The sequence below is a fragment of the Phyllobates terribilis genome, unplaced genomic scaffold (genome assembly GCF_046119375.1).
Source record: "Phyllobates terribilis strain yellow unplaced genomic scaffold, ASM4611937v1 Scaffold_35__1_contigs__length_13245226, whole genome shotgun sequence".
In the NCBI taxonomy this organism is placed as follows: Eukaryota; Metazoa; Chordata; class Amphibia; order Anura; family Dendrobatidae; genus Phyllobates; species Phyllobates terribilis.
The window spans coordinates 3,617,138-3,689,226 of NW_027362795.1; the positions used below are offsets into that span (position 1 = coordinate 3,617,138).

Here is a 72,089-nt window from a genome sequence, read left to right on the forward strand (position 1 = left end):
TTGTGCTACATGCAAATTTGTGGTCTTTTCATCCCCTTCAAAGCAGCTGCCTCTCCCATCTCCTGCACACCCAACTCCTTCACTTGGAGCCCATGCACAGGTGTGGGGTAGCTGTTATAAGAAGGCCACTGTCACCTGCTGACACCTGTGTTTCTGTGCAGGCAAATTGCTACAGCCTAGCCACCACTTCCCTCCTCCTAGTCTCCCCTGCTCAATCTGTCTCTAGCGTGACAACCATGGTGTCATCTTGGAGCGGAGAGCCTGCTTCTCCCGAAGTCTTTATGTGGCTTTTCCTGGTCATTTTTTTCCCTTGGAGCAAAGTACTTCCACACTCAGTTAACTAGTAGATGTATGCCGATTTTTAGGATGGTCGTCAAGTATTATATTGGATAAATAGCTAGATGCTCGGCAGGAGTTCCTACATCTGCTTGTTTACATATGTCGTCAGGGTTGTTGCCCAAAAGTACTGCTACTTTCTGTGTGAGTGGGATAGTCGTGCAAGAAAATATTGCTACAAAAAAAGGGACTGGCCTCTCCAACATTCACTTCTGCAAGGGAGTAAACTGTCCTGCATTCAGAAGTTGAGGATCCACCTAGGCAATGGTGGTAACAAAATCTTATCAAGTTGGGCCTAATGAAGAACTTTGTAAAGGCTATGGATAAAAATGTAAAAGCATTAATGCATCTGATTGATAACTTTCCAAGGTTAAGTGAAGCAAATATAAAAGAAGGAGTCTTTACTGGACTTCAGATTCGTAAGCTTCTTCAAGATGAGGAGTTTCTTCATTTGTTCCAGGGCAAGAAAAAGGCTGTATGGTTTACATTTGCAGTAACTAACTTTTTGAGAAACTCAAGAGTAGATACAGTAACTATGAAGAGTTGGTGTTATTTCTACTCAAAACATGTAAGGATCTTGGCTTTAACATGTCCTTAATGATTCATTTCTTATATTCTAGACTTTTCTTCTACCAAACTGTGGAGTAGTGAGAGACGAGGATGGTGAGAAATGTAACCAAGATATTGCAGCTATGGAGAAAAGATATAAAGGGAAATTAAATCCATCAATGCTTGCAGATTACTGTTGCATAATTTTAAGAGATGATCTGATACAGGAGTACAAGAAACAAGCAAAAAACAGTTGTCACTGAATAAGGACTAATTTTGTAGTGCAATTTCTGTAACTGTTTAAAATTCGCAATAGGGTTTACACAGGTTTTAGTTATTTGAATTGTTTCTAAGTTTTCTCTAAATAAATATCAGAAAATTGGCATAACAAAATATTCTGCATCTGTATATTTACAAGAATAATAATGTTTCAAAGTACTGGAACCTTTAGTCATTAAATTATATGTAGCAGTAAAAGGAAAACTCGTTGTCCAATTTGAATTCAGGAGGTCAAACTCATTAAGAAATGGCACAGTTCATAACGGAACCTGACAACTTTTAAAAATATGTAAAACAGTGTTACATGATCTGAAAGGTCCATAAGCTAGGTTCTTCAGCTGCTCAGTCAGGACGTCCAGCCTCTGTACAGGTCCCAGTACCTTCCTCTCCTCTTCTGCACCAATCAGTTAGATAAGTGTGGGGCTTGAGAAGAGAGCAGTTCTCTCACTGATCAGGAAGGACACTGTCTCATTGTTCTCAGTCACAGGAAGCTACCTTCAGTCTATAGGACACACTCACATATTAGCACAATTTTTTCTTGCTAAAAGTGTGTCTTTTCAAGTAAAACATTTTCCACATTAAGGATATAAAAAAGACTTCTCCCCGATGTGACTTCTCTGATGTCTATCAAGATAAGCTTTCCGGTGAAAACATTTCCCACATTCTGAACAGGAAAAAGGCTTCTCCCCTGTGTGAATTCTCTGGTGCTTAACAAGACTTGATTTCCTTGTAAAATATTTCCCACATTCTGAACATGAAAAAGGATTTTCCCCTCTGTGAGTTCTTTGATGTGTAACAAAATCTAATTTCTGGTTAAAACATTTCCCACATTCTGAACATGAAAAAGGCTTCTCCCCTGTGTGAGTTCTCTGATGTGTAACAAGATATGATTTCATTGTAAAACATTTCCCACATTCTGAACATGAAAAAGGCTTCTCCCCTGTGTGAGTTCTCTGATGTGTAACAAGATGTGATTTCTGGTTAAAACATTTCCCACATTCTGAACAGGAAAAAGGCTTCTCTCCTGTGTGAGTTCTCTGGTGCGTAACAAGACTTGATTTCCCTGTAAAACATTTCCCACATTCTGAACATGAAAAAGGTTTTTCCCCTGTGTGAGTTCTTTGATGTGTAACAAGACCTAATTTCTGGTTAAAACATTTCCCACATTCTGAACATGAAAAAGGCTTCTCCCCTGTGTGAATTCTCTTGTGCTTAACAAGACTTGATTTCTCTGTAAAATATTTCCCACAATCTGAACATGAAAAAGGCTTCTCTCCTGTGTGAGTTCTCTTGTGCTTAACAAGACTTGATTTCACTGTAAAACATTTCCCACATTCTGAACAGAAAAAAGGCTTCTCCCCTGTGTGAGTTCTCTGATGTGTAACAAGATCTGATTTCTTGATAAAAGATTTCCCACATTCTGAACATGAAAAAGGCATCTTCCCTGTGTGAGTTCTCTGATGTATATCAAGTGTCGCTTTCTGGAAAAAACATTTCCCACATTCTGAACAGGAAAAAGCCTTCTCCCCTGTGTGAATTCTCCAGTGCTTAACGAGATTTGATTTCACTGTAAAACATTTCCCACATTCTGAACAGGAAAAAGCCTTCTCCCCTGTGTGAATTCTCCAGTGCTTAACGAGATTTGATTTCACTGTAAAACATTTCCCACATTCTGAACATGAAAAAGGTTTTTCCCCTGTGTGAGTTCTTTGATGTGTAACAAGATGTGATTTCTTGTTAAAACATTTCCCACATTCTGAACATGAAAAACGCATCTTCCCTGTGTGAGTTCTCTGGTGACTAAGAAGACTTGCTTTCATGTTAAAACATTTCATACACTTGAAACAAGAAAATCTATTCTTTGCTGTGTGAATTTTTTGATGTTTAAGAAAAAGCTTTTTGAGGGGAAAACTATTTCCATATTCTGACCATGCAAATGGCTTCTTAGCTTTAGGAGCAGTTCGTTTTTTAATGCTTAGTTTGTGACTTTGATTTTCCTTAGTAGTCGGTAATGAATCAGAAGATAGGACCTGTTTCAAAGGATCAGATGACACATCTTTGCTGTAAAGGGATGATGGTATATTTGGAGTAATAGCATTCCCTTCAATTGTATCCTGTGAGATCTCCAGCTCATCTGATTTGAAAATTGAAGATGTCAGCTGTCCCTCTGATCTCCTAGTACAGTCATCTGCCAAGTAAAAAAAATATATTTGAATAAAATATTCTTGAAATTTATATTTTTGAACATTTCTAAACTGTTGGTACAAATGGCAAGTTATGTAAAAATATTGAATTATTCACCAAGACAATGATAGTTCACAGTCTAATAGAAAACCTCATAGCATGATCCAGTAGAGTTTGGTGTTCAACTGTTTGTTCATTCTGCCTCCCAAATATCAAATATGCGAAAATTATACCAATAAAAATTTCTACTCATATCACAAAAAACAAGCCTCCACTCAGGTCCATCATCTATCAACGGAAAAACAGAGGTTTCCACATCATTAGTGGCTCAAAAACTCTTGAAAAGCAACATGGCTTCCATAAACCAATCCAGCAAAATCCGCTCTTCCAAAGTCAAATATGCTTCCTACTTAACTCAAATGGAAAGCACCACACCCTACTAAAGCTCATGCATAATGCCGGAAGCTGCCTGATACAGCCTTGTTCTCCGCTGGTTAAGTCTTCTGTGTTCAGCTCCCGTGTTGTGTATTTTCTTCTTCGTTTCTTCTTGTGATCCCAGCCCATTTACTGACTACTATTGTGTCTTCTGATTTTGTATTTTCTCTGCCCTCCTGGTTCTGATCAGGCCACCTGACTATTCTTCTTGTCATCTCACACCACAGAACAGCAGGCAACACCAAGTCCAAGCCTAGGGGTCTTTGTGTAAGTACAGATCCATGTACACTGTGTGCAGAATTATTAGGCAAGTTGTATTTTAGAGGATTATTTTTATTATTGATCAACAACTATGTTCTCAATCAACCCAAAAGACTCAAATATCCAAGCTTAATATTTTTGGAAGTTGGAGTGGTTTTTTTTTTTAGATTTGGCTATCTTAGGAGAATATCTGTTTGTGCAGGTAACCATTACTGTGCAGAATTATTAGGCAACTTAATAAAAACCAAATCTAATCCCATCTCACTTGTTTATTTTCACCAGGTAAACCAATATCAGTGCACAAAATTTAGAAATAAACATTTCTGACATGCAAAAACAAAAACCAAAAAAATTAGTGATCAGTATAGCCACTTTTCTTTATGATGACACTCAACAGCCTTCCATCCACAGATTCTGTCAGTTGCTTGATCTGTTTTCGATCAACATTGCGTGCAGCAGCCACCACAGCCTCCCAGACACTGTACTGAGAGATGTACTGTTTTCCCTCCCTGTAGATCTCACATTTTATGATGGACCACAGGTTCTCTATGGGGTTCAGATCAGGTGAACAAGGGGGCCATGTCATTATTTTTTCTTCTTTTAGACCTTTACTGGCCAGCCACGCTGTGGAGTAGTTGGATGCATGTGATGGAGCATTGTCCTGCATGAAAATCATGTTTTTCTTGAACAATACCGACTTCTTCCTGTACCACTGCTTGATGAAGAAGTTGTCTTCCAGAAGCTGGCAGTAGGTCTGGGAGGTGAGCTTCACTCCATCCTCAACCCGAAAAGGTCCCACAAGTTCATCTTTAATACTAGCCCATACCAGTACCCCACCTCCACCTTGCTGGCATCTGAGTCGGAGTGGAGCTCTCTGCCCTTTATTGGTCAACCCTCTGGCCCATCCATCTGGCCCATCAAGAGTCACCCTCATTTCATCAGTCCATAAAACCTTTGAAAAATCAGTCTTAAGATATTTCTTGGCCCATTCTTGACATTTTATCTTATGTTTCTTGTTCAAAGGTGGTCATTTCTCAGCCTTCCTTATCTTGGCCATGTCCCCGAGTATCGCAAACCTTGTGCTTTTTGATACTCCAGTAACATTGCAGCTCTGATATATGGCAAAAATGGTGGAGAATGGCATCTTGGCAGCTTCACGCTTGATTTTCCTCAATTCATGGGCAGTTATTTTGCGCCTTTTTTGGCCAACACACTTCTTGCGACCCTGTTGGCTATTTGCCATGAAACGCTTGATTGTTCGGTGATCACGCTTCAAAAGTTTTGAAATTTCAAGACTGCTGCATCCCTCTGCAAGACATCTCACAATTTTGGACTTTTTAGAGCCCGTCAAATCTCTCTTCTGATCCATTTTGCCAAAGGAAAGGAAGTTGCCTAATAATTAAGCACACCTTATATATAGGGTGTTGATGTCATTAGACAACACCCCTCTTCATTACAGAGATGCACATCACCAGATTTACTTAATTAGTAGTTGGCTCTCAAGCCTATGCAGCTTGTAGTAGGACAACATGTATAAAAAGTATCATGTGATCAAAATACGCATTTGCTTAATAATTCTGCACACGGTGTAGAGGGGTTAAAGGGTGATGGGCAAAACTTTGACTATAGACAATAACACATCTAATGAGAAGATCAAAAAAAAGAGTAACTAGTGGTGAAACCTCTCCGGGATAATTAGAGTATGCTTCTTGATAGCTCCTGGCAATTTAAACTATAGTAAGGGCCAATATTTTATGTCAAATGAGTCTCAAAAAGAAATATACATTTAATGAGAACTTTTTATAATAGTGCAGAGCTGAGGTGTCTTAAATTTAGATCTCAGGCATTTGGAAGAGACAATAGAGACCTTTTTTGAAAGACTATCAGGGAATTACAGAGTTAAGTGAGGCAGTCCGATCCCACCACAATCAAACTATCATACAGAATGAACCTGTAAAAAAAAAAGACAGAATAAAAAAAACCACATTACATCCCCAACAGGAATGCATGTTTGTGGGGGAGGGGGGGACTCCAACACTAAACCGGAGTTGCACTTATTTATGGTAGACCGTTGGAGCTACTATGAGTCCTGACCAGAAGAGTAGAGAAAGTATTAGTGCCCCCATTTTAGGATAAATTGTATCTAAATTCTTTAGGATTGATAATATTATTTATGACGTGGAGTGAATCCATGAAACCAGGGCTCGAGTCATGCCAACACATCTCCTGCAGGCGTGAATAAATGTATATTACAGCCATCAGCCACGCACAGATTAGAGATATATCATGGCACAGGTGTAATGTTTTTGTATACTTTATCTATTGGAAGTAATTTGGTTTAAAAAGAAATAGAAAAGTAAGGGTAACGGGAAACTCTGTTATTATACAGAAATTCACACTTGGCCTCACTGCACATTTAATGTTGTCGATCATAAAAGTGAGGTTTGGTCATAAAGACTGGACCTGGTCTTGTAGGGACCATATGAGCACATTCAGCAGCACAGAAGGGAGAGAGGGTAGATTCATCCAATAAGATAACAGGAATCTAGGAAGCCAACAGCATCATTACCCTCCGCTTTCTCTTACAGGCCCATCATAATATTTTTCTTCAAGTGATTTTTGTAACTTGTCAGCACATTCTACGTACACTGTTATTTGGATTGGTAGCTTACAAATCTGGGCAGGTAAGAGTCAGGATCTTCCAATTTCAGTTGGTAGGTGGATCTTCCAGGTTGTAAGCTCTATAGAAAAGGAGATTCAATATCCAAAGTCATTTGAGGAGTTTCAATGTCCAAAGTCATTTGAGGAGTTTCAATGTCCAAAGTCATTTGAGGAGTTTCAATGTCCAAAGTCATTTGAACAGTTTTAGGTGGAGGACAATGTTTTGGTCTAGATGCAAAATGGTGATTACACAATTGTGATCCAGCTGGACTCTTTGACCGGTAAACCAGCCACAGCCGGTGACGGAGAAGAATCAGTGACTTCTCTGCATTTAGTAGTTACTACTCACCTGGGTAGCCATATGTAGGAATCTCCTCTTTACACCGCTCATCGCCCCTCACATATGTCTCTGTAGTATTAATATGGGTCAGATCTTCACCCTGAAACAAATGTTGTAAAAGTCACAGACAGATGGAGAAGTCACATCTATGATCAGTAGTGAAGAGCGAGTACCGTAATATTCGTAATCGCTATAATCGTAACGAGCACTTTGTAATAATCGCTCCGAATAGCGAGTACAAGGTAAGTCAATGGGAAATGTGAGTAATTTTCTGATAGACCCTAAAAAGTGGTCTGGGGGCCTGAGGAAAAGGCTGATGGATGGGAAAGTGATGAAACAGAATGAGAAGAGCCTGGAGAATGTGCCTGCATGCATTTCTGACTCACATATGGTTTCTGGGAATAAGTTTGTTGCAGTGTTACGCCACTTTTACAGACACACAAGAACAACTAGCAAACCTAACCTAAATTGCATTTAACAGGCCAAAAAGGTTAAGAAACAGTTTTCCTGCACAATCACTTGTATATAAGGCTAAATAAACCAGAGAAACCAAAAAATATCCCTTTTAGCCTTTGTTCACACATACTGTTGCGGCTTTTTTTCACCTTTTACAATTGAGAGGGTCCTGATACATTTTGTAGGTCCCTCTGTCATACATCATTTTTAGTTCACTATTCCCCAGCACTTTACAAGCATAGCAAGAACGTACTAGTAGGTATGTTGATCTTTGACCTGAGAGGCCTCAGGTGGCTCTGTAACATGCGTTTTGGAGGGACAGCTGTTCCTTAGACATTTGGGCGGTCCCTCCATCATTGACACTCAGATAGTGGAATACATATTCAATAGCAGTTTACAATGTGCCCATTGTAGCGTTGGGCTTGACCCTCCTCCTCCTCCACCACCAGCATGTGATACTGTGGCCCTAAATTCAAATGTTCAGAGGCCCTGCAGGAGGCAGGAATTTTGTGAGAGCCCTCGTGTGGCCCTGTAACATACATTTTGAAGTGCCCTCCTGTAGAGATTTTGGAGGTCCCTCGTGTACATCTGAGAGTGCCCTCACTTACTCATATTGTAAGGCCCTCACTGTATTATTTAACTCATTTAGGGGCAGAAACTACAGAGAAAAAGTCAAGAGACATGGAGTACTAGAAGGTAGCAGTGAGTACGGCCTGCGATCCTCAGGTATGGCTGAACTCAGTGAACTGGAAAAATAAAGCTGCACTAGTCAACTGGATGACGAGCTCAAATATATCACTTGTGCAAGTCAATGGACAAAGGATATATAGTGCCCCAACTCCAGGATGGGTTGGAGAAGCTTCTCCAAATGGCTCCGAGATTTTGATGGTCAATATTTCCCAGATTATATAGGCAGAGAAGACTTCTTGATATTGTACTACTTGGTCCAGTGCAGAATGTGCATTGTATTTCCAAAAATTACTCCTGGGGGCTGTGTCATAAGTGCAGGGAGATTCCTTGACAAGGGCCTCCCTTGTCAAACATTATCTACGATGGAGTACTGTAGTAGTTGTGGCCCTCAATTCAAATTTTCAGAGGGCCATCAGTCGGTCATCAACAGTCAGTGTAAATTTCTATTGAATATGTATCCCCTGTCTCAGTCACAATGTGGCACAAGCCAGGCATGTTTTTTGCCAAATAGGTTGACTGACAGTACATTTCTATTGAATATGTATTATCTACGAAAAAAGACAATTACCCATTAAAAATTTACTTTTAATTTAAACACACTAAAATAATGTACTCAATAGTACAGTTGGGACAAACTAACATATAAGAAAGGAGACATAGAGGGATATAAAGATGAAAAAGGAATAGAAATAGTGTCAGCTAGGCCGTAAATAATACGCTATAAGGGATAATAAACTAATCCCTTTCTGGCAGTGGAGTATATCAGCCCCCAATATTCAAATAGTGCCCCCACTGTACCACGGCTATCCTTCACCTAGTCCCCAAGGAACCTTAATAATGCTATTCAACGAGTACACATATGAATTTTGCAAACAGCGTCCTCAGTAGCGTATTCAGCAAATATTCAATAATGACATCAATGGCATATAGAAAGCTAAATGTCCACAGTAATACTAACACCCCAAAAAGTCAAAAAAAAATTGAGGCGTATGGAAATGTAGTCCACCAGCATGCAGAGTCATGCAAGACCCAAAAAAAAAAAAAAAAAAAAGGCCAATTAAATCTTGAAAAAAAATATAAAGTCCAGAGATTTTTCAAAAAGCCATATCAGATGACCAGTGTAAAGCAAAATAATAGTCCAGTAATCACCAAAACAGTTACAGGAAATCTAAACGATATTAGAGGTGCTGATGGATACAAAGATGACAATGTCCCAAATAAAGAAAATCCAATGAGAAAAAAACGCTGCTAGTCAGAAAAAAACACGTATACATGTAATAAAAATCAATGACTTATCTTGTTGCATCCAAGAAGTGTTTAGGCTGGTGTAAAGTCAAGTTCCACTTGTTGATCCAAAAATATTCAGTTTGTAGAGATCAAATTCAACGATGCGATCACCAGAGGAAAGGAGTTAACATATATCCAAAAAGACATCAGGCTTCACTTCAATATGAAAATATACCAATGGATCAAATGTTCCCATAATCTCTACGCGTTTCGCCCCCCCTCCTTGAATGTGGGGCTCATCAGGGGAAAAAAAGAAAGTTTAAATGAGGGATAGGGTGCATCGATAATAGATGCTACCAAACCGGAATGCAGTCACAGTATTACTGTGGACATTTAGCTTTCTATATGCCATTGATGTCATTATTGGATATTTGCTGAATACGCTACTGAGGACGCTGTTTGTCAAATTCATATGTGTACTCGTTGAATTGCATTAGTAAGGTTCCTTGGGGACTAGGTGAAGGATAGCCGTGGGTACAGTGGGGGCACTATTTGAATATTGGGGGCTGATATACTCCACTGCCAGAAAGGGATTAGTCTATTATCCCTTATAGCGTATTATTTACGGCCTAGCTGACACTATTTCTATTCCTTTTTCACCTTTATATCCCTCTATGTCTCCTTTCTTATATGTTAGTTTGTCCCAACTGTACTATTGAGTACATTATTTTAGTGTGTTTAAATTAAAAGTTAATTTTTAATGGGTAATGGTCTTTTTTGGTAGATAATCTTTACTTACCCTCCTTCCAACGTATGTTGGTTATTTTCTGGTATTTGGTATTGAATATGTATTCCAAATCTCAGTCACAATGTGGCACAACCTGTGACAAGGGCCTCCATCCTCCAATGACAAATATTAGTTTGGTAGGACCACTGTACATTACAGATTTGTCCACTGCACAATGTGCATAGGGTTTGTAAAAATTAGCCCAATGGGCTGAGTCATGGTTGACACAAGAAGCCACCATCCCAAGGGTCTCCAATCACAAATAGTAGTTAGGCTGGAGTAGGAATACTGTCCTGGTTTGTCCACTGTACAATGTGCATAGTATGTAAAAATTAGCCCTATGGGCTGAGTCATGATTGACGATGGAAGGAATCTTGTTTTATGGGAAGGGGGTGACGTTAACAGCAGTAGCATGAATCTGCATGTTTGGTGAATTTAGGTTGGCTTGCTGTCATCTGGAGGGATTACAAACTGTGGATATATCCAGTCCTTACTGAATTTAATCAGAGCAAGTCTGTCTGCATTTTCCGTGGAGAGGCGTGTGCGCCTATCAGTGATGATTGCCCCAGTGGAACTGAAAACATGCTGAGACACCACACTAGCAGCCGGGCAGGCCAGCACCTCCAAGGCATATAAAGAGAGGTCGGGCCAAGTGTTCAGCTTAGACACCCAATAATTAAAGGGAACTGAAGCGTCAGAAAGGACACACGTATGGTCACTTAAAGTAACCCTTGACCATGTTCTGCAACTTATCCCTCCTAGGCATTTTTATAGGCAGATAGCCCTTGCTGTTTTGCTGGTATATTGAAAATTGCCCAATTTGGGCACATTTTCCCCCCTCCTCCGTTGGAGCTGGTGTTCGTGTCTCTCCCCATTATCCTTTGGTGTTGAAAAGAGCTGGTACCTCTGCTACCAGCATTATCTGAGGGTGATGTTTTCAGCAACTGATCTATAACGGCCCTCTTAAACGATTCCATTGTACAAGCCCTGGCAAAAATTATGGAATCACCGGGCTCGGAGGATGTTCATTCAGTTGTTTAATGTTGTTGAAAAAAAGGAGATCACAGACATGGCACAAAACTAAAGTAATTTCAAATGGCAACTTTAGGGCTTTAAGAAACACTAAAAGAAATCAAGATTAAAAATGTGGTACCCAGTAAGAGTAATTTTTTTCAGACCAAGCAGAGGGAAAAAATTATGAAATCACTCAATTCTGAGGAAAAAAATATGGAATCACCCTGTAAATTAAAATTTCCAAAACTATCAACTGCATCAAATTAGATCTGCTCGTTAGTCTGCATCTAAAAAGGAGTGATCACACCTTGGAGAGCTGTTGCACCAAGTGAACTGACATGAATCATGGCTCCAACATGAGAGATGTCAATTGAAACAAATGGGTGGATTGGACAACCTTTCAGGGTAGGATCTGGTGTCCGTCAGGGCTGTCCTCTTAGCCCTTTGCTTTATGCCTTTGCAATTGATCCCTTCCCATCTTGAGGGTAGTGGCCTAAGCAGACGATGTCACCGTCTTTGTTTCTTCGCAAGATGAGGCAATGGTGGTGATGTCAGAAGAGGAGCGCTACTCGGAGGCATCCGGGTCCAAGGTTAACCAGGATAAGTGTGAAAGTCTATGGCTGGGAGGCGGAGATCCCGGGTTTGATCTTCCGGACACCCTCCCCGAACCCCAAGAACACGCCAAAGTCCTGGGCACTGAATTCGGCCAGGGTGATTACCCCATGAAAAACTGGGAAGGCAGAATCAAAAGTGTCGTCCAAAGAGTGGACCAATGGAAGGGTTGGTCTTTGAGCCTGAGGGAAAGGGTTGGCCTGTGCAAAGCTTTCCTGCTCCCCTTGCTAATCTACCTGGGCAGCGTCTGTGTCTTGCCAGAGCCTCTCTGGACACGGGTCTACAGTCTGTTCTTCCAGATGATATAGGGGAATAGACTGAACCTAGTCAAGCGGGAGGTCACTTACCGCACGAGGAGACTAGGGTGGTTGGATATGGTGAACCCGTCGTGTTCCTAGTGAACACCTTCTTGAAAGTTAACGTGGCAAACCTCTGGAAAGAGAGGGCTCCTCCATGGGTATTATCCTGCAAGGGATGGTTTCAGCCATCAATCTTCAGGGGGAAGATTGAAAGATCTTCACACACTGCATGGGCATCTCCCAGCTTATGTTACCCCGGTTCTGAAAATGATCCACCGGTGGGATCTGGGAATGTGGGAGGTGAGGTCCCTCCCGAGGAAACTCCTCGATAGGAGGGTCTTGCTTTCTCATTTCCCACCGTTGGGATCTGGAGGTTGGGGGGAGTTTGTTAAATTCTAGCAGGATCCCCAAGAAGTACTGGGACTTGACTTGGCGCTGCTTCCAAGGTAAGCTGTGTGTAAGGGGCAATTTGAAGTACAGGAGCTCAGAGGACAGGAATTGCCCCCGTGCAGCTTGTGCTAACATGCTGAAAGCATGGAGCACTTCCTTCTTCATTGTCCCTTTAATACAGAGGTGTACAACAGGGTGGGAGCTTCCATTGGTTGGCCATGGCTGGCTACTCTATCCTATGCCAGGTGGGCCTATGGAGCGTTCGGAGACCTTGGGAGAAGGGACCGAACCACTTTATTCATACTAAGTGTAGTGGTCAGGTATTTCACGTGGAAAGCACGAGTTTTAGTTTTGACGCAGAGTAAAATCCTAAGTGCAAATGAAGTTTGTAGGAACATCCTAGGTGACCTGGTGAAGGCACGTTCTCTGGAGTATGAAAGACTGGCTGACGGGAGGGTGGCCCGTCTCTGGAGGGGCTTTTCCTTCAGGGTGCCTTAGTCTGGTAGTACTCCTATATCCAGGTGGTGGGCTGATGTCTTTTGTTTTGTATTTATGTCTCCTGAATAGGTTTGCAAGCATCGAACTTGAGCCTTGGACGGTGAGCATGTAGGTTGCCTTTGCCCTGGCCTCTGCTTAACTTGGCATGGCAGATGCTACAGACTACAATGTTTTTCTCTGAAGGACTTTCAGAAAAAAAAATTCCACACAGCAGCTGAACGCCCCCTCGCCCTGACTTGGCGCACAGCGGCGGTGCTCTTGGGAACAGTTGACCCAGTTCTCACTCTGGGCAAACCACAACTCCTTGGTGCCTGTTTTGGTGCTACATATCCATCTTCCTCTGTGTTGCTGTCATGGCTATGCATGCCAACGGTCCAGGTCGGATCAGTGGACTCATAATCGACTACCTCGTCTTCCATCTCATCCTCCTTCCCAGTTGACATTGTAGGCTGACCTGACAGCAACTGTGTCTCATCATCATCAGCCTCCACCTCTGGAGAAAAAAAATGATGTTCCGCCAAGAGTCTTTCTTCTGGCCATAGGTCCTCAAATACATAAGCATAAACGCACGCCACCTTCTCTTGTCCCTCTTCAATGCTGCACAGTGATAGTCCAGAGCCAACCAAAGGATACGTACTAAACAGATCCTCAGAGTGGCCAAGCTTGGGGTCATATGTCTCCTGTGACTGAAAATTGTTGGAGGAAGGAGAACCAGCTTCAGGATTGGATGGGCCAGCCTTCTGTGTATCCACAGTAGACTGTGTGGTCGTGGAAGATTTGTTGCTGCTTGACAAATGCGTAGAGGCCTTGTCTTCTATCCAAGACAGAATCTGCTCTCGCTCTTCTGGCTTCCACACACGTTTACGTTCCAGACCGGGAAATTTTTCCAGGAACATAGTGGATGCATCAAGATTCTTCTGACCTGACACAGACTGAGTGCCTTCTTGCGCACCACTGACACGTCCCTTAACAACAGTCTTTTTTGGCATTTTGGGCTTTGTTGACAGATTTTCAGATGTTGATGGCACAAGTCAAGCTAGCTGTCACAGCCAAAATAGTGGTTAAAGTGGCCTGGTGCGTGCTTTGTAGCAGGCAGTAGGAAATGTTTGGACTACTGCTTAGTGTAGGGCACAAAACACTTTTTTAAGTGGACCAATATGGACAGAAGGCAGGCTCTGACCCCTAAAACAGCAGGGAAAATAGACCGGTGGTAAAAAAAAAAAAAAAAAAAAGAAAGGCAGCACAAAAAGCTACTTCTGTGTGTACTGGAAAAATATTGCTTTCCTCTGACAAGAGCTGTTTTAATATGGACGCTGGAAGAACACTACCTAATACACTCCCTACCTAATACACAATCTCTCCCTCCTTGTACTCTGACTTCGTTGTGTGCCTTCAGCTCTGAAAAGAGCTATTTTTGGTGGTATTATGGAGCTAGTGAGCGGCTCCTTTAAACACAGAACTAGTTTACATTGCAGGTAGCCCTTAAAAGGGCTTTTGTTTTATCAAGAGGCCTAAACACTCTCCCTAGCAGCTCAGCGATCTCTTCCTATGCTTATAGAATGCAGGCTCCAGACGCAATGTGCACAAAATGGCGGCGGCAGGGCTTAAATAGACCCTATGACGCTGGGCGGCCAGCCAATCACAGTAATGCCACAATCAAGATGTCTGCGGCATTACTGTGATTGGTTATGAAGCCCAGCATGTTTAGTGGCTGCAAAGGAGGCGCCAAAACTGCAGGGCGGGACATTCGAATATAGCGAAGCGAGTACACAAATACTAGCAATATAATGAGAAACCCGAATACCGTACTATCCGTGCGAATAGCGAATGGCAACGATACACTCACTCATCACTAATGATCAGCTCTAATCCTGCCATCGCCACCATTCTCATTATACAAGTATAAACCATATAATTCTAGTGGATAAAATAAGACCGAACACAAGACCTTCACAGTCGTCTACACATCACAGGAGAGATCTCATGACACCTTCTCTCCATCTACCTGATGATCCTGAGGAATATTGGGGGCTTCTTGTTTACAGTCCTGTGGAAGAAGAGGACGGGGACATCTCTCTGGTGTTGTCCTCTTACTGGATAGATCTAAAGGAAGCACATACAGGGACTGAATTAATTCTTTACATACAGATAATTATAGGTCGTGTGTATTCAGTCCTGTCTGTTACCTGGTGATGTGAGGGGCTGGGGAACCTCCATCATAACGTCCTTATACAGATCTTTGTGTCCTTCTAAATACTCCCACTCCTCCATGGAGAAATAGACAGCGACATCCTGACACCTTATAGGAACCTGACACATACAATGATAGAGTTATCCCTCCAATCCTTTCATAGCTTTACTTTAAAATGTCCCAGCATTCCTCATTCCTAGCAGTGTCACCTCTCCAGTCAGCAGCTCAATCATCTTGTAGGTGAGATCTAGGATCTTCTGGTCATTGATGTCCTCATGTATCAGGGGGTGAGGTGGAGGCCCCGTGATTAGGCTCAGGGGTCTTCCCCGTCCCTCAGACACAGGGTCCTGACAGCGCTCACTAGAGGTCTTCTTCACTACTATGTAATCCTGGTAATGGAGAAACTCATTAATAAATCTCACTACAGACATTTCCAGAGTCCTCACCTCTCCAGTTCTGTCCATCTGTTATTCCCATAGATAAGAATGATGTAATGTGACGTCATCAGAATCTCTCACCTCTCCAGTAAGCCGGAAGAGGATCTCTAGGGTGAGGTGTAATATCCTCTCCACCATCTTGTCTGTGTCCATATCCATCTTTGATGCGTAATTCAGGAAAATTCTCTTATATAGAAGATCTTCACTGAGAGGATCTGATATTGTAGAGACCTGAATGAGAAGATGATGAGCCGATGTAACATCATAAAAATCTTGTGTAATAATACAATTACTGGAGATAATAAGGGAAACATTTGAGGAGATTTAGGTTTTACAGTATTTAGTTTTCTTCTTTACATCTAGTAATAAAACCTATATATTTTAGGCCACAGACAACAAGCAGTTTCTTCCTCAGAATCTGCCAGTGAATACCTTTCTCATAGACTCATCTTCCATAAAGCTAATTCTCGTCTCATTTACAGACACTGGAATCGGCATTAGCAATACTGCAGGAGATATTCATTACACGTGACATGAGAAATAACTACTTTATGATGAAGACGAAATCTTCATCTTCCACTACGGCTCTATAAACGTATTTGGCCAGAGTCCGTCACTGACTACATCACCACCGGCCGTCTATATGTTTCCCGTCTTCACCGGACTGTCATCCTCTATCATGTTAGATCTCAGGTCTGATTCACACTTAGAAGTTTGAGGCATTTATAAAAGCTTGTTTGTAAGACCACAAAGACAGGAGTTATTTGATACCACAATTTCCATGTACAGTGTTTTATGGGGTTTCAAAACAAAGTGTGAATCTCAAATTGAAATCATTGTTGTTGAGATTTTCTGTGCCACCCAACATCAGGAGGAGGTCGTCGATAAATCGACCGTACCATATGATTTTTTGGTCTGTAAATATTGCTCTCATGGTAAATGTATTGCTCCTCCCATTTGGACATTAATCCAATGACTATGAAAATTTGCTGCCCATACTTACTCCCCTCCTTTGTAAAAAAAAAATATATATATATATTGTCAAAGCGGAAATAATTATGATTCAGAAGAAATTTATCTGACATGATAATGAAATCTTTTATTTCTATTGTATACGTGCTATAGGTATCCAAGTGATAGCTCAGGCTAGTTAATGCTACACTGTGTGGTTGAATATAGAGGTACACATGTGGTCAAAATTGTTAATACCCCTCGTTTAACCCTTTACTGGCCTGGAGCATATTAGTACGCCCCAAGCCATCACCCCCGGTTCAGCACAGGCTTCGGCGCTGAGCTCGCACTGAACCGGGCACATTTCAGCTGATTCTTACAGCTGACATGTGCCCGCAACAGCCTCGGGTGGAATCGCGATCCACCCACGGCTGTTAACCACTTAAATGCCGCTGTCAATCTCTGACAGCAGCATTGAAGAGGGCCGCACCGGAAGTGTGCCACTTACCCCGCCCATAGGTGACCCCGTCATGTAATCGCGGGTCACTGATGGGTGGGCATGCCAATCCGGGATCTGCAGCAGACCCCAGTGGTTGTCATGAAAAGATTGCTATGGGCGCCACCTAGTGGTCAGCGCTAATAGCACAGGAGCATTTCTGCTACATAGAGGTGATCTGCTCATCGCCTCTATGTAGCAAAGGCAATCAGACAGTGGCTGCTTCTAGTCTCCTATGGAGACTATAGAAGCAAGCAAAAAGTGTGAAAAAAATGTTTTTAAAAATATTAAAAAATGTAAAAAATATAAAACTTTAAATCACCCCCCTTTTGCCCCATACAAAATAAAATAAAAAATACCCCCCCCCCACACACATATTTGGTATCGCCCGTTCAGAAGTTACCAAAAAAATAATTAATCCGATCAGTAAATGGCGTAACAAGAAAAAAATTCCAAATGCCAGAATTACATTTTTTTGGTCGCCGCAACATTGCAATAAAATGCAATTATGGGCGATCAAAACATCGGATTTACCCCAAAATGGTATCAATAAAAACATCAGGCAAAAAATAAGCCCTCGCCCGGCCCCAGATCCCCAAAAAATGGAGACGCTGAGGGTCTCGGAAAATTGCGCCATTTTTTTCTGGAATTTTTTTTCACCACTTAAATAAAAAAGAACCTGTACATGTTTGGTGTCTACGAACTCATAATGACCTGGGGAATAATAATGGCAGGTCAGTTTTAGCACTCAATGAACGTGGAAAGAAAAAAAACAACAGTGGAATTGCATTTTTTTGCAATTTCACCGCACTTGGAATTTTTTTCCCCGTTTTCCAGTACACGATAGGGTCAAACTAGTAATGACGTTTAAAAGTAAAACTCGTCCCCCAAAAAATAAGCACTCACATGACCTTATGGACTGGTCATGAAGGGGTTAATGAAAGAAAAACCCACAATTGTCACAGAAATACCTTGAATCTGACAAAAGTAATAAATTAAAACTCTCTGAAAATGAACAAATTAAAGTCAGGATTTTCTTTTCAACACTGTTTCCACAGAATTTTAAAAAAAATAAACTGATGAAATAGGCCTGGACAGAAATGATGGTTCTTCTTAACTTAATATTTTGTTGAACAACCTTTTGAGGCAATCACTGCAATCAAACGATTCCTGTAACTGTCAATGAGACTCCTGCACCTCTCGACAGGTATTTTGGCCCACTCCTCATGAGCAAACTGCTCCAGTTGTCTCATGTTTGAAGGTTGCCTTTTCCAGGCAGCATGTTTCAGTTCTTTCCAAAGATGCGCAATAGGATTAAGGTCAGGGCTCATAGAAGGCCACTTCAGAATAGTCCACTGTTTTCCTCTTAGCCATTCCTGGGTGTTTTTAGCTGTGTGATATGGGTCATTATCCTGTTGCAAGACCGATGACTTGCAACTGAGAACAAGCTTTCTGACACTGGGCAGCACATTTCTCTCTAAAATCCCTTCATAGTCTTGATATAGGGAAAATATATATTCTTGTACCGTGTTGGCCAGTAGATAGAAAAATATTTAGATTTGAGAGTCCTCAATGGTTGATACCTTTTAATGGCTAACTGAAAAGATGGTAACAAATTGCAAGCTTTTGAGACTACTCGGGTCCCTTCATCAGGCATAGTATACCACAAAATCTGAAAAGTCACATATTTATACACAATAAGACATACAAAAAATGCAATAGGTAAGGCAGGTGATGAAAAGCATAGTTATTATGGAAGAGATAAACAGTTCTGGCTATAAATATGTTAGCAGTTAATAGATAAGGAGTGTGAAGGTTTTATTGTCCTGTGACTAGGTCCAGTGTAGCGATGACCTCACAAGTCTGAGGAGCAAATTCCTTAGTTGATGTAGAAAGACATAAATCCATGCGACACATTCATTGCTGATCTGAAAGTGAGGCCATCACTACACTGGACCTAGTCACAGGACAATAAAACCTTCACACTCCTTATCTATTAACTGCTAAAATATTTAGCAGTTAATAGATCTGTTTATATCTTCCATAATAACTCTGCTTTTCATCACCTGTCTTACCTATTGCATTTTTTGTATGTCTTATTGTGTATAAATATGTGACTTTTCAGATTTTGTGGTATAATATGCCTGATGAAGAGACCGGAGTAGTCTCGAAAGCTTGCAATTTGTTACCTTTTAATGGCTAACTGAAAAGATGGTATCAACCACTGAGTACTCTCAAATCTAAATATTTTTCATAGTCTTGAGATTTCATTGTACCCTGCACAGATTCAAGACACCCTGTGCCAGATGCAGCAAAGCAGCCCCAGAACATAACAGAGCCTCCTACATGTTTCACAGTAGGGACAGTGTTCTTTTCTTGATATGCTTCATTTTTACATCTGTGAACATAGAGCTGATGTGCCTTGCCAAAAACTTCCATTTTTGTCTCATCTGTCCATAGGACATTCTCCCAGAAGCTTTGTGACTTGTCAACATGTAGTTTGGCAAATTCCAGTCTGGCTTTTTTATGATTTTTTTTTCAACAATGGTGTTCTCCTTGGTCGTCTCCCATGAAGTCCACTTTGGATAAAACAACGACGGATGGTCCGATCTGACACTGATGTTCTTTGAGTTTGAAGTTCACCTTTAATCTCTTTTTAAAAGTTATCCTGGGCTCTTTTGTTACCATTTGTATAATCCGTCTCTTTGATTTGTCATCAATTTTCCTTTGCTTGTCAACTCTTTCCTTTGCTTCCTCTAGTCCATGTTGAGTGTGGTGCACAGCATGTCACCAAACAGCACAGTGAGTATCTGTAGCCCTATATACAGGCCCACTGACTGATTACAAGATTGTAGACACCTGTGATGCTAATTAGTGGACACAACTTAATTTAACATGTCTCTTTTGTCACAATATTTTCAGAGGTACCATCATTTCTGTCCAGGCCTCCAGGCTTCATTTTCATAGATTTTCAATTTATTATTACTTTTGTCAAATTCAAGTTATTTCTGTGACCATTGTGGGTTTTCTTTCATTAAACGAGGGGTACCAACAATTTTGACCACGTGTGTATAACATCGCATGATAGCCAATTTTCTTGCTATAAAAAAATGTTCAAATACAGTAACCACAAATTTAGAGTCCCTAATGTAGCTGGGAATTTCTTGCACTAGTGGTTGAAGATAGAAATCTATCCACACACCCAGTCTCTCTCCCGAGTCCCGTAGAACCTAAGCCCGCTACTATTGGTCTGAGTGGTGGTGGAAATATGTTTTTGTGGATCTTAGGAAATTAATGATATATAGGTATGAAAGGTTGTTCCACATAAAGCTGTTCCGCCAGTTTTTTTATCCAAGGCTCCTGTACTCAAACCTTCTTGTAGTAATCTATATAATTCCATATTGAAATCATTGGTGGGGTCTCTGGTTAGTTCCAAATACACATCAGTGTTTCTTGTTTCTTCAATCAATCAAATTGAGCTTGAGCTAAATAGAATGTAATACCACTATTGTGCCCCACTTGTCTGCTTGTCGCACTGTCAAATTCATATTAGTTTTGAGTTCCCTCAGGGCAATTTTTTCTTTTCTAGTTAGATTGTTATTTTTATTTCCTTTATGAGTGATTTCATTTGTTTAGAGAAACCAAATCCTTTTCAATAAGATCCTGAACTGGTCTAAAACCATGGAACATGATTGAAGTGGATTAAAGGATGGATTTCCCCTATGAAACAGACTATTCAGAGAGGAATCAGACTTCATAGATTCCCTCTCCAATGATTTCAATTGTAATAACACCTTTTGTTCTGAAAAAGATTTGTTAGGAGTAATATCAGAATTAACTGTTGCAACATCAGTAAGGCTGTGTGCCCACGATGCGTTTTTAATGCATTTCCGCAGCGTTTTTGCAGCTGCGGAAACGCATTAAAAACGCATGGTAGAAGGGCATCAATGTTCCCCAATGATAATCCGCATGTGCTGTGCACATGCTGCGGAAATTTCCGCTGCGGATTATCAGTGTGGAAAAAAACGCAGCCCTACCAATTATTTTGCGGAAGCGCTGCGTTTTCGCCGCCATTGACTTGCATTAGAACGCGCCAATTCCACAAGACTGCATCTGTATTTGCGTAATTGGCACGTTCTAATGTGCGTATGGTACCCGGGTGTAGAGGAGAGGAGAGTCTCCTCCACACCCAGCTACCATAGAAACTGTAAAAAAAAAAGAATAAAATAAAAAATAAAAATTATATTTACCTTATGGCGGCCCGCGCTACGCTCCTTCCCCTTTGCCGACAGATCGTGTTGGACTGTAGGACCTGCGCTGACATCACAGTCATGTGACGGCAGGTCTTTCAGTACAGGGAATCGCGATGTGCCGGCAGCCAGGAACGAGCGCAGCTACACACCCCGTGCCATCGGAAGGCAAGTATAGGTTTATTTTTTTATTTTTAACCATTCTAAAGGTCACACTATATAAATCCATGCTGTTTGCAAGGATTTATATAGTGTGACCTAGTTGTCAAGCACTTTCCAAGTGATGCTAAAATCGCCAGGAAAGAGCTTGTCAATCCGCATGCGGAAATGCATGTGAAGAACGCTTCATTTCCGCATGTCCCTGGCAGGAAAAACGCATGAACAATCCGCATGTACAATCCACTTTTGCAATCTGCATGCGTTTTTTTCTGCCAGGGAGATGCAGAAACGCTCAGGAAAAAATCCTGAGCATTTCTGCATCGTGGGCACATAGCCTAATATTTTCATCATCATTATCAGAGCTATCACAATGACATTTCCGCGCCAGTCTATTAACATCCAAAATTGCTCTAAATACATCAAAATCATTGGTAGGGGCAAAACTTAGGCCTTTCGCTAAAAGTGATAATTGTTCCTCTGATAACACAAAACTGGACAAATTCCAAATCAGTAGCTCTAATAAAGGTGGTTTCTGTTCCGGGTGGTATATATGTTTCCACTTGTGTTTGTGGCCCCCCTTCCTCCGTTTTTTGCCATGCTAGTAGATGTATTTTGTGGATGTTCATAATAAAATCTTCCATCTTCGCTAAATTAGCTTTCAGTTTGTCATTATTGCTAGTCAAATCCTCGTTGTGCACAAATTTTTCCAATGAGGATTGGATACAAAAACAGAAATAAAAAGTAAGTTCCAGCTCCTCATGTTTCAGGATTAACCCATCAACTTCAATGAACAATCTGTCTCATCATACAGGGCTGTGGCCATTTTTTTAGCCTTAATCCCCTTGGTATCATCTCGTTTTCACATACATTTCCAATTCTTGTAATAAGAAAAAAACATGCAAAAAGCACAAGACACATGTTAAACATTTGTTTTAAAAGAAATTAAGTCTTTTGAGCACCAGAACAGATGTACACCGCAGGGATGGCACAGGTACGACTGCTACACCAACCCTGGCAGTTTAACCACTTGCTGCTGTCAAATGCAAACATGGCATCTAAGAATGTTTGACAGAGTTCCGCTGAATGTCCCTCCTCCCCCAAGTACTCAATAGTATGGGGCTGCCTAGTTACTACGATACTTAAATGCCTAATAATGGTGTCTGGGCCTGCAATATACAAAAGTCTATTAACACGACTCCAAACACAGACTAAAACACACGCCCACAGGAAGAAGCAGGTGCAAAACGCGCGTGGGGGCTTCCGCCTAGCCAGTGGCTGCAACTATCCTAGGTACTAATCCTATACATGTATCTATGCTCTTATATTTTTATATGGTAGTTCTTTTAACCCCTTCAGCTTTTTAGCTGGTATGTCTATTGCACGCAAGGCAGTTTATGCATTTATTTATACGCTGTATTATAAGCATTTACTTATTAATATATACATATTCCTTATAGATTTAATTCTGATTTTTTGTTACTTAAACTACTCTAGTAGTGCATGATCTATTGAACTGGTACCATTGTGGGTCTGATTAATTTTTATATATTTCATTGCACTAGGAGTATGTTGTAATAGAACCACATGTTATATACTATCCACTTGGTGGCTACAATATAATTTTTTATTATTTTTATATCACATAAATGTTTGTAATTGTGACATACACAGGGGTACCATTTCTAATTTATACTGGGTGAGGTGTCACTCTGTCTTGTATCCCCTCCTCTTGAATTTTAATATATTTTTGTCTTTGTAAAATTCTATTAATAAAAATTTACGTTTTACTCTATTGGGTTTATACAGTGCTGGCCAAAAGTATTGGCACCCCTGCAATTCGGTCAGATAATACTCAGTTTCTTCCTGAAAATGATTGCAATCACAAATTTTTGGGTATTATTCTCTTCATTTAATTTGTCTTCAATGAAAAAAAAAACAAAAAGAATTGTCCTAAAGCCAAATTGGATATAATTCCACACCAAACCTAAAAAAGGGGGTGGACAAAAGTATTGGCACCCTTTGAAAAATCATGTGATGCTTCTCTAATTCGTGTAATTAACAGCATCTGTAACTTACCTGTGGCACTTAACAGGTGTTGGTAATAACTAAATCACACTTGCAGCCAGTTAACATGGATTAAAGTTGACTCAACCTCTGTCCTGTGTCCTTGTGTGTACCACATTGAGCATGGAGAAAAGAAAGAAGACCAAAGGACTGTCTGAGGACTTGAGAAACTAAATTGTGAGGAAGCATGAGCAATGTCAAGGCTACAAGTCCATCTCCAAAGACCTGAATGTTCCTGTGTCTTCAGTGCGCAGTGTCATCAAGAAGTTTAAAGCCCATGGCGCTGTGGCTAACCTCCCTAGATGTGGACGGAAAAGAAAAATTGACGAGAGATTTCAACGCAAGATTGTGCGGATGGTGGATAAAGAACCTCGACTAACATCCAAACAAGTTCAAGCTGCCCTGCAGTCCGAGGGTACAACAGTGTCAGCCCGTACTATCCGTCGAAATCTGAATGAAAAGGGACTGTATGGTAGGATACCCAGGAAGACCCCATTTCTTACCCCGAGACATAAAAAAGCCAGGCTGGAGTTTGCCAAAACTTACCTGAGAAAGCCTAAAACGTTTTGGAAGAATGTTCTCTGGTCAGATGAGAGAAAAGTAGAGCTTTTTGGGAAAAAGCATCAACATAGAGTATACAGGAAAAAAAAAAAAGAGGCATTCAAAGAAAAGAACACGGTCCCTACAGTCAAACATGGCGGAGGTTCCCTGATGTTTTGGGGTTGCTTTGCTGCCTCTGGCACTGGACTGCTTGACCGTGTGCATGGCATTATGAAGTCTGAAGACTACCAACAAATTTTGCAGCATAATGTAGGGCCCAGTGTGAGAAAGCTGGGTCTCCCTCAGAGGTCATGGGTCTTCCAGCAGGACAATGACCCAAAACACACTTCCAAAAGCACTATAAAATGGTTTGAGAGAAAGCACTGGAGACTTCTAAGGTGGCTAGCAATGAGTCCAGACCTAAAACCCATAGAACACCTGTGGAGAGATCTCAAAATGGCAGTTTGGAGAAGGCACCCTTCAAATATCAGGGACCTGGAGCAGTTTGCCAAAGAAGAATGGTCTACAATTCCAGCAGAGCATTGTAAGAAACTCATTGATGGTTACCGGAAGCGGTTGTTCGCAGTTATTTTGGCTAAAGGTTGTGCAACCAAGTATTAGGCTGAGGGTGCCAATGCTTTTGTCCGGCCCTTTTTTGGAGTTTTGTGTGAAATGATCAATGATTTGATTTTTGCTTCATTCTCTTTTGTGTTTTTTCCTTGCAAGCAAATTAAATGAAGAGAATAATACCAAAGAATTTGTGATTGCAATCACTTTCAGGAAGAAACGGAGTATTATCTGACAGAATTGCAGGGGTGCTAATACTTTTGGCCAGCACTGTATACGCTCTGTCTTTTTTGGATGTCTATGTAATTTGGCAGTACCCATTTAATGTATGTGGTCAAATATAAGCACATTAGACTGAGGTTGAATGAAAGCACTGATTTCGGGGGTTTGGTTGACTATATAATGAATTTGGAGGCCTCCCGACAGATAATGTCAGGGCAGAGTAGGATCTGGCATCTTGAATTTCAGAGGCTAATCAGTTTGTTCTTCCTGTAGATAATCCTCCGCTAGAGGAGTCTGGAGGCGACCCTCATACAGATCACAGGAAAGCTGGAATATTTGTGTGTATGGGGGAGTCAGGAGAGATAGCCGTCTGCCAATGACCGTTCAGCCAACACTTAACTCATGTGTATGGGGCCGTTAGTATTACATGACAAGCAGTGATAATGCACTGTACTACTGTAGTGCTGTGTACTATCTGAGCAAGCAGAGGCTTGTATGTTGTATGATCGCACTAAAGAGAGTTGTTTAACCCCTTAGAGCCAATTTTGACCTTATTGACCAAGCCAAATTTTACAATTCTGACCAGTGTCACTTTATGAGGCAATATCTCTGGAACGCTTCAACGGATCCTACTAATTCAAAGATTGTTTTTAGTGACATATTGTACTTCACGATAGTGGTAAAATTTATTCGATATGACTTACATTTATTTGTAAAAAAAATGGAAATTTGGTGAAAATTTTGCAATTTTCAAACTTTGAATTCTTATGCCCTTAAATCAGAGTTATGTCACATGCTTCACAGGAACTGAAGCAACGTGGAAGGAAAAAATAAACATTTAACTTTTTTCACATAAATTTTACTTCAGACCCAATTTTTTTTTTATTTTCACAAGGCTAATAATAGAAAATGGACCACAAAATGTGTTGTGCAATTTCTGCTGAGCATGCAGATATCCCATGTGTGGGGGAAAACCACTGTTTAGGCGCACGGCAGGGTTCAGAAGGGAAGGAGCATTGTTTGACTTTTTGAAAGCAAAAATGGCTATAAATAAGACCGGACACCATGTTGGGTTTGGAGAGCCCTTGATGTGACTAAAAATAGTGGAAACCCCCCTATAAGTCCCCCCATTTTGGAAACTACACCCCTCATGGAATGTATCTAGATATGTGGTGATCACATGATCACATTGAACCCCCAAGTTCAGAGCGTAGAGCAGTGATGATAAAAAATTCAACTATTTCAACAAAAATGTAATTTTAGCCCCAAATTTCTTTGTTTTCACAAGGGTAACAGAAGAGATTGAAGCCCAAAATTTGTTGTTCAATCTCTCGAGTACGCGGATACTACCTATATAGAGGAAAACTATTGTTTGGGTGCATGGCAGGGCTCAGAAAGGAAGGAGTGACGTTTTGGAACGCAGACTTTGATGGAATAGTCTGCGGGTGTCATTTTGCGTTTGGAGAGCCCCTGATGTGCCTAAACAGTGGAAAAGCCCAACAAGTGACCCCATTTTGGAAACTACACCCCTCAAGGATTTTATCCATGGGTACAGTGAGCATTTTGAACACACAGATACTACACATAATTTGATAACATTAGGTCGTCATATGGAAAATTTTATTTTTTTTCACGAAAATATTGTTTTAGCCCCAAATCTGTAATTTTCACGATGGATAATATAGTTGAAAATGGATCCCATAATTTGTTACATAATTTATTCCGAACGCGATGATACCGCATATGTGGTCAAAAACTTCTGTTTGGGGACATGGCAGGGCTAGGAAAGGAAAGAGTGCTATTTATCTGGAATAAATTGTGAATGCCACGTCGCATTTGGAGAGCCCCTGACATGCGAAAGCAGCAGAAACCCCCTGAGGTGACCACATATTTGAAAATTTACTGCCTAAGGAATTAATCTAGGGGTGTAGTGAGTGTTTTGAAGTCATAGGTGCCTCACAGAATTTTAGAACACTGAAACATGGAAATGACATTTTAGTGGTAAAAATATAATTATAGTATTTGCTGCAAATTTTCAGGTACACAAGGGTTAATAGGTGAAAATGGACCCCATAATTTATCGCACAATTTCTTCCGAACACGGTGAGCTCCATATGTCTTTTAGGCCACATGTCAGGGCTGAGAAGGAAGGAGCGCTATTTGGCTTTTGGAGCACAGATTTTGCTAGAATAGTTTGCGGGCGACATTTGCGGAGCCCTGAATGTGTCAGAACAGCAGAAAACCCCCAAAAGTAACCCCATTGTAGACGGCTGCAGTGACTATTTTGTAACATCCACGTCAGGCTTTTTCTGGAGAATTGCAAATCTGTCAGTTTAATGCCCACACATTGTGCCCCCATACAGTGTAGTTCCCCCATATATTGTAGCGCCCTCATGTAGCATCGGCGTCTCTCCCCCCTGCCAGGCAGAGACGCCGTCCCCCTTACCGCCTCGATCCTGCTCCAGCGTCTTCCGGCCTCCCTGCAGCTGCTGCTGGTGCACGCAGCTTCCCTGGCTCTGTGCTTAGGGCGCGCGCGCGCTCCCTCCCTCTTAAAGGGGCCGCGCGCACCGTCCTAAAAAGTCCCCGGCCAATCACCGGAGGGCTTTCCCTATAAGAGGCACCTCCTCCAATATGGAGGTGCCCGTGCAAGGTTGTTGCTTTGTGATTCTTACTTTGCTTCAGCCCCCAGGTCCTCTGCAAGTCAGTCCTGATTGCCAGTCTGATCTTCTGCTCAGTCCGCTAGCCTGACTTCTCTTCTGCCTGACAGTCTGTCTACAGTCCAGTCCGCCAGTCTGTCTATGGGCTCTGCCCGCCTGCTTACCTGGAAGCACCTGCCTGTTACCTGCCGTGCCTGCCTGCCCGCTTACCTGGAAGCACCTGCCTGTTACCTGCCAGCACGCTTACCTGGAAGCACCTGCCGTGCCTGCCTGCCCGCTTACCTAGAAGAACCAGCCAGCTACCTGTTGTGCCGCCAGCTTGCCTACCCAGAACACTCGCCTGACTATCTGCCTAATCAGCCTGCTTGTCTACCCGGACCACCCGTCAGCCTGCCAGCCGAAGCTTATCCGCTGTACCGGTCAGTTCCTGCCTTCTGACCCGTGGGAGTCACCTGCTCATACATGGTCGGTCCCAGAGTGGCACCTGGTCCCTCTGCTCGGTTCCTCCCTCCACTGAGCCGCCGTGCGACCTCGCCGTGAGAGTTGATACTTACTCACGCCCCTCCTTGCACCGCAGCACAGAGGTTCCACTACTCGGATCCGTAACAGTTTGCACGGGCCATGGAACCCGGTGGCCCCCAGGCTCCTTCCCTTGCTGACTTGTACCAGGAGGTTTCTCGTCAGAGATCCCAACAGGAAACCATCCTGACCTACCTGTGGTCTGTCAACTCCCGCCTGGACACGCTGTCTGTCCCACCTGTGTCCGCCTCAAGCTGAGCGGCACCCGCTCTGGCGGCGCCTCAGCCTACTGGTGCCATGGCATCCAGCTCTGGACCCCGGCTCTCTGCGCCTCCTCGTTTTGGGGGTGACCCCGCCTTATGTCGGGGTTTTCTGAACCAGTGCACGCTGCACTTTGAACTCCTGGCACATCAGTTTCCCTCTGACCGGGCCAAGGTGGCATTCATCATGTCTCACCTCACCGGGGAAGCATTGGCATGGCTAAACCCTTTATGGGAGAGAGGGGATCCCCTGGTGTCAGATCTTCCGGCTTTCCTCACTGCCTTCCGGAAGGTCTTCGATGAGCCTGGACGAAGGACTTCTACTGCCTCCTCATTGCTCAGTCTCCGCCAAGGGAGTCTCACCGTGGGCCAGTATGCCATACAGTTCCGTATCCTCGCATCTGAGCTTGCCTAGAACAACGAGGCCCTGGTGTCCACCTTCTGGGAGGGTCTTTCTGGACGGAGCAAGGACGAGCTAGCCGGCCAGGACATTCCTACCACCCTGGATGACCTGGTGTCACAAGCTACCCGGATTGACATCAGTTTCTTGGAATGAGCTAAGGAGACTACCCGGGAGAGAAGATTTCCTCATCTTGCTACTGTTTTCCAGAAACCTGCCTCCCAACCAGCAACTCCCCGGGCACGCTCGCCCGAACCCATGCAGATCGACCAGACCAAGATGGTCAAGTCTCGCCAAGAAACACGCAGAGCCGAGGGGAGCTATTTTTACTGTGGTAGTAAGGAGCATCTGATCCGTTCCTGTCCGGTGAAGCCAGGAAACTCCAGCGTCTAGGACCGCTCGGAGGAGAGGTTGTCCTAAGCAAGAGTAAATCCACTCTGCATTTTCCGTGGAGAGGCGTGTGCGCCTACCAGTGATGATTGCCCCAGTGGAACTGAAATCACGCTCAGACACCACACTAGCAGCCAGGCAGGCCAGCACCTCCAAGGCATATAAGGAGAGGTTGGGCCAAGTGTTCAGTTTAGACACCCAATAATTAAAGGGAACTGAAGCGTCAGAAAGGACGCACGTATGGTCACTTAAGTAACCCTTGACCATGTTCTGCAACTTATCCCTCCTTGGCATTATTACAGGCACAGATAGCCCTTGCTGTTGTGCTGGTTTACTGAAAATAGCCCAATTTGTGCACATTTTCCTCCACCTCCATTGGAGCTGATGTTCGTGTCTCTCCCCATTATCCCTTAGTGTAGAAAAGAGCTGGTACCTCTGCCACCAGCATTGTCTGAGGGTGACGTTTTCAGCAACTGATCTACAACGGCCCTCTTGAACGATTCCATTGTAAAACTCTTTGGTGACTCCAAAAGGAAAGAAGGAAATTTCTCCTTGTACCGTGGATCGAGAAAGGTGGCCAAGCAGTATAGGTTGTTGGATAAAATGTGAATCACGCGAGGGTCTTGCCACAGACACTTACACATGAACTGTGCCATGTGGGCCAAGATGCAAAAAGGCAAATGTTCTGTGTCCCCAAAAGTACCCATCCTCTCCTCACGCTGACTTGCCTTCTCCTCCACCTCCTCGTTCTCCTCTCCAGCCCATCCAGCCTGGACAGACATGAAGCTTGGGTTGGGTGTCCCCTCTATAGCATTACAAGTCCCCTCATCACCCATTGTTGCCTCAGAATATTGAGTGGGCTGGGTAGTAACACCCATTGGGAAATCTGGCTCCATACCAACATGCTGGGCACTCAAAGCTTCCTCTCTGAGATTATGCAGTGATTGTTTCAAGAGACACAGCTGCGGGATGGTTATGCTAATAATAGCCTGATCACTGCTCACGAGGTGTGTGCAGTACTCAAAGTTGAAGAGGAAACGAGACTGGTGATTGATGGGCTTAGACCCAAAAAGTCACCAGGTCTGGATGGCTTAACATCCGAGTTCTTTAGGACCTTTAGGGACTATTTAGTCCCTCTCTTGACTCGGGTGTTTAATGAGTGTCTCTCCTCAGGCACTCTGCCGAGATCATTAAGGAGGTCAGCTTTGATCATTTTGTCGAAGGCTGAGGATCCGTCACGCATTGATAATTGGCATCCCATAGCACTTCTCAATGTGAACAGGAAGATTTTGGCTAAGATACTTTTCAACAGGCTGGTGAAGTTTGCACCCCGGCTCCTTTCGAAGGCTCAGCACTGTTGCGTTCCTGGCAGTAGCACTTTTACTGCTGTTCTTGTTGTCCAAGAGGCCATGGAGCAAGGCAGGGCAGGCCTTTGGAAGGGGTTCTTGCTGACCCTGGATCAGGCAAAAGCCTTTGATAGGGTTAACCATGAGTACCTCTGGTCCACTCTTGAGGTATGGTCTGCCTGGAGGGTTTGTGGACTGGCTTAAGACCTTGTATGCAAAGGCTGAGACTTTCCCTCTGGTAAATGGGTGGATTGGACAACCTTTCAGGGTAGGATCTGGTGTCCGTCAGGGCTGTCCTCTTAGCCCTTTGCTTTACGCCTTTGCAGTTGATCCCATTCTCAGAAGGTTCGATTGTGGATCGTTGGCAGGGGTGCGGATGGGCAGGGCGGCGCCGGAGGCTATCCTGAGGGGTGGCCTATGCGGACGATGTCACCGTCTTTGTTTCTTCGCAAGAGGATGCAATAGTGGTGATGCCAGAAGTGGAGCGCTACTCTGAGGCATCCGGGTCAAAGGTCAACCAGGATAAGTGTGAAAGTCTCTGGCTGGGAGGCAGAGAACCGGGGTTTGATCTTCCGGACAACCTCCCCGAACACCAAGAACACGCCAAAGTTCTGGGCACCGAATTCAGCCAGGGTGATTACCCCATGAAAAACTGGGAAGGCAGAATCAAAAGGTGTCGCCCAAAGAGTGGACCAATGGAAGGGTTGGTCTTTGACCCTGAGGGAAAAGGTTGGCCTGTGCAAAGCTTTCCTGCTCCCCTTGATAATCTACCTAGGCAGCATCTGTGTCTTGCCAGAGCCTCTTTGGACACGGGTCTACAGTCTGTTCTTCCAGATGTTATGGGGGAATAGACTGAACCTAGTCAAGCGGGAGGTCACTTACCGCACAAGGAGACTAGGGTGGTTGGATATGGTGAGCTCCGTGGTGTTCCTAGTGAACACCTTCTTGAAAGTTAACGTGGCAAACCTCTGGAAAGAGAGGGCTCCTCCGTGGGTATTATCCTGCAAAGGATGGTTTCAGCCTTTCTTCCAGGAATGGGAGACAGGGGGAAGATTGATGGATCTTCGCACACCGCATGGGCATCTCCCCGCTTTTGTTACCCTGGTTCTGAAAATGATCCACCGGTAAGGTCTGGGAATGTGGGAGGTGAGGTCCCTCCCGAGGAAACTCCTCGATAGGAGGGTCTTGCCTTCTGATTTTCAGAGTCCATTGGTCCTCAAGGACTGCCCAAGTCAGGATCTGGAGGTTGGGTTGAGTTTGTTAAATTCTAGCAGGATCCCCAAGAAGTACTGGGACTTGACTTGGCGCTACTCCCGTGAGGCTTGTGCTAACATACTGGAAAGCATGAATCAATTCATACTTCATTGTCCCTTTAATACAGAGGTGTACAACAGGGTGGGAGTTAACATTGGTTGGCCGTGGCTGGCTACTCTGTTCTATGCCGGGTGGGCCTATGGAGCGTTCGGAGACCTTGGGAGAAGGGACCGAACCATTTCATTCATAGAAAGTGTAGTGGCCAGGTATTTCACGTGGAACACACAAGTCTTAGTTTTGATGCAGAGTAAAATCCTCAGTGTAGATGAAGTTTGGAGGAACATCCTAGGTGACCTGGTGAAGGTACGTTTTCTGGAGTATGAAAGACTGGGTGCCCGGAGGGCGGCCCGTCTCTGGAGGGGCTTTTCCTTCAGGGTGCCTTAGTCCGGTAGTACTGCTATATCCTGGTGGTGGGCTGATGTCTTCTCACCCTAGATTTTTGTTTTGTATTTATGTCTCCCGAATAGAAGGTTTTCAAGCATCGAACTTGAGCCTTGGATGGTGAGTGAGTATGTAGGTTGCCTTTGCCCTGGCCTCTGCTCAACTTGGTATGGCAGATGCTACAGACTACAATGTTTTTCTCTGAAGGACTTTCAGAAAAAAAAATTCCACACAGCAGCTGAACGCCCCCTTGCCCTGACTTGGCGCACAGCAAGGGTGCTCTTGGGAACAGTTGACCCAGTTCTCACTCTGGGCAAACACGACCCCTTGGTGCCTGTGTTGGTGCTACTTATCCATCTTCCTCTGTGCTGCTGTCAAGGCTATGCATGCCAACGGTCCAGGTCGGATCAGTGGACTCATCATCGACTACCTCGTCTTCCATCTAATCCTCCTTCCCAGTTGACATTGTAGGCTGACTTGATAGCAACTGTGTCTCATCATTAGCCTCCACCTCTGGAGACTAAAAATGACGTTCCGCCAAGTGGCTTTCTTCTGGCCATAGGTCCTCAAATATTTGAGCATCAACGCACGCCACCTTCTCTTGTCCCTCTTCAATGCTGCACGGTGATAGTCCAGAGCCAACCAAAGGATACGTACCAAACAGATCCTCGGAGTGGCCAAGTTTGGGGTCATATGTATCCTGTGACTGATAATGGTTGGAGGAAGGAGAACCAGCTTCAGGACTGGATGGGCCTGTCTTCTGTGTATCCACAGTAGACTGTGTGGTCGTGGAAGATTTGTTGCTACTTGACAAATGTGTAGAGGCCTTGTCTGCTATCCATGACAGAATCTGCTCTTGCTCTTCTGGCTTCCACACACGTTTACGTTCCAAACCGGGAAATTTTTCCAAGAACATAGTGGATGCATCAAGCTTCTTCTAACCTGACACAGACAGAGTGCCTTCTCGCGCACCACTGAAAACACCACGTCCACGTCCCATAACAGGCTTTTTTGGCATTTTGGGTTTTGTTGACAGATTTTCAGATGTTGATGGCACAAGCCAAGCTAGCTGTCACAGCCAAAATAGTGGGTAAAATGGCCTGGTGCATGCTTTGTAGCAGGCAGTAGGAAATGTTTGGACTACTGCTTTGTTAAGGGAACGCTTTTTTAAGTGGACTAATATGGACAGAAGGTAGGCTCTGACCCCTAAAACAGCAGGGAAAATAGACCGGTGCTAAAAAAAAAGGCAGCACAAAATGCTACTTCTGTGTGTGCTGGAAAATATTGCTTTGCCTCTGACAAGAGCTGTTTTAAAATTGACACTGGAAGAACACATAATCTCTCCCTCCTTGTACTCTGACTTTGCTGTGTGCCTTCAGCTCTGAAAAGAGCTATTTTTTGGTGGTATTATGGAGCTAGTGAGCAGCTCCTTTAAACACAGAACTAGTATACATTGCAGGTAGCCCTTAAAAGGGCTTTTGTTTTATCAAAAGGCCTAAACACTCTCCCTAACAGCTCAGCAATCTCTCCCTATGCTTATAGAATGCAGGCTCCAGACGCAATGTGCACAAAATGGCGGCGGAAGCAGGGTTTAAATAGACCCTATGAAGCTGGGTGGCCAGCCAATCACAGTAATGCCACAACCAAGATGTCTGCGGCATTACTGTGATTGGTTATGAAGCCCAGCATGTTTAGTGGCTGCAAAGGAGGCACCAAAACTGCAGGGCGGGACATCCGAATATAGCGAAGCGAGTACACAAATACTCGCAATATAACTAGCAACCCGAATACCGTACTATCCGTGGGTATAGCGAATAGTAACGACTACACTCGCTCATCACTAACGATCAGCTCTAATCCAGCCATCTTCACCATTCTCATTATACAAGTATAAACCATATAATTCTGGTGGATAAATCAAGACCGAACACAAGACCTTCACAGCCGTATACACATCATAGGGGAGATCTCATGACACCTTCTCTCCATCTACCTGATGATCCTGAGGAACATTGGGATCTTCTTGTTTACAGTCCTGTGGAAGAAGAGGATGTGGACATCTCTCTGGTGTTGTCTTCTTACTGGATAGATCTGGAGGAAACGCATACAGGGACTGAATTCATTCTTTACATACAGATAATTATAGGCCGTGTGTATTCAGTCCTGTCTATTACCTGGTGATGTGAGGGGCTGGGGAACCGCCATCATGATGTCCTTGTACAGATCTTTGTGTCCTTCTAAATACTCCCACTCCTCCATGGAGAAATAGACAGCGACATCCTGACATCTTCTAGGAACCTGACACATACAATGATACAGTCATCCCCCTGATCCCTTCATAGCTTTACTATAAAATGTCCCAGCATTCCCAGCAGTGTCACCTCTCCAGTCAGCAGCTCAATCATCTTGTAGGTGAGTTCTAGGATCTTCTGGTCATTGATGTCCTCATGTATCAGGGGGTGAGGTGGAAGCTCCATGATTGGGCTCAGGGGTCTTCCCCATCCCTCAGACACAGGGTCCTGACAGCACTCACTAGAGGTCTTCTTTACTACTGTGTAATCCTGATTATGGAGAGACACATTAATAAATCTCACTACAGACATTTCCAGAGTCCTCACCTCTCCAGTTCTGTCCATCTGTTATTCCCATAGATAAGAATGATGTAATGTGACGTCATCAGAATCTCTCACCTCTCCAGTAAGCCGGAAGAGGATCTCTAGGGTGAGGTGGAATATCATCTCCGCCATCTTGTCTGTGTCCATATCCATCTTTGATGCGTAATTAAGGAAAATTCTCTTATATAGAAGATCTTCACTAAGAGGATCCGATATTGTAGAGACCTGAATGAGAAGTTGAGCAGATGTAAAGTCATAAAAATCCTGTGTAATAATACAATTACTGGAGATAATAAGGGAAACATTTGAGGAGATTTAAGTTTTACAGTATTTAGCTTTCTTCTTTACATCTACTGTAGTAATAAAATCTATATGTTTTAGGCCACAGACAACAAGCAGTTCCTTCCTTCGAGTCAGCAAGTGAATACCTTTCTCATAGACTCATCTTCCTTATTGCTAATTCTCGTCTCATTTACCGACACTGGAATCGGCATTAGCAATACTGCAGGAGATATTCATTACACGTGACATGAGAAATAACTATGGCTCTATAAACGTATTTGGCCAGAGTCCGTCACTGACTACATCTCCACAGGCCGTCTATATGAATGTTTCCCGTCTTCACCGGACTTTCATTTTCTATCACGTTAGATCTCAGGTCTGATTCACACTCAGAAGTTTGAGGCATTTATAAAAGATTGTTTGTAAGACCACAAAGACAGGAGTTATTTGATACCAAAGTTTCCATGTACAGTGTTTATGGGGTTTATTTCTGGCCTTAGGCTTTCCTATATTACAAGAAAAACTCCATAAAAAAAGCAGATATTAAAATCAGAAAATAAGAGGAATGATCCAGTGTATCAGGCTATAAACTTAAATAAAACATAGCTTTTATTGAGCCATTAAAAAATGCTGCTACCACCATAATAAGTCTTAGTGCACACAAGGATCACAGCTGTCTCGACCTATGCGTTTCGACGTGCAGTCTTAATCATGGTCTGTCTGAACTGTGGACTAGTGAGCATATAAAGGTAGGTTGTAATTAAAGATAATAGTTATGTGCTCACTAGTCTCTGAGGTCAGTATGATTACCATAGACAAAAGGGAAATAAAAAGGTTAGTGACACATTATTATTACCCTCTAAAATTAATATCATTGACATGTAGAAAAAACAAAAATATTTGTGATTCAAATATAGAATGAATATAAAAACTAGCGATATACCATGTCCAAGGTGTAAACAAAACAGTCATTAATATTGTAGCATTAGATCCTGCCTGAGATTCAATCCAAAGGGTACTCGGGTTTCTAACATAAAAATCCAATATGGTTCCCTATTTAGCAGTTTGCGTCTATGGTCTCCCCCCCTGGATAGGTCTATACACTCTTTCTATGCCTTGAAATTTCAGTGCTGAAACTTCCCATTTATGGAACGTTCGGAAGTGTGTTGACGCTGCTGAAATATTTGTGGCCAAAGGATTAACCACATCAGATATGTGTCCTCTAATCCGTAGTATTAAAGGGCCGGTAGTACAACCAATGTATTGGATCTTACAGGTAATACATGCAACAAGGTATATAAGCCAGAGTGTGCTGCAATTAATAAAGTCATGTATTTTGTATATACGATTATTATGCAGTGAGGTAAACATATCCTTTGTCACTGTGTGTGAACACGCTTTACAGCGGCTCGCTCCGCATTTGAAAAAACCACTAAGGTTTAACCAGGTAGTAGATTCAGAATGCCTATGCTCCTCACTCAGGAAAAGACTGGGGGACAGGGTGGTACCACAGCCACAAACCGAATATCCTTGGTAAGAATATTATTAAGCCCCAGATCCTGGTGTAACATTGTATGTATTTCTTTATAATGGACACCACTTTGTTATACTGCGGACTATAAGTTGTAGAGAAGTTTCACATCCCAAATCTTTTTTTCGCTCCTTATTTTTGGGAAGATCCTTACGTTCTAGGCTCGATGCCATTTTGTATGATTTTATAAGATTCCAATCAAGATAACATTTTTTTGCCAATCTGTCACAAACTTCTCTGGCTTCCATATCAAACGCAGTATTATCAGTACAATTTTGTTTCGCCCTAATTAATTCCCCATATGGAATATTGCGCGTGATATGCAGCGGGTGGTAAGAATTGGCCTGCAGAATACTGTTACTGGCAGTCTCTTTTCTATAGGGTGCTATTTTTACTGTATTGAGATATTTGTCACCGTTCAATTTAAGATCCAAAAAATGCATTTCTCTAGAATCAAAACAATGTGTGAATCTCAAATTGAAATCATTGTTGTTGAGATTTTCTGCAAATTTCAACGCCTCCTCCTGTGTGCCTCCCCACATCAGGAGGAGGTCGTCGATAAATCGACCGTACCATGTGATTTTTGGGCTGTAAATATTGCTCTCATTGTAAATGTCTTGCTCCTCCCATTTGGACATTAATCCAATGACAGTGAAAATTTGCTAACCATACTTACTCCTCTTCTTCGTAAAAAAAAAAAAATGATTGTCAAAGCAGAAATAATTATGATCTAGAAGAAATTCGACATGATAATGAATTATTTTATTTCTACTGTATATGTGCTATAGGTATCCAAGTGATAGTTCAGGCTAGTTAATGCTACACTCTGTGGTATGGATGGATATAGACCTACACATGTGATCAAAATTGTTGGTACCCCTCGTTTAATGAAAGAAAACCCCACAATGGTCACAGAAATAACTTGAATCTGACAAAAGTAATAAATTAAAAACCTTTGAAAATGAACAAATGAAAGTCAGACATTGCTTTTCAGCTTCCACAGAATTTTTAAAAAAATGAAAACTCATAAAATAGGCCTGGATAGAAATGATGGTACTCTTAACTTAATATTTTGTTGAACAACCTTTTGAGGCAATCACTGCAATCAAACAATTTCTGTAACTGTAAATGAGACTCCTGCACCTCTCGACAGGTATTCTGGCCGACTTCTCATGAGCAAACTGCTCCAGTTGTCTCGCGTTTGAAGGTTGCCTTTCCCAGACGGCATTTTTCAGCTCTTTACAAAGATGCTCAACAGGATTTAGGTCACGGCTCATAGAAGGCCACTTCAGAATAGTCCAATGTTTCCTCTTAGCCATTCTTGGGTGTTTTTAGCTGTGTGTTTTGGGTCATTATCTTGTTGCAAGACCCATGACCTGCGACTGAGACCAAGCTTTTTGACACTGGGCAGCACATTTCTCTCTAAAATCCCTTGATAGTCTTGAAATTTCATTGTACCCTGCACAGATTCAAGACACCCTGTGCCAGATGCAGCAAAGGAGCCCTAGAACATAACAGAGCCTCAACCATGTTTCACAGTAGGGACAGTGTTCTTTTCTTGATATGCTTCATTTTTACATCTGTGAACATAGAGCTGATGTGCCTTGCCAAAAACTTCCATTTTTGTCTCATCTGTCCATAGGACATTCTCCTAGAAGCGTTGTGGCTTGTCAACATGTAGTTTGGCAAATTCCAGTCTGGATTTTTTATGATTTTTTTTCCAACAATGGTGTTCTCCTTGGTTGTCTCCCATGAAGTCCACTTTGGATCAAACAACGACGGATGGTGCGATCTGACACTGATGTTCCTTGAGATTGAAGTTCACCTTTAATCTCTTTAGAAGTTATCCTGGGCTCTTTTGTTACCATTCGTATTATCCGTCTCTTTGATTTGTCATCAATTTTCCTCCTGCGGCCACATCCAGGGAGGTTGGCTACAGTCCCATGGATCTTAAATTTCTGAATAATATGTGCAACTGTAGTCACAGAAACATCAAGCTGCTTGGAGATGGTCTTATAACCTTTACCTTTAACATGCTTGTCTATAATTTTCTCTTTCTAATCTCCTGAGACTACTTTTTCCTTTGCTTCCTCTAGTCCATGTTGAGTGTGGTACACACCATGTCACCAAACAGCACAGTGAGTATCTGTAGCCCTATATACAGGCCCACTGACTGATTACAAGATTGTAGACACCTGTGATGCTAATTAGTGGACACAACTTGATTTAACATGTCCCTTTTGTCACATTATTTTCAGGGGTACCATATTTTCTGTCCAGGCCTATTTCATGAGTTTATTTTTTTTCAAAAATCTGGAAGCAGGGTTGAAAAGCAATGTCTGATTTTCATTTGTTCATTTTCATGGGTTTTTAATTTATCATTACTTTTGTCAAATTCAAGTTATTTCTGTGACATTGTGAGTTTTTCTTTCATTAAACGAGGGGTACCAACAATTTTGACCACGTGTGTATAACATCGCATAATAGCCAGTGATAATTCTCTTGCTATAGAAAAATCTTCAAATACAGTAGCCACAAATTTAGAGTCCCTAATGTAGCTGGGAATTTCTTGCACTAGTGGTTGAAGATAGAAATCTATCCACACACCCAGTCTCTCTCCCATAGAACCTAAGCCCGCTACTATTGGTCTGAGTGGAGGTGGAAATATGTTTTTGTGGATCTTAGGAAATTAATGATATATAGGTATGAAAGGTTGTTCCACATAGAGCTGTTCCGCAAGTTTTTTTTTATCCAAGGCTCCTGTACTCAAACCTTCTTGTAGCAATATATATAATTCCATATTGAAATCATTGGTGAGGTCTCTGATTAGTTCCAAATACACATCAGTATTTCTTGTTTCTTAAATTAATCAAATTGAGCTAAATCGAATGTAATACCACTATTGTGCCCCACTTGTCTGCTTGTCTGCTGTCAAATCCATATTAGTTTTGATTTCCCTCAGGGCAATTTTTTCTTTTCTAGTTAGATTGTTATTTTTATTTCCATTATGAGTGATTTCATTTGTTTAGAGAAACCAAATCCTTTTCAATAAGATCCTGAACTGGTCTAAAACCATGGGACGTGATTGAAGTGGATTAAAGGATGGATTTCCCCTATGAAACAGACTATTCAGAGAGGAATCAGACTTCATAGATTCCCTCTCCAATGATTTCAATTGTAATAACACCTTTTGTTCTGAAAAAGATTTGTTAGGAGTAATATCAGAATTAACTGTTGCAACATCAGTAATATTTTCAACATCAATATCAGAGCTATCAAAATGACATTTCACAGTAAGGGTCCGCGCCAGTCTATTAACATTCAAAATTGTTCTAATACAGCAAACTCGTTGGTAGGGGGAAAACTTAAAAGTGATAATTGTTCCTCTGATAACACAAAATTGGACAAATTCCAAATCGGTAGCTCTAATAGCGGTGGTTTCTGTTCCGGGTGGTATATGTGTTTCCGCTTGTGTTTGCGGCCCCCCTTTCCTCCGTTTTTTGGCATGCTAGTAGATGTATTTTGCTGGATACTTCTGCTGGTCATAAATTGCTGATTTTCACTTGCCGAGCTTACTGAGGAATCTGAATGTTCATCTGATTTGATGTAGGAAAGGTAGAAGAAAAATCTGTAGAAACAGCCATACCCTTCAAACTTACTTTGGCAGGTTTTGTTGTACGTTAGTAGGGACGTTTTTTTAGAATAGAAAATGGACCTTTATTCCAATCATACACTTTGTTCTGTGAGTAATCCTCACTATCATGTTTGAATTTCGTTTTTTTAAATGTTCATAATAAAATCTTCTATCTTCGCTAAATTAGCTTTCAGTTTGTCATTATGGCTAGTGAAATCCTTGTTGTGCACAAATTTGTCCAATGAGGATTGGATAATTTTTATTTCTGATTTAGTTTTTGTAAGTTCCAGCTCCTCATATTTCAGGATTAACCCATCAACTTCAATGAACAATCGCTAAGGCTGCAGTTCCACTCTGTGTGAAATGTCTCATCATACAGGGCTGTGGCCACTTATTTTAGCCTTAATCCCCTTGGTATCATCTCCTTTTTCACATACATTTCCAGAGTTGTAAAATCCCAGCAGATTATTAATTCTTGAGATTTTTAAATCTCAGGCAGGATCTAATACTACAATATTAATGACAGTTTTCTTTACACCTTGGACATGGTATATCGCTAGTTTCTATATTTATTCTATATTTGTATCACAAATATTTTTATTTTTTCTACATGTCAATGATATTCATTTTAGAGGATAATAATATATGTGTCACTAACCTTTTTATTTCCCTTTTGTCTATGGTAATCATACTGACCTCAGAGACTAGTGAGCACATGATAACTATTATCTTTAATTACAACCTACCTTTATATGCTCACTAGTCCACAGTTCAGACAGACCATGATTAAGACTGCACGTCGAAACGCATAGGTCGAGACAGCTGTGATCCTTGTGTGCACTAAGACTTATTATGGTGGTAGCAGCATTTTTTTAATGGCTCAATAAAAGCTATGTTTTATTCAAGTTCAAAGCCTGATACGATGGGTCATTCCTCCTATTTTATTATTCATGAACCAGGCTGCTCTGGCTGGATCTGAGCGAGGCTGAGACTGAGCGGACTTTACTGACCTTTTTTTTTCTCAGATATTAAAATGTTTCAAAAGAAAATTGGCACCAACAATTCTTGTAATAAGAAAAAAAAAACCTGCAAAAAGCACAAGACACATTTTGTTACTTTTTAACAAGTTAAACATTTGTTTTAAAAGAAATTAAGTCTTTTGAGCACCAGAACAGATGTACCCTGCAGGGATGGCACAGGTACGGCTGCTACACCAACCCTGGCAGTTTAACCATTTACTGCTGTCAAATGCAAACATGGCATCTAAGAAGGTTTGACAGAGTTCGGTCAATGCCCCTTCTCCCCCAAGTACTCGATATTATGTGGCTGCCTAGTTATTCCGATACTTAAATGCCTAATAATGGTGTCTGGGCCTGCAATGTACAAAAGTCTATTAGGCCGGGCCAGAGGCAGCGTCCAATAAGTTACCTTTTAACGCCTCCAAACACATTAGACTAAAACACACGTAACTTTTTTATTTTTTGGCAAACAGAGCTGTAAGATCGATTATTGTTTGCAGGTCGAGTGGCAGATTTTTTTGGTACCATTTTGCATATATTTTTTTGATCGCTTTTTATGCAGATTTTTCAGACATAAAATGAACAAAAACCAGCAATACAGTAATTTTTTCTATATTTTTTGCGCCATTCGCTGCGCAGTAAAAGTGATCAGACCGATTTGTTCATCGGGTCGGTGCGATTACAGCAATACCAGATTTATAATTTTTGTGCTTTGCTATTTTTACAGACTAAAAATAATATTTTACAAAAATGAATTTGTTTTAGCATTGCCATTTTCTGAGAGTTGAAACTTTTTTATTTTTTTTTGCCGAATGAGCTATATTAGGGCTATTAGCTATATTAGGGCTTGTTTTTTGCGGTTTGGTGGTTTCATTTTTACCATTTTTTTTTTAACACAACTTTTTGATCACTAATCAGTATGATGAATAAGCGATGTTTTGGTGTGCATTTATTTTTATTTTTTTTACGGTGTCCGCGAAACAGAATAAATAACATGCCAGTTTTATAGAGCGGGTCATTCCGGATCCAGTGATACCAACTGTGTGTACTTTTTTTGTTGCTGTTGTTTATTTTTGTTGCATCACAATCGCTGCGTTTTAAATGGCGAAACGGCTTTTCGTGATGTGTGCGGTTTTTTGTGTCTTTTACATACTTAATTTCACTGTGAGACATGTATAATTTTATTTTTTTTATCACTGCTCTCATAAACTGCAGTGTATGAGAATAGTCAGCTTATAGCTAGATCTCACAGGCCACTGAACCCTGGGGTCATCACATGAAGTCAGGGTACCATGGTAACCATCGGGACCAGCAATTCTCATTGCGGGGGTCCGGTGGTTACAAAGGGGGTCTTGTGACCCCCTTGTAACAACTTAAATAGTGCTGTCGCGATTAACAGCGGTATTTAAGGGGTTCATCGGTCGCAAAAACGTCTGGGGCCGATACTGCAGGGTGTCAGCTGTCATAATGTTGTTAATGAGCTGACTGCACAATTTTAGTTAAATCACATCCATAACAACTTTATTATACGCCATTATCCTATATATATATATATATATACATACATATATCGACGTAGATAGAAATCACAGGTCCCACAGGAATAGCTGTTCTTGGGCCCCCAACCTCAAAAGGGCAAAAAATTATCATTATATATATATATATATATATATATATATATATATATATATATATATTTTATAGACCAAAAGTTTGGACACACCTTCTCATTTAAAGATTTTTCTGTATTTTCATGACTATGAAAATTGTACATTCACACTGAAGGCATCAAAACTATGAATTACCACATGTGGAATTATATACTTAACAAAAAAGTGTGAAACAACTGAAAATATGTCTTATATTCTAGGTTCTTCAAAGTAGCCACCTTTTGCTTTGATGACTGCTTTGCACACTCTTGGCATTCTCTTGATGAGCTTCAAGAGGTACTACATAAGGAGCATAATGGGGGCATTATACATACTGCATAAGGGGCATAATGGGGGCATTACACTGTGGGGGCATCATACATCCGGCATAATGGGGGCATTACACTGTGTGGGGGGCATCATACATCCTGCATAAGGGGCATAATGGGGGCATTACACTGTGTGGGGGGCATCATACATCCTGCATAAGGGGCATAATGGGGGCATTACACTGTATGGGGCATCATACATCCTGCATAAGGGGCATAATGGGGGCATTATACTGTGTGGGGGCATCATGGGGGCATTACACTGCGTGGGAGCATCATACATACTGTATAAGGGGCATAATGGGGGAATTACACTGTGTGGGGGCATCATACATCCTGCATAAGGGGCATAATGGGGGCATTACACTATGTGGGGGCATCATACATCCGGCATAAGGGGCATAATGGGGGCATTACACTGTGTGGGGGCATCATACATCCTACATAAGGGGCATAATGGGGGCATTACACTGTGTGGGGGCATCATACATCCTACATAAGGGGCATAATGGGGGCATTACACTGTATGGGGCATCATACATCCTGCATAAGGGGCATAATGGGGGCATTACACTGTGTGGGGGCATCATACATACTGCATAAGGGGCATAATGGGGGCATTACACTGTGTGGGGGCATCATACATCCTGCATAAGGGGTATAATGGGGGCATTACACTGTGTGGGGGCATCATACATACTGCATAAGGGGCATAATGGGGGCATTACACTGTGTGGGGGCATCATACATCCTGCATAAGGGGCATAATGGGGGCATTACACTGTGTGGGGGCATCATACATCCTGCATAAGGGGCATAATGGGGGCATTACACTGTGTGGGGGCATCATACATCCTGCATAAGGGGCATAATGGGGGCATTACACTGTGTGGGGGCATCATACATCCTGCATAAGGGGCATAATGGGGGCATTACACTGTGTGGGGGCATCATACATCCTGCATAAGGGGCATAATGGGGACATTACACTGTGTGGGGGCATCATACATCCTGCATAAGGGGCATAATGGGGGCATTACACTGTGTGGGGGCATCATACATCCTGCATAAGGGGCATCATGGGGGCATTACACTGTGTGGGGGCATCATACATCCTGCATAAGGGGCATAATGGGGGCATTACACTGTGGGGCAGTAAAGGGGTCCTGTACTATGAGAACAATACGTTTCCTCCCTTCCTGTCTCCATAGTTGGGTCGTATGTATCTATTACAGGAAACAGAACAAAAACCTTATGATTCTTATAAAGGGGCAACACAAGACCCCAAAAGAGTCTCCGTGCTGAAGGGGTTAATGCCCCCTGCGCCCAGTAATGGGGTCTCCACATACCTCCACCTGCAGAGCCGCCACCACATATATGGCTGCTCTGTGCGCACAGGAGCTGTGATGAGGTCACAGGAGGGGAGGAGTCAGGGGTCACATGATCAGGGGCCTCAGTGGATGCAGGACTCTGCTGTGCTGGTTGTCATGGTGCTGGATGAGCTGAAGTTTATGTGTGGGGTCAGGAGGGGTTTACAGTGTGGATGTAGCAGAGCCGCGTGTGTACGAGGTGTACGGAGCAGAGCCGTGTGTGTACGAGGTGTACGGAGCATAGCCGCGTGTGTACGAGGTGTACGGAGCAGAGCCGTGTGTGTACGAGGTGTACGGAGCAGAGCCGTGTGTGTACGAGGTGTGCGGAGAGGAGCCGCGTGTGTACGAGGTGTACGGAGCGGAGCCGCGTGTGTACGAGGTGTACGGAGCAGAGCCGTGTGTGTACGAGGTGTGCGGAGAGGAGCCGCGTGTGTACGAGGCGTACGGAGCGGAGCCGCGTGTGTACGAGGTGTACGGAGCAGAGCCGCGTGTGTACGAGGTGTACGGAGCAGAGCCGTGTGTGTACGAGGTGTGCGGAGAGGAGCCGCGTGTGTGCGAGGTGTGCGGAGAGGAGCCGCGTGTGTACGAGGTGTACGGAGCAGAGCCGCGTGTGTACGAGGTGTACGGAGCAGAGCCGTGTGTGTACGAGGTGTGCGGAGAGGAGCCGCGTGTGTACGAGGTGTACGGAGCGGAGCCGCGTGTGTACGAGGTGTACGGAGCGGAGCCGCGTGTGTACGAGGTGTACGGAGCGGAGCCGCGTGTGTACGAGGTGTACGGAGCGGAGCCGCGTGTGTACGAGGTGTACGGAGCAGAGCCGCGTGTGTACGAGGTGTACGGAGAAGAGCCGCGCGTGTACGAGGTGTACGGAGCAGAGCCGCGTGTGTACGAGGTGTACGGAGCAGAGCCGCGTGTGTACGAGGTGTACGGAGCAGAGCCGCGTGTGTACGAGGTGTACGGAGCGGAGCCGCGTGTGTACGAGGTGAACGGAGCAGAGCCGCGTGTGTACGAGGTGTACGGAGCGGAGCGGAGCCGTGTGTGTACGAGGTGTACGGAGCGGAGCCGCGTGTGTACGGAGCGGAGCCACGTGTGTACGAGGTGTACGGAGCGGAGCCGCGAGTGTACGAGGTGTACGGAGCGGAGCCGCGTGTGTACGAGGTGTACGGAGCGGAGCCGCGCGTGTACGATGTGTACGGAGCGGAGCCGCATGTGTACGAGGTGTACGGAGCGGAGCCGCGTGTGTACGGAGCGGAGCCGCGTGTGTACGAGGTGTACGGAGCGGAGCCGCGTGTGTACCAGGTGTACGGAGCGGAGCCGCGTGTGTACCAGGTGTACGGAGCGGAGCCGCGTGTGTACGAGGTGTACGGAGCGGAGCCGCGCGTGTACGAGGTGTACGGAGCGGAGCCGCGCGTGTACGAGGTGTACGGAGCGGAGCCGCGCGTGTACGAGGCGTACGGAGCGGAGCCACGCGTGTACGAGGCGTACGGAGCGGAGCCGCGCGTGTACGAGGCGTACGGAGCGGAGCCGCGCGTGTACGAGGCGTACGGAGCGGAGCCGCGTGTGTACGAGGCTTACGGAGCGGAGCCGCGCGTGTACGAGGCGTACGGAGCGGAGCCGCGCGTGTACGAGGCGTACGGAGCGGAGCCGCGTGTGTACGAGGCTTACGGAGCGGAGCCGCGCGTGTACAAGGCGTGCAGAGCAGTGTATATATGGAGCCCTGTGTGTACGGAGCGGAGCTGTGTATGTACGGAGCAGTGTGTGTACGCTATATACAGCTGTATACCCCCAGGTTCGGTCGGAGACACCGCGGCTCTTTATCAGACTGTAGAAGAACTGACTCTGGACACTTGGTAAAACTGCACTCGGACGTCTCTCGTTTCTCGCACAGATATTGATAACATAAGATGGAGTCAGACGAACCCTCCTACAAAACCTGATAACAAAGTCATTACTACAGGACTGGATGAGAAAGGGATTTATTCTACAAGAAACGCTGGGGCCACAAATGAGAGAATCCGGGCTCCGTGGCTGGATACTCCGGACCCCCAGCGTGGTAGGAGCAGACGGGGTCTTTGTCCCTGGAGCTTCTCTGCTCGGTATAACGAGACTCTGATCTTGTCCTTATAAAGAGGGTTGGAGTAGAATAGAAGCTGCCTGAATATGAGGACCTTGTCTGATCTCTATGTCCTTGTGTACAGAGCTATGGAGATGGCGCTATTCTCTGTATAATAGATGTGATGTCGCTGGAGCCCTAATATTCCTGTACAGGGGTCTCTGTAGAGATAATCTTACCCCAGCATTATGGATTGGGAGAAGGGAAAAAGGGATTGGGGACATTTTATTGTAATTTCCCTTTAAAAAAATGTAATAAAAAAATAACTGATTATAGAAAGTGGTTTGTTTTCCCACCATGTTATTTGTAGGAGAAGTCGAGAGCCGAGGCTAAAGATGCTTTAGCTCCAGAAGTCTACAAAAGAGGGAGGATTGGCAACGCCAAATGTCCTTGTCTATTTTGGGATTGGGAGTTAGGAAAAGGGGCAGGAGAACATTTTGGGATTTGTTTTGGGGGGTGGGGGCAAGAGATGCAATATTTGTCCATATAGTGTACATATATGAATACAGTTAGATCCAGAAATATTTGGACAGTGAATCTTTGTGATTTCAGCTCTGCAGGCCACTAATCTGGATTTAAAGTGAAACAATAGTGATGAGCAAGCACTAAAATGCTTGGATGCTCGTTGCTCGGGTCGAGCAAATTGCAGTGCTTTTATGCTGGACCCGAGCAATGAGCCCAATGTAAGTCTATGGGAAACTAAAGCATTTTTCAGGCAGCTCCCTCCGGTGGTCTGCAGGGGGCCTAAAAATTGCCCAAATCGATGGAACAGTGCTCAAATGACTTGGGAACAGCATGGGGAAGACCCCTGGAAGAATTTCTGACTCCCAGGTCACTGCTGTCAACATCGTTGTCAAAGGTATTACACCACTTTTACGGACTCACAATAAAACATACAAAAACGAAACCAAAATTGATTTTCCTGGGAAATATGTTAAGGAACATCCTTTCCAGGGTAATGACTTGTATATAAGGCAAAATAAATAAGCAAAAACAAAAATACTCCTCCACACCTTGGGCTATGTTAACATGTAGCGTTTTTGATGCGTTTTTGCACTTTTGCATTGCTTTCAACCAAGACAAATGCATTCACTGGGAAATGTCATTTTAAGATTTTACAACCTTATCTGGCCATGTGGTGTGTGACACATCATCAGACACATGCATACAGTGCTGAAAAGATATGGGTACTGCATGGGGAAGACCTCTGGAAGCATTTCTGACTCCCAGGTCACTGCGTAAAACCATAGTCATCAGACGTGATCCTATATTACTGCGGTAATAATACAGACATTTTTGGCAACTTGACAAATATTAAACGCCATTTAAATGGGCAAGGCGAGTGGCAAAGGAGGGGGAAGTGGATATGGACGCCGATGCCGTGGGCAACATGAAACTGTGCCTTCTGAGGGAGCACAACAGGCACCCACATCATGTCGAACTACTTTCCTGTCCCAATTTCTAGGGGGCCGCGTAATACCACTCTTGAAGCCAGAGCAGTGTGAAAAGGTTGCTGGTTGGTGTTAGAAAAACTAACACTTCCTTACTTTAGGTAAGGGTACGGTGAGAATAGAGAGGAAAACAATCTTGAATTGTGTGGATAAAACAAAAGCTTATTTAATGTTCATTCAAAAGTGGTTACAAAAATGAAGAAAATATTTCATAGCACATAAAAAGAAGACTCAGGATTAGTGTTGAGCCACCCCCGTAGTGTTCGAGTTCGGTTCGGTTCGTCGAACACCCGTGTGTTCGCCGAACTGTTCGTCGAACACCTTCGAACACCGTTAAAACCAATGGCAGGCAAACAAAAACACATAGAAACACATAGAAAACACCTTCAAAGGTGTCCAAAAGCTGACAAACTGCTCAGAAGACATAACTAACACATGGAAAAGTGACAAGTACATATAGTCATGCGAAAATAAAAGAGGTGGAGGAGTAAAAGGAGGGGGAGACACAGATATAGGCATGTCATGCCCTTCTAAAATCCAAAAAGTGAGAAGCCGACACGGCCAGTCCGCTCCTGCCCGTGCCACCTCCGTGTCGCCGGGTTTGTGCCAGAGCCGCGGTGAACCCTGATGGCAAGCCCCCCTCTCCCAATACTGGTGCCTGTCCGCTGGTGGGTCGAGCGAGCCCCCCTGTGGTGGAGGCAGCTCTAAGCTTTTTAATTTAAATTGTCTCTCTAATTTGAATGAATACACTTTAAATCCATTTACAAGGATCTACTGGAGGGCAAGTCTCATGCCAGCAGCCGCGTAATTCCAGCTCCAGTAGCGTCCACTAAAGCTGCTGCAGTTAAAAAGCTTTTATAAGGATCGAGCTCGGCTGTCCACCGCAAGGCATCCTACTGCCAGTCCCAGCCCCTATGCCTTGGGGTGCCTCCTGATGCTCTTCACTGAGTATCCCATGGTCCCGAAGCATTTCCTTTGAAAAAATTAAGTGTCTAAACTACAGGTGGTGTAGCTTGCTTAACAGCCGGGATAATCCGCTGACTAGCAGACACTGCTACTAGGCACAAAGTATTTCCTGGGCTAGATGCAGTTAAAAATTTGTAATTAGATACTCTCGTTGGATGCTGAGAAAGCATTCCATAGAGTCTCCTGGCACGCCATATATGATTCTCTTAAAAAGCTTGGGGTAGGGGTCTAGGGGACCCTTTTATAGCCAAAATCACGGCCCTGTATCACAATACGTCACCTAGGCTGAAGATAAATGGAACTGTAGCACCCTGAGGGCTCGGTTGCTACAGAGGTATTGCACCTCACCCAGAGGTGTGATATCTCACTCTCAGGTAAGGATGGAGTGTGGATCAGGACCCGACACCTGCATGCATTACACCACATTGCCGTGGGGCAGGGCGACCAATATGCCTCTGAGATGGGCACGACAGTCCCTGTCCCTGGCTGGAGTGGGGGGAGGGAACACTGAGGAAGGGGAACCCTGTAGTGCAGGAGCAGGGAGGAAGCAGTTCCTGGGTGCATTGAGAAGGGAGTATAAAAGGTGGGCACCATCTTAGTTCAGTGCAGAGAAGTCTGAGCAGAAGTGGCAGGGAGCAGGGGCTCTGCATGAGCTCTGCTCCGGAGGCGGGCCTAGTAACAGAGGCCCAGGCCTGGAAGAGGGAGAAGGAAGGAAGAGGAGCGGAGAAGGCTCCAGGAACGAGGAATGAAGGGATCCCAGGGGTGCGGACGGGCGAGTCGCCACCACACGCCCGAATCCAACTGCGTGGAGGGGTCAGGCCAAAGGGGGAGACCGGTCCCCGAAACTAGTGGAGGCAGGAAACGACCCTCAGCTAGAAACCGGAGGCTGTGACATTTTATGTGGCGCAGCCCCTCGCTACACCCGCTAGGAAGGCACCACATAGGGTCAGGGAAACTGGCGCCAAGTTTACCAAGAGGAGGCCCGAGGCAGCCGGACAGAAGGGTTGGTAAGAAAGGCCAGACAAAGGACACACAAAGGGGGTCCTGTGAAGCGCTCCAAAGTTATCTGGGAGTTGTCTGAGCCCCTCACCTGGTGAGCACAGTACGACGTGGGCAGCCGTTACCTGCAGACGTGGTCTGGATAATAAGAACTGTGAGTAAAGGCCCTGGACTGCATCACTGACTCCGTGTCGTTACTGCTGCTGCCCTGCACCATCACCCCCATCCTCCGCATACACTGCCCTGAGGCTATACTCCTCCCGTGGGGAGTTATGCTACGCTCTGCTGCACCCACAACACCAGCCTCAGCGGTCTGCCCTGCAGCGGCGGTTCACTCTGACCGCAATCCACGGGTGGCGTAGTCGGACATTTAAACATCAAAACCACATAAATAGTTCCGCCACTGGTTTGACCGCCCTGAGCCACGGAACCGGGTCGCCGCCACAAAGACTACAACCACCAGCATCCACCAAAAAGGGTCCGGCTCCGGGTGTCCCAAGGCCCAGGGGGTGCATCAGAACATTTTCATCACCTTTCACAATCACCAATGGGACAAGGCAGGGATGTCCTCTGTCCCCTCTCTTATACATCCTAGTGACGGAGCACCTGCTCTCATCAATTCGCCATAACCCCAATATTAGGTGGATTGAGGTGGGAGGCACCGAGTACAAGTGCTCTCTATTTGCTGATGATGTCCTAGTATATATCACTCAATCACATATATCCATCCATGTTGTTATGGCTGAAATAGATCACTTTGTTACGTGGTCAAATTTTAAAATCAATGCAGCGAAGTCTGAGGCCCTCGATGTCTCCCTCCCCAAATCCATATAGGATTCCATCCAGTCCAACTTTCCCTTTGCCTGGCCCTCACAGGGTATCAAATACTTAGGAATTCCTATTCATAGAGACCTCTCCCATCTATGTTATCTTAATTTTGGGCCCTTTATTGAACAACTCCATACAGACCACGGTTGGCAAGTTAGAACTGTAAGATTCACTACGTGAACCACTGGTGTTTTGTGGAAAAGCACATGTACACTGCGTTCCAAATTATTATGCAAAAAGTGTTTAGGAGTGATAAGGGAAGAATTTGTTTGTCAGTTAAACTCATTGATGGTGATGTGTGTCAGGGCTCTTTATATCACTGTAAGCAATTGCAGACACCTGTGCTAATTAGTTTGGCAGGTGTGTCCAATGAAAGGCAAGACTACTTAAGAAGGCTGTCTCACATTATTAAGCAGCCTACATTTTCTGCCAAAATGGGAAAGAAAAAGGATGTGTCGGCTGCTGAGAAGCAACAAATTGTGGAGTGTTTAGGTCAAGGCATGACTACAATCAACATTGTGCGATGATCAGGATGAAGTGTCTTGGCAATCAAGAAGTATGTAGCTGATTCACAGTACACACGTGTGCGTGCTGATAAGGGCAAATTGAGGACTCTTTCCTACAGGCAATTACGTCAGGTTGAAAGAGCAGCGGCAAAAAAGCCTTGTCATAGCAGCAGACAAGTTTTTGAAGCTGCTTGTGCCTCCAACGTCCCCCGAACAACAAGATGCAGGGTCCTTCAGAGGTTTGCAGCTGTGCATACGCCATCCTGTCGACCTCCTCTATCCACTTCACACAAGCAGAAACGGCTCCAGTGGGCCAAACATTACATGAAGACTGATTTCAAAACTGTTTTGTTCACGGATGAGTGCCGTGCAGCGCTCGATGGTCCAGATGGATGGAGTGGAGGATGGCTGGTTGATGGACACCCCACGCAAACACGGCTACAGCGCCAACAAGGAGGAGGTGGAGTAATGTTTTGGGCTGGAATCATGGGGAGAGAGATTGTCGGCCCCTTTAGGATCCCTGAAGGCGCTAAAGATGAACTCCATAATGTATGTGGATTTTCTCAAACAGCACTTCCTGCCATGGTTCAAGAAGAAGAACCGTGTATTTCACAGCAAGATCATTTTTCTGCATGATAATGCACCATCTCATGCTGCACATAAAACATCTGCATCTCTGGCTGATATGGGCATAAAAGGGGACAAACTTATGGTGTGACCCCCATGCTCCCCTGACCTGTACCCCATTCAGAACCTTTGGAGCATCATTAAAAGGAGTGTCTATGATGGCGGGAGGCAGTTCACATCTAAGCAACAGCTCTGGGAGGGTATTCTGTCCTCATGCAAAACAATTGAAGCAGAAACCATCCAAAACCTGACAAATTCAATGGACGAGAGAGTTCAGAAGCCCAACGGAGCCACATTCATCACTTTGGAGGGATCGATAATATGCATATGCTCCTCCTCTTGGTTGGAGGACAGGAAGGATCGGGACAAAGCATCGGCTTTAATGTTCTTGTCAGCAGGGCGGTAATGTAGAGTGAAGTTGAAACGGGACCAAAGACCATCGAGCCTGACGCGGATTGAGTCTGCGCATTTTGTAGATATGCCAGGTTTTTGTGGTCAGTGTAGATGACCACCAGGGGCAGAGCCCCCTCTAGCTGGTGACGCCACTCCTCCAGTGCCAATTTGATGGCCAGCAGTTCTCGGTCTCCCATGCAGTAGTTGCGCTCGGACGAGGAGAAGAGCTTGGAGAAGAAGCCGCAGGTTACCATTCTGCCGGATGGAGACTTCTGGGTGAGCACCGCTCCTGCTCCGGAAGAGGAAGCATCAACCTCCAGAAAGAACTTTGTTGCAATCCGGACGGTGCAGCACTGGGGCAGAAGAGAAGGCTTGTTTTAAAGAGAGGAAGGCCTCCTCCGCTTCGGACGTCCATTCCTTAGGATTTGCTCCGTTATGGGTGAGCGCTGAGATGGGAGCAGTCCGGGAGGAGAAATGTGGGATGAAGAGGCGGTAATAGTTAGCGAAGCCCAGGAATCGCTGAATCGCCTTCAACCCCTCCGGCCGGGGCCACTTTAAGACGGCAGAGACCTTCTCGGGGTCCATCCGTAGACCAGTCTTAGGGGTAATATAGCCCAGGAACGGAAGAGAGGTTTGCTCGAAGAGGCATTTCTCAAATTTTGCGTATAAGTGGTTCTGCCTGAGCCTAAGCAGAACCTGACGAACATCCCTCCGGTGTGTGGATAGGTCCGGAGAGAAGACCAAGATGTCGTCCAAGTATACCACCATGCATGAGTATAAGAGATCACGGAAGATGTCATTAACTAGCTCTTGGAAGACAGCTGGAGCGTTACAGAGACTGAAGGGCATCACACGGTACTCGTAGTGGCCGTCCCGGGTATTGAGTGCCGTCTTCCACTCGTCTCCCTGGCGGATCCGAACCAAGTTGTACGCCCCGCGAAGATCGAGCTTGGTGAAGATCTTCGCACCTTTAAGGCGATCGAACAGTTCAGAGATGAGCGGCAGGGGGTACTTATTTTTAATGGTAATCTGGTTGAGTCCCCTATAATCAATACAGGGACGCAGAGAGCCATCCTTTTTCTTTACGAAGAAAAATCATGCTCCAGCCGGGAAGGTAGATTTCTGGATGAATCCTCTAGTAAGATTTTCTTCGATGTACTCCGACATGGCCTGAGTTTTGGCCAGCGACAAGGGGTAGACACGCCCACGGGGTGGAGAGGCGCTGGGTACCAGGTCAATAGGGCAGTCATATGGTCTATGAGGTGGCAGTGTCTCTGCTTCCTACTTGTCGAAGACGTCTGCATAGGACCAGTAAGGTGACGGTAGACCAGGTACATTAGCCGGGGTAGACAGAGGTAGAGCTGGACGAACCGGAACCAGGCAGGACTCATGGCATTTCTGACCCCAACGAAGCACTTCACCGGATCTCCAATTCAGGACGGGCCCATGTTTCTGAAGCCAAGGCAGACCGAGCTGGAGAGCGTGAGAGAGACTGGACAGCACGTGAAAGGAGATCTTCTCTGAGTGCAGCATTCCCACCTGAAGGATTACAGGCTCTGTGACGAGTAGGATGTTTACTGGAAGAAGTCTCCCGTCCACAGCGGCGACCGACAATGGTTCAGCCACACGTATAGTAGGAATCTCATACTGCTCCACTACCGCCTGTGAGATGAGATTCCCGGCGGATCCAGAATCCAGGAAGGCTGTCTCAAAGAAGTATATCTTGCCACTGGAAATGTACAAACAGATAGAGTCAATGACGGAGAGGTTTTACTCTTGTCTAGGACGACTCCTCCAAGCCGTCCTAGACACTGGAGTTTCCCGGCTTCACCAGACAGGAGCGGATCAGGTGCTCCTTACTACCACAGTAGAAACAGCTCCCCTCGGCTCGGCATGTCTCTTGGCGGGACTTAACCATCTTGGTCTGGTAAATCTGCATGGGTTCGGGCGAGCGTGCCCGGGGAGTTGCTGGTTGGGAGGCCGGTTTCTGGAAAATGGGAGCAAGAAGAGGAAATCTTTTCTCCCGGGTAGTCTCCTAGTCTCCTTAACTCGTTCCAGGAAACGGATGTCAATCTGGGTAGCTAGTGACACCAGGTCATCCAGGGTGGTAGGAATGTCCCGGTCGGCTAGCTCGTCCTTGATTCGTCCGGAAAGACCCTCCCAGAAGGTGGACACCAGGGCCTCGTCGTTCCAGGCGAGCTCAGAGGCGAGGGTACGGAACTGTATGGCATAGTGGCCCACGATGAGACTCCCTTGGCGGAGACGGAGCAGTGAGGAGGCAGTAGACGTCCTACGTCCGGGCTCATCGAAGATCTTTCGGAAGGCAGTGAGGAAAGCCGGAAGATCAGACATCAGGGGATCCCCTCTCTCCGATAGAGGGTTTAGCCATGCCAATGCTTCCCTGGTGAGGTGAGACATGATAAACGCCACCTTGGCCCGGTCGGAGGGAAACTGATGCGCCAAAAGTTCAAAGTGCAGTGTGCACTGGTTCAGAAAACCCCGACATAAAACGGAGTCACCCCCGAAATGAGGAGGTGCAGAAAGCCAGGGTCCAGAGCTGGATGCCATGGCACTGGTAGGCTGAGACGCCGCCTGAGTGGGTGTCGCTCGGCTTAAAGCGGACACAGGGGGGATGGACAGGGAGTCCAGGCGGGAGTTGACATTCCGCAGGTAGGTCAGGATGGTTTCCTGTTGGGATCTCTGACGAGAAACCTCCTGGTACAGGTCAGCAAGCAAAGGAGCCTGGGGGTCACCGGGTTCCATGGCCCGTGCAAACTGTTACGGATCCGGGTGGTGGAACCTCTGTGCTATGGTGCAAGCAAGGAGGGGCCAGAGGGGCGTAACTAAATATCAACTCGGACCGACCAAGGTCACACAGCGGCTCAATCGACTCGGTGAACCAGGGAAGGACCGAGCAGAGGGACCAGGTGCCACTCTGGGACCGACCTTGTATAAGAGCAGGTGACTCCCACAGGTCAGATGGCAGGGACTGACTGGTACAGCAGATGAGCATGGCAGGCAGGCTGATGGGTGATCCAGGTAGACGGACTGGCAGACCCCACGGGTAGCTGGCAGGTGACATACAGGAGCCTCCAGGTAGATTGGCTGGTAAGCACGGCAGTTAACAGGCAGGTTACAGGCAAGTTCTCCGGGTAGGCAGATTTAGCCTAGCCCATAGACAGACTGGCGGGGAAGACCGTAGGCAGACCGTCGGGCTGGAGAGTATACTGGCTGGCGAAGACAGGTAGCAGGTAGAGGCTCCGGATAAGCGGACGGGCCAGGCCCATTGGCGGATTGGGCAGCAAGCAGACTGTCGGGCTAGACTAGTGTTCAGGCTGGCGGACTGGACACCATTTTACCCGGTGATAATTATCACAAGACAAAAAAGCGCTACTCATCACCCGCTATACAGTGGCTCATGTATGTAGCACTCCCCGAGAACATTGTCATTCGGCATGCTTTGAGAGGTGGCGAAAAACAAGTTGGGAAATATTTTCTAGACGGGTACGCCTATGTTAACAAACAACACGTAGCATTTGAATTTCAGGGGTGTTTTTACCATGGCTGCCCCGTGTGTTATAATGAAAATGACACAAACAAGGTAACAAATACTTCCTATGGGCAGTTATATTCTGCATTTTTAGCTAAAAAGCTTTACTTACAGTGCTGCGGGTACACAGTAAGAGTGATGTGGAAGCATGACTGGAATGAAATGGTTGAAAAAGATTCTAACCTTCAAACATTTCTTCTCCAAATGGAATTCCCAACACCTTTAGACCCACGAGATGCTCTTTATGACGGCCGAACCAACGCCACTAAACTCTATCACCGCTTGGAGGATGAAGAGACATTACATTACTACGATTTCACCAGTCTGTATCCCTTTGTAAACAAAACTAAAACATACCCTGTAGGCCACCCAGATATCATCTATGACAATTTCGGCTTCATTAAAAAATACTTTGGTATTGCTAAAGTCAAGGTCTACCCGCCAATATATTTGTTTTTTCCTGTGCTGCCTGTAAAACTCAACAAAAAATTATTGTTTCCCCTTTGCTACACATGCGCTGTAAGTTCGCAGACCGAGGTTTGCACTCATAGTGATGAAGAACACGCCCTGACCGGTACATGGTGCACTATAGAACTTGAGATGGCTGTAGAAAAGGGGTACAGGATTGCCCACATCTATGAAATATGCATTTTCCTAACACAACTGATGATCTGTATGCTCTCTACATTAAATTACATCTTTATGATAAGCAGGAGGCCTCAGGTTATCCTAGCTGGTGCACTGATGAAGTCAAGAAAAAGCTATACATTGACGTCTTTCTTGAAAAAGAAGGTGTACAATTACAACCTGAAAATATAGGTGTGAATCCGGCTAAGAGACAGATCTCTAAACTTTTCTTAAATTCTTTATGGGGAAAGTTTGGTCAGCGATCTAATTTATCATGTACCAGCATTGTTAGTGACCCCGATGAGCTTTTTAAGTATGTGTTTCTACCTTACTACGACATTTCAATGTTACATTACATTGATGATGAAACTGCGACCATTAACTGGAAATATGCAAAAGGCCATCACACCGTCAACAAAAACACAAACATTTTTATAGCGTGTTTTACAACCGCGTATGCCCGGCTAGAGCTCTATTCTCTGCTGGACCGGCTGCAGGAGAGGTGCCTTTATAACGACACAGATTCAGTTATTTTTGTGCATAGAGAAGGTGAGTGGCAGCCGACTTTAGGCGATTACCTGGGGGAACTGACCAGTGATATACTCGATGACACTCACATCACAGAGTTTGTATCTGCGGGTCCCAAAACTTACGGATACAAACTCAACACTGGTAAAACAGTCTTAAAAGTTAAGGGCATAACACTAAATGTCGGTAACACTCAATCTATTAATTTTAGCAGTCTGAAAGATTTAATTCTGGACTACCCGCGTAATTCTGACACAGAAACACAGAAGCGTATTGTCGTAGAACAGCCCGGCATTGTGAAAAATAAAAAGTACTGGAACATTGAAACAAGACCATTGCGCAAAACACAAGAGTGCGTTTACACAAAGCGGTGCCTATTAGACGATTTCACAACCCTGTCATTTGGCTATTAGTTGAGGATTGTGATGGATCCACGGCTACAACACCCATTCTCCTGTATTCTAGCAGGCCCGTCTAATTCTGGAAAGAGCCATTTTGTAAAACAGCTGTTACATAATATTGAAACTCATTTTTCTCACAAACCCGATAGTATTGTTTGGTTTTATTCGTGCTGGCAAAAACTATATGATGAAATCTCTCTCTCTTTTCCCCACATCAGATTTGTAGAGGGTCTGCCACATACATTTGTCGATGATGGTTTATTCCCTCCTGACAAGGTAAATTTGACTATTGTTGATGATCTCATGGAGAGCGCTAGCGAAAACTGCGAGATAGAAAAAGCATTTAACAAGTATGAACACCACAGAAATCTCAGCATTTTCTACCTGGTACAAAACATATTTTGTCAGGGTAAGAAAAACCGCACAATAACTTTAAACACAAAGTACATGGTGGTTTTTAATAATAATAATAATTATAATATTTTTTTATTTATATAGCGCCAACATATTCCGCAGCGCTTCACAATTAAGCGGGGACATGTACAGACAATAAATTCAATACAAGGTGAGACAGTTAAAACAGTTACATCAGGAGTGAGGTCCCTGCTCGCAAGCTTACATTCTACAAGGAAAAGGGGGGACACAATAGGTGAAAAGTGCTTGTTCTTTCAGATCTGGCAATTATAGTAAATCGGGATTTTCATATATAGCTGCATGATCAGGTCATCAACCCATATGTTTAAGTGCAATAATCAAGTATCGGGTGCAGTTATTGTGTGCATGGAGGGTGTAGAGACAGAAACAGTAGGGAGCAGATTCTGAATAGTATTTAGGAGGGAACAGGGAAGTTCATTTACTGGGTATTTGAGGTGGTTTAAAGAAATGGGTTTTTAAAGCGTGCTTGAAGATATGGGGGCTAGGCATCAATCGGATCATCTGGGGTAGAGCATTCCAGAGAATTGGCGCAGCACGAGAGAAGTCTTGGAGACGGAGGTGCGAGGTTCAGATTATGGAGGATATTAGTCTTAGGTCGTTTGTGGAATGGAGGGCACGTGTAGGACAATAGACTGAGATGAGAGAGGAGATATAAGGTGGTGCAGAACTGTGGAGCGCTTTGTGGGTGAGAGCAATGAGTTTATATTGGATCCTGTACCAAATGGGTAACGAGTGTAATGACTGGCACAAGGTGGAGGCATCCGTGAAGCGGATGGACAGAAATATGACCCTGGCTGCCGCATTCAGAACGGATTGGAGAGGGGAAATTTTGGTAAGAGGGAGTCCGATCAGAAGAGAGTTGCAGTAGTCCAGACGAGAGTGAATAAGAGCGACAGTCAGAGTTTTAGCAGTTTCAAAGGTGAGAAAAGATCGGATTCTGGAGATGTTTTTAAGATGTAGGTGACAAGAGCAAGTGAGTGATCGGCTATAGGGAGTAAAGGAAAGGTTAGTGTCGAATATGACGGGCGTGCTGCTTGCTGCTTGGGAGTTATGGTTGAGCCCTCCAAGGTAATTTTGATGTTAGGTTAGTAGAGGGGGGAAACACAAGAAGTTCAGTTTTGGAGAGATTCAGTTTAAGATAAAGGGAGGACATGATGTTAGAGACAGCAGACAGACAATCCTTGGTATTTTGTATTAGGGTAGGGGTGATGTCAGGGGAAGAAGTGTATAATTGGGTGTCATCAGCATAGAGATGATACTGGAACCCAAATCTGCTGATAGTTTCTCCAATAGGGGCAGTGTATAGAGAGAAGAGAAGGGGGCCTAGGACTGAGCCCTGCGGAACTCCGATAGTAAGGGGACGAGGAGAGGAAGAGAAGCCAGCAAAAGATACAGCGAAGGAGCGGTCAGAGAGGTAGGAGGAGAACCAGGAGAGAACGATTTCCTTGAGGCCTATAGAGCGGAGCATAGTGAGGAGGAGCTGGTGATCCACAGTGTCAAATGCTGCAGAGAGATCCAGGAGAATCAGCAGGGAGCAGTGACCTTTGGATTTAGCTGTTAGTAGATCATTAGAAACTTTAGTGAGGGCAGTTTCAGTGGAGTGTATGGAGCGGAAACCAGATTGTAGAGGGTCGAGGAGAGAGTTATCTGAGAGATAGCGGATTAGACGGGAGTGGACCAAGCGTTACAGGAGTTTAGAGATAAAAGGAAGATTAGAGACAAGTCTGTAGTTAGCAGTGCAGTTCTGGTCCAGGGATGTTTTTTTCAATAAAGGGGTTATGATGGCATGTTTAAATGAGGAGGGAAAGATACCTGAAGAAAGAGAGAGGTTAAATATTTTAGTCTGGTGAGTGGTGACCACCGGTGAGAGAGACTGCAGGAGATGTGAAGGAATGGGGTCACTGTTGCAGGTTGTAGGCTGAGAAGAAGCGAGGAGCTGGGTAACTTCTTCTGTAACAGGCTCAAAGATGGCAAGTGAGCTTGAAGTGCGGCAGGGAAGGGGATCCAGGCGCTGAGGAGATTTGGCTGAGATGTCCTGATGGATGTGGTTGATTTTTTCAAAGAAATAAGTGGCCAGATCCTCCCCGCTGAGGTTGGTGGTGGGGGCCTGTGCTTTAGGTTTCAGGAGGGAGTTTAAGGTTTCGAAAAGTCGTTTTGGATTGTTGGACATTGAAGTGATGAGGGTGGTGAAGTAGGATTGTTTGGCCAGATGAAGGGCAGAGTTATAGGTTTTTATATAGCATGAATTTATAGTGGATGAAGTCCTCTGCTAAAAGAGTTTTTCTCCACTGACGCTCAGCACACCTTGAACAACGTTGAAGAAAGCGTGTTTGCATTGTGTGCCAGGGCTGCCGTTGTCTGTGTCGGGTCTTTCTGCATGTAGATGGTGCGGCTTCATCTAGGGCACTCTGCGGTGTATTATTATAGTGTGACAGTGCCAAGTCTGGACAGGAGAAGGAGGAGATGGGGGCTAAAGATGTGTGGAGATTGTCCATAAGCTGCTGGGTATTAATGGTACGTGTATTCCTATAAGTGTGGTAAGTAGGGGTGCCCCGGGTGAGGAGACAATTCTTAACAGAGAAGGAAAGAAGGTTGTGGTCCGAGAGCGGGAGAGGGGAGTTGGTAAAGTCATCCAGCGAGCAGAGACTGGAAAAAAACAGGTCCAGAGTATTCCCATCTTCATGGGTAGGAGAATTAGTAAACTATGAGAGACGGAATGAAGAGGTTAGAGAAAGTAGATGGGAGGCAGATTGGGAGAGGGGATCATCGATGGGGATGTTAAAGTCACCCATGATGAGGGTGGGGATGTCACAGGATAGAAAGTGAGGAAGCCAGGTGGCAAAGTGATCCAAGAACTGGTGGGAGGAGCCTGGAGGGCGATACACAACCGTCACTCGCAGGGAGAAGGGTTTAAAGAGTCTGATGGTGTGGACTTCAAAGGAAGGAAACAAAAGTGAGGGAACTGGGGGGGATGACCTGGAAAGCACATTGTGAGGAAAGGAGCAGACCAACACCTCCACCCTGTCTGTTGCCAGGTCTGGCGGTATGTGAAAATTTCAGCCCACCAAACGAGAGAGCGGCAGCTGCGGTGGTATCTGGCTGCTGAATCCAGGTTTCTGTGATAGCCAAGAGGTTAAGGGAATTAGAGAGGAAAAAATCATGGATGTAGGTTAGTTTGTTACACACAGACCGTGCGTTCCAGAGAGCACAATGGAAATCGATAGGAGAGGGCATGCACTGCCCACAAAATAAGATAGAATTAGACCTCATACTCTTATTCATGCATATCCATATCCCCCTCTGTATATAAACTGTTTATTGCAGGACATTTGTGTGAAACCACCAGTGTTAGCTGCCAGGGGATTATCCCATATAGGAACACAACACCGGGATTAAGTGTACAGGTATGAGATCACAGGGTCAGAACATCGCAAATGCCATCAACTATAGCAACGGAAGGTGGGAGGATATACTGATTATAGAGGGACAGGAACATGTATGCATGAGATGGATGATAGATTCAATATAGAGCATCGCAATAACAATGTCCAATAAACAGATAAAACGCATATCAATGTCTAAATTGTGAATAGAAATATTGTTCTTATCGATCTGACACACGTAAAAATATAATATAAAATAATATGCACAAAAACCAATATGGAGAAACTATAAACCTATAACAGTGAGCATATAAAGGGGGAAAAAAAATAGGCAAATCAAAATTGAATATGTCAGGGAGATATTGATGTCAGGAAAATATTAACCATTTCTCCCAAGCCTCTCGTCACCCCCCCCTTTTATTACCCTTTTTGGTCAGTACAAAAGCTGACAATCTAAAGGGTCTCCCATGCAAATTAACCCGCAATCATTCCTGTCACTGAAAACTTGCACAGTTCTTGCGAGAATTCTGTGCAAAGTTTTAAGAAATCAGACTCAGTGTTTTAATATTTTTATCTGGGACATTACTGTACGTGCAGTACTCTTGTTTTTTTGTCCTTTTATTTAGCAATAATGGCTACATGTGGAGAGCCCTGGTATCACCAACAGGCAAAGGCCATTATCACTGCCCTCTGTGAGCTGGAACAGCTTGAACCCACGGGCAAAACTGAGGCCCAAATGATTGCTGAACTGTTGCAAGGTGCTGCAGAGCCAGTCCTACAGCAGAGCCCTGATGATGGGGCGGCTAGCCAAGGCCCAGATGGCGCTGCTGCAGGGGTCCCACCTGTGATTGCCAGCCATACCCGCAGCCAGGGTAGTGTGGACCTCCACCTGCAGATGGCCTTGGAGTAGCTCGCCGCAGACAATCGTGACGGACGACTGCAGCTGATCCTGAAGTTCCAGGAGCGAGCAGAGCAATAGGCCAAAGCTGACCGAGAGGACCGCCAGGCCAAAGCTGATCGAGAGGAGCGCCAGGCCAAAGCTGATCGAAAGGTGCGCCAGGCTCAAGCTGACCGACAGGCTGCTGAGCAACAGCAACAGTACCAGCTGGAGCTAGCCCGAATCCAGCTGCAGACATCCTCCACACTGACCCGTGAGTTCAACAGTGCCAACTTTTTTAAACCCCTTTCTGAGCATTTCCCTGTGATGGAAAAGGATGGGGACTTGGACACATTTCTGCGAGGTTTTGAAAAGGCCAGCAGGCAGTATCAGCTGCCCACGGACCAGTGGACAAGGTACTTAACTCCAGGGCTCAGAGGAAAAGCTCTGGAGGTGTTTGCTTCTCTCCTTCGAGAACAAGATGGAGACTATGAGGCCGTCAAGGAGGCCCTGATAAGAAAGTACCAACTGACTCTGGAGGTTTACCGGAAAAAGTTCAGAGCCCTCCAACGTGGACCAAATGATAGCAACAGTGATTTGGTGGATGGGCTCAGAACCAACTTCGAGCAGTGGGTCCAAGGACTGTCCGTTACCACCTTCGAGGATCTGAAGGATCTGATGGTGAAGCACTAGTTTCTTCATCTTTGCCCTGTGGAGGTGAGGCAGTTTGTGCTGGATTGGGAGCCAAAGAAAGCTGCCAAAGCAGCCCAGATAGCGGATATCTATGAGGTCAACCGCACACCAGAGGTGCGGAAATCAGCCGCCAGCATCTGGAAACGGGGGTAAGCAGACAACCACCCGCAGTGTCCCAGCCAGCTGGTCCTGCCCCATCTTCCTGCACTCGGCCTGCATCTGACTCCCGTAAGTGCTATATCTGTGACAAGACTGGTCACATCAGCCTCACCTGCCCGCAGAGGCAGAAGAAGAGCCCCACACCCAAGGTCCAGGGGCCTACTTCAGCAGTTCTTTTTGTGAGTGGGGCAGTTGGGGGGGTCTGTGACAATTTGCAATCAGTCACCGTGGGTGATAAAGTCATTATGGGGCTCAAGGACACCGGAGCCGAACAAACCCTCATCCGCCATGAGTTGGTGTCCCCTGAAGACCTTATCCCCAGGAAAACCCTGACTGTCACCGGGATTGGGGGTGTTCACCGTCATGGCCTAGGTTTTCCTAGACTGGGGTGTGGCTAGGGGGGTTGCGGGAAGTGGGGTTGTCCGAGAACCTCCCGACCAATGTTCTATTGGGGACTGATCTGGGACAGTTGATTGCCCAATATATTCCTGTCAACCCTACCGGATCTGATAATGTCTGTGATGAAAATATTAATGATATGAACACTAATATGATGCATAATGATGATATGTATTGTGGTAACAGAGTGCTCAGCCATGTCGTCCTGCGGGGTGATGTTGCTGACGACCCCCAAAACGGAGCCAGCATGAGTGCTAAGGGCGATAGGAGCAGGCACGGGGACCTTGAAGCCTCTGGTCCTGTGCTGCCGACCCGTGTCACAACGAACTGTGACTTGGCCGGTAGTAGCTGCCCCACGATTGGCACGGCTCCTGAGACATTGAGGGGTGATGGGGGGGGGGTGGTGCCCCCAGCCTGTCAGGCTGATGGTAAAGTGTTGCTTTGCTCTGGGGAGATGGCCTACATAGCCACTGTCACCAGGAGCATGAGTACCCAGAACGCACGCGGTGCACTGCCTTCTGGACCCTCATCCCCTGGTGGGACAACAGAACTGGCTGTGGATCCAGAGCTGGTCCCAGACAGTTCCAGCGAGGTGGGGGCCCTAACGACGCTTCTGGCTACCTCCAGCCGGGAGTTCCAGGCGGCTATACGAAAGATGCCAGTCTAGAGACGTTAAATGACCTCGCAGAGAAGCCTATCTCCGAATCCGATAAGGAGAGGGTATTCTGGGATAAGGGGAGTTTGTACCGAGAAACAGTCCCCTGTAACCCCCAACAGGAGTGTATGAGGAAAAGACAGCTGGTCGTGCCCTATCAGTTTAAGGAGGAGTTGTTGCGGGTTGCCCATGAGATTGCACTAGCTGGACACTTGGGGGTCCGAAAAACCAAGGCCCGGCTGTCGCACCACTTCTATTGGCCGCAAAGGAGGACAGACATTGCCAACTACTGCCGCTCCTGTATCATGTGTCAAAGAGTGGGGAAGTCGGGGCGTGCCCCCAAGGCTCACCTGATCCCTTTGCCAGTGATAGAGGAGTCATTACAGAGGATTGCTGTGGACATCATTGGCCCGCTTGCGATCCCCAGCAGCACTGGAAAACAGTTCATCCGTACTGTGGTAGACTATGCAATCCGGTACCCGGAGGCAGTAGCTCTGTCCTCCATTCAAGCTGATAATGTGGTGGATGTTACGGGTCCGGGAGGTGGAACCTCTGTGCTGCAATACAAGGGGGAAGTCCTTGTAGGGAAGCGAGTGACTCCCAGGGAAGGCAGGCAGGTGGTCACGGCAAGTGACCGGGACAGTCTCTGGGTAAACGGGCAGGTGGTCACGGCAAGTGACCGGGACAGTCTCTGGGTAGACAGGCGAGGCGGATACCTGACAGGTAACTGGCGGGCGCTCCCAGGTGAGCGGACTGACGGAGACAGCAGGGAACAGGCAGGTAACTGGTGGCCATTCCAGGTGAGCGGGCTGACAGACGAAGCAGGAGACAGGCAGGTAACTGGTGGACGCTCCCAGGTGAGCAGTCTGACAGACGAGGCTGGAGACAGGCAGGTAACTGGTGGACGCTCCCAGGTGAGCGGTCAGACTGACGAGGCAGGTAACTGAAGGACGCTCCCAGGTGAGCGAACTGGCGGATAAGGTAGGTAACTAGTAGATGCTCCCAGGTGAGCGGTCTGGCGGACAAGGCAAGTAACAGGCTGGCAGGCAGGACGAGAAGTCAGGCTAGCAGCGGAACCTGAGGGCTGAAGCACAGGTGAGACACAGTGCAAACAACATTGCTCGGGCACCTCCATTTTGGAGGAGGTGCACGCGTCTTCTTGTGCAAAGTGGCTTCGGAGAGAAGTGGCAGTTATTTCAGAGGCCATGGACTAACGTCTTCTTCTTCTCTTTCCACAGGTACATGCTCTGCATAATTCCCCTGCTCCTATGTATGCTGTCATGTAATGCTCTGCTGACCCATCTCTCTGGTACATGCTCTGCATAATTCCCCTGCTCCTATGTATGCTGTCATGTAATGCTCTGCTGACCCATCTCTCTGGTACATGCTCTGCATAATTCCCCTGCTCCTATGTATGCTGTCATGTAATGCTCTGCTGACCCATCTCTCTGGTACATGCTCTGCATAATTCCCCTGCTCCTATGTATGCTGTCATGTAATGCTCTGCTGACCCATCTCTCTGGTACATGCTCTGCATAATTCCCCTGCTCCTATGTATGCTGTCATGTAATACTCTGCTGACCCATCTCTCTGGTACATGCTCTGCATAATTCCCCTGCTCCTATGTATGCTGTCATGTAATGCTCTGCTGACCCATCTCTCTGGTACATGCTCTGCATAATTCCCCTGCTCCTATGTATGCTGTCATGTAATGCTCTGCTGACCCATCTCTCTGGTACATGCTCTGCATAATTCCCCTGCTTCATCTGTCCCACTCCAATCAATATTCACATATGTTTGTCCCTTCCCCACTATATACCTTATCTGATTTTTAGAGGTGCTAAACTGCAGAGACTAGAGTCCTGGCTCTGTCTTTGATCACCCAGCCATCTCCTGTTGAAATGACCAGCTGTTAATTTATCCACAAGCCGTTCCCACAATGCCCTTCACCTGATATAGTTTAATGTGGCCTATATATTTAGTCTCTCTGTAAGGGGTGCACGCGTGCTGGGGTGTGCACGCGTCTTCTTGTGCAAAGTGGCTTCGGAGAGAAGTGGCAGTTATTTCAGAGGCCATGGACTAACATTCGTCTTCTTCTTCTCTTTCCACAGGTACATGCTCTGCATAATTCCCCTGCTCCTATGTATGCTGTCATGTAATGCTCTGCTGACCCATCTCTCTGGTACATGCTCTGCATAATTCCCCTGCTCCTATGTATGTGACGCGCCCCTGGGCCTACTTGGTGTAGCGTTGCGCATGCGGGGACTACCCGGAGCCGGGCCTGTTGGGGGTAGTAGTCTCGTGGCGGTGACCCGGTCCGTGCCCAGGGAGTCAAACTGTGTGGCTTAGTATTAGCAGTAGATGTTGGACGACTACGCCACCCGTTGAATGCAGCTATGGAGCTGCCGCTGCAGGGCAGACCGCTGAGGCCGGTGGAAGGATTGTGCAGCGTGGATGGTATAACCCCCAACGGGAGGGGTATGGCCTCAGGGCAGCCGACGTGGACGATGGGGGTAGCAGGAACCACTCAGAGACGATGCGGTGTAGTTCAGGGTCTTTACTGGTGACAAAGATAGACCCTCCCGGAGTACTGGCTAGCGATTGGGGCCTGGTCAGTCCTTGAGCAGATGGGATCTCCCCTGGCCAGGCGGAGTTGTAGGCCTCCCCAACTAATTGTACTCTTCTGGCTACCTTGCTAGAGGCGGGTAAAAGTAGCCCACGTCCCTGAGTGTACCGTGTGGTGCTCACCCGTATGGCCGGTGACTCGGGGCCTTCTAGTGGCTTCCGCTCCACGACGGCGGTGCTGGTCCCACACGTGTGACCGTGCCTTCGGGTTTCTTGGCCAGAGGACCTGAAATCCCCTGCCGGTCGGTTTCTGCTGCTGGGTAAGGATTAGTCCCCACAGCCTCGGACTCCGGGTCCGGTGGTAACTCTTCAATCAGGGCGAGCTCTTCAGCTGCCAGCCCCTGATTCCTTTTAGCACGACTTCCCCAGAGCTCCTGATCTTTCTTTCCTATAGCTGCTCCTCTTCTTAACTCTCCTTCTTAACTCACTAACCCTGCCTCAGCCCCAGTTTTATATAGGGGAAGTTCTTCCCCTCCCAGGACTGGGCAGGAGGTGTGGCATGCATAGGATTCCTGACCAAGAGACCTCCCACCTGCTCTCAGATGTAATATCTCTATCACTGTGGCAACCAGACCCCTGGGGTGTCACATTCCCCCCTAGTGAAATTTAGTACTCCGGGACTAAACACATTTTTGTAAAACATAACAAGTAAAAACAGAAACAGCACAATAAAGAAAGACATTAGAATGGTCACGGCGTGTCCGCAACCGGGTGCAGTCTTTGAAGAAAACAAAGGTGTCCATTTCACCAAAACAGGGAGACGTAACCAGGTAGGGGTCTGTCCTGCCCCGAGTCCTTAACAGTCTTTAGTCCGTCCTGGGTTACGCTCCAACTATGTACACAGGATTCCCGGTAAATCCACCAAAGACTCCTATAAACAACTAGAAACACATAATTATACACAAGCAACAAGAAAAACAGGTAACCACAAATAAAACAATTTATACACTTCAAATCCTCCAACGTGCGGGTAACTGGCCTCTAGTGGCCCTAGTGGACCTACGGAGCTGACTGTCTGGCCCTGAACTACAGGGTGTAGGAGCTGTCAAGGGTAAATTGGGCAGCTGTCTACGGGCCCTTTGGCTCACTAGGGATATGGCAGGCTCACTGCAAGCAGAGGGTTGATCCTCCTGATCTGCTGGTGTGGGGTCTTCTGCCTCCTGGACCGGCTGTTCTTCCAGCTCTACCTGTTTCTCCGTAGGTGCTTGGGATGCTGGTTGGAGGAAGGTGAGTACGGGTACCACAACTGCACCATTGACTTGAGTCCAAGACCGAGGGAAGTCTCCGAGCACAGTACTAACCATATCTTCCCTTTCCTCTACGGGTCGATGGTCTTCTTGTTCCTCTTCAGGGTTCCGTAGCTGTTCAGGACACTTCTTCAGGTGATCCCGGGATACAATGGCTGTGGTCTCCCCTCCGTCTTTACTGATGGTACAGACCTTCGGGTTCTCGTGGCTTGAGGGCAGTACGGTGTACGGGTCCTTCTCCCACTGGTCGTCCAACTTGTGGAGCCGTCTTTTCCTCTTCAAGACCTGCTCTCCGGGCACCAGGGGAACAGCGGGAGCATACTGGTTGTAAGTTTTCTCTTGTCTCTCCCTAGCCTGACAGAGACTTCGCTCCACGCTCTCCTGTACTTTCCGGTACTGCTGCTGCCTCTCTGTGTCCCAGTCTGCTTCTGGTGAAGTGTCCTCGGGTGTCAGGACTCCCATTTCCAGGTCAACAGGTAACTTACCAGGTCTCGCCCTCATTAGGTAAGCCGGGGTACAGTTGGTGGAACCTACCGGGATGTGGTTGTATAGGTCCACCAGATCGGGCAGCTTCTCAGGCCACAGACTGCGTTCTTCCAGGGGCAACGTTTTCAGAAGATCCATTACCACCTGGTTCATTTTCTCACAAAGTCCATTAGTTTGCGGATGATAGGGTGTCGTCCTTATCTTCCGGCAGCCATACAGATTGCAGAATTCCTGGAAGACCTCCGCTTCAAAGGCAGGTCCCTGGTCCGTCAGCACTTGGTCCGGGTACCCGTGTGGACGGCAGAAGTGCTGCTGGAAGGCTCTAGCTGCTGTTTGAGCCGTTAAGTCCTTGACGGGGACGACAACCAAGAACCGGGAGTAATGATCCACGATGGTTAACGCGTAGACGTAGCCACTTCTGCTTGGGGTCAGTTTTACATGATCCAAGGCTACCAGTTCCAACGGCTGCCGGGTGACGATGGACTGCAGGGGAGTCTTCTGGCTGGCACGGTCCTTCCTCCTCAGGTTGCACGGGCCACAGTCTCTGCACCACCTCTCGATGGTTCCCCTCATGCCTACCCAATGGAACCGCCCGCGCAGCAGGAACTCCAGCTTCTTCCATCCGAAATGCCCAGCTCCATCGTGGTATGCCTCCATCACCATGGCTGCGTCTCGTCGTGGCACCACTACTTGCCAGATTAGTTCATGCGTCCGGGAGTTAACCATCCTGCGGCACAACTTCCCCTTGTAAAGGAACAGTCTACTCTTTTCTGCCCACAGTTGCTTGGCTTCCTCCGGAGCGTCTGGGTCAAGGCGAGCCTCTGGCCGAGTCAGCATCTCCTTCACCAGCCGGACGGCAGGGTCACTGTCTTGCGTTTCCGCCCAGTTGTAGTGAGGTAAGGGGTTAAGCGTAGCGCCTTGCTTACTCCTTACCCGATGGGAATACTGGATAGTCCCATGACGGTGAAACGCGGGGAGTTCGACTTCTTCCAGTCCCTCTGGATCTTCTCCTACGTCCGGTAGGTTTGGCATCCTGGACAGGGCGTCCGCGTTGGTATTGGAGCGTCCTGCCCGGTATTTGATGGTGAACTCGTAGTTGGACAGGCGGGCCATCCATCTCTGCTCTAGGGCACCGAGTCTTGCCGTGTCCAGGTGTGTCAACGGGTTGTTATCCGTGTACACGACGAACCGGGAAGAAGCGAGGTAGTGCTTAAAGCGTTCGGTGACTGCCCACACCACTGCCAGGAACTCTAGCTTAAATGAGCTGTAATTCTCAGGGTTTCTTTCGGTGGGTCGCAGTTTTCGGCTGGCGTAAGCGATTACTCGCTCTTTCCCCTGCTGGATCTGGGACAGCACGGCTCCTAGCCCGATGTTACTTGCGTCGGTGTAGAGGATAAAGGGCTGGCTGTAATCCGGGTACGCCAGGATTTCATCCCCCGTGAGGGCCATCTTCTGCTGGCGGAAGGACTCTTCTTCCAACTTCTCCCATCTGAAGGGCGGCTTCTGGTTCTTGGCCTTCCGGGACTGGCCTATCAGGAGGTCCTGCATAGGAGCTGCCTTTTTGGTGAAACCGGGGATGAACCTGCGGTAGTAGCCTACCAACCCGAGGAACTGCCGCACTTCCTTTACACTGGAGGGACTTGGCCATTCCTTAATTGCGGTGATCTTATCAGGGTCGGGAGCCACTCCGTCAGCGCTCACCACGTGTCCCAGGTACTGCACCTTTGGTTTCAGGAGGTGACACTTGGAGGGTTTCACCTTTAGGCCGTAGCTTGCCAGAGCTTCGAACACTTCCGCCAGGTGTTTCAGGTGGTCCTCATAAGTCTTAGAATATACGATGACATCGTCCAGGTACAACAGGACCGTCTCGAAGTTTCTGTGGCCCAGACAGCACTCCATTAATCGTTGGAAGGTTCCTGGTGCGTTGCAGAGTCCGAACGGCATACAGGTAAACTCGCTAAGTCCCATCGGGGTGGTGAATGCGGTCTTCTCCCGGTCCGCCTCTGCTACAGGAACCTGCCAGTACCCACTAGTGAGATCCAAGGTAGAGAAGAAGTTAGCAGATCTTAAAGCAGCCAAAGACTCCTCTATCCTTGGTAAGGGGTAAGCATCCTTGTGTGTGATACGGTTGATTTTCCGGTAATCTACACACATCCTCATGGTGTTGTCTTTCTTTTTGACTAAGACTAGTGGAGCTGCCCAGGGGCTACAGCTATCCCTGATCACCCCAGCCTCCTTCATGTCTCTAAGCATCCCCTTGGCGTGTTGGTAGTGTGCAGGGGGTACGGGTCGATACCTCTCTTTTATGGGAGGATGGTCTCCCGTGGGGATGTGGTGTTCTACCCCCTTGACTCGCCCGAAGTCTAACGGGTGTTTACTAAACACTCTCTCGTACTCTTGAACCACCCGATAGACTCCCTGTTTCTGGTGTGAGGGAGTGGAGTCAGTACCCAAATGTAGTTGCTGACACCAGTCCTCCATTGTTTTCTTAGAGCCGTTACCTTCCTCCGGGTGAGATGGAGGCAAGGGTTCCACAGATTGTATAGCATTTTGGTTAATGGTATATAATTTGGCTAGCGTGGCATACCGGGGCAGGTACACTTCCCTCTTCCCGATATTGATTATGCGAACGGGCACCCTCCCATGGCGTACATTAACCACCCCCCGTGCTGTCAAGATGGTGGGCCTACTGTCTGAGTAAACTGGTTCTACCATTGCCTGGTAATCTCTACCTCTCAGACCAATAGCTGCCCGGCACCAAATCATCATTTCACTTTTTGGGGGCATGGCAATAGGGAAAGGGTCACACATTCTCACGCTACCAATCTCACCGCCGGAGAGTTCCACCTGTTGCCGTCGCATCAGTGCCCGGATCTCTTTTTGGAGCACTCGCTGCTCGCCGGAGCTGGCGTTCTTGGCAACCTGCTGTAAAAGGAAAATCACCTCTGCAAGACAATTTTCAATTACATTAGTTCCTAGAGTTATCTTTGGGTGACTCTCGTGTTTGTCAATGTCTACAATGATCAGTCCCTGTGCTGCCAGTTCAACTCTACCAATTTTAATGGTCACCTCTTTAAATCCGATCTGTGGCACGGGCTGACCATTGCTGGCGATGATACTCAAGTCGTCGTCAGGGTAGCGGGTAATATCCGAGTCATTCCAGTACTGCTTGAAGAGCACGTACGGGATGGTGGTGACCTGTGACCCGGTGTCCAGTAGGGCACTCATAGGGATGCCATCCAGTACCACAGGCAAGACTGGACGTCCTCCCACATATTTGTCGCGCCAGTTCGATGGGCCTGGTGATCTTTTCCTGGGGGTTGGCCCTCTACCCCAGGTTGTGCCAGTTTAAAGGACAGTACCTTGCCATATGTCCGGGTTGATTGCAGCGGCGGCAGATGGGTTGTCCGTCCTCGTTGTACCGGTCGCTGGGTCTTCCTCTGGCCGGTGGGGTCCTCCTTGGTCGACGCCACGGGATGTCCTCCGGTCCGGATGCCAGCTGGATCTTCCCTGGAGCAGAAACCTGTAAAGACTGCACAGTTCGGGTTAGCGC

At 45.6% G+C, this 72,089-nt stretch overlaps 1 protein-coding gene across 1 annotated transcript; it reads right to left on the bottom strand.

The window, feature by feature from the left end:
- Positions 1 to 955: 955 nt before the first annotated feature.
- LOC141182667 (uncharacterized) lies at positions 956 to 44,637 on the bottom strand. The gene is made up of 8 exons (XM_073660822.1): positions 44,571 to 44,637; positions 41,235 to 41,310; positions 34,853 to 35,002; positions 34,544 to 34,723; positions 34,337 to 34,460; positions 15,024 to 15,121; positions 7,055 to 7,145; positions 956 to 3,352 (listed from the first exon to the last, which is right to left on the bottom strand). Exons 3-8 carry the CDS (start codon positions 34,928 to 34,930, stop codon positions 1,743 to 1,745), a joined length of 2,181 nt encoding a protein of 726 aa, XP_073516923.1. The 5' UTR covers positions 34,931 to 35,002; positions 41,235 to 41,310; positions 44,571 to 44,637; the 3' UTR covers positions 956 to 1,742.
- Positions 44,638 to 72,089: the final 27,452 nt, after the last annotated feature.

Bases quoted from the DNA above. Each gene is read 5' to 3' on its own strand.
- LOC141182667 (XM_073660822.1), bottom strand. From the start codon at position 34,930: ATGGATATGGACACAGACAAGATGGCGGAGATGATATTCCACCTCACC. The intron at 15,122-34,336 runs GTAATAGACAGG...TGCTTCCTTTAG, and splicing joins CCAGCCCCTCACATCACCAG to ATCTATCCAGTAAGAGGACA. The intron at 7,146-15,023 runs GTAGATGGAGAG...CATTTGTTTCAG, and splicing joins ATATTCCTCAGGATCATCAG to GGTGAAGATCTGACCCATAT.